At 40.0% G+C, this 69895-nt stretch overlaps 7 protein-coding genes and 1 long non-coding RNA gene across 17 annotated transcripts in view; 4 read left to right on the top strand and 4 right to left on the bottom strand.

The window, feature by feature from the left end:
- The window catches only part of LOC103703839 (Inositol-pentakisphosphate 2-kinase family protein), a 17537-nt gene extending 14176 nt beyond the window's left edge, over positions 1-3361 (bottom strand). Inside the window, exons 1-2 of one of the 2 annotated variants that reach the window (XM_089924563.1) lie at positions 3113-3361; positions 224-429 (exon numbers count right to left, since the gene is read on the bottom strand). The gene's annotated coding sequence lies outside the window, so the exon portion shown is untranslated. The remainder of the gene's footprint in view (positions 1-223; positions 430-3112) is intronic. The other variant, XM_089924564.1, reaches the window with a different exon arrangement.
- A 5303-nt stretch (positions 3362-8664) lies between these two features.
- On the top strand, positions 8665-13838 carry LOC120110975 (putative jasmonic acid carboxyl methyltransferase 2). Its single transcript, XM_039127030.3, has 4 exons — positions 8665-9256; positions 9350-9760; positions 12452-12724; positions 13075-13838. The coding sequence occupies exons 1-4, from the start codon at positions 9182-9184 to the stop codon at positions 13459-13461; spliced, it is 1146 nt and encodes a 381-aa protein (XP_038982958.3). The 5' UTR covers positions 8665-9181; the 3' UTR covers positions 13462-13838.
- A 2343-nt stretch (positions 13839-16181) lies between these two features.
- On the top strand, positions 16182-24540 carry CYP722A1 (cytochrome P450, family 722, subfamily A, polypeptide 1). 6 transcript variants are annotated; one of them, XM_039127031.3, is made up of 10 exons: positions 16182-16590; positions 17861-18182; positions 18361-18510; positions 18649-18820; positions 18939-19018; positions 19190-19273; positions 19647-19725; positions 21077-21183; positions 21631-21749; positions 22291-22764. In XM_039127031.3, exons 1-10 carry the CDS (start codon positions 16352-16354, stop codon positions 22403-22405), a joined length of 1467 nt encoding a protein of 488 aa, XP_038982959.3. In that variant the 5' UTR covers positions 16182-16351; the 3' UTR covers positions 22406-22764. The 6 variants fall into 6 exon arrangements, with proteins under 6 accessions (XP_038982959.3, XP_088558063.2, XP_088558062.2 ...); XM_088701937.2 differs by lacking the exon at positions 22291-22764 and adding an exon at positions 24404-24540 and having other exon boundaries at positions 16214-16590; XM_088701936.2 differs by having other exon boundaries at positions 16214-16590; positions 22254-22764.
- Positions 24541-37959: 13419 nt separating this feature from the next.
- On the bottom strand, positions 37960-38846 carry LOC103703838 (uncharacterized). The gene has a single exon (XM_008786856.5). The coding sequence runs from the start codon at positions 38698-38700 to the stop codon at positions 38095-38097; it is 606 nt and encodes a 201-aa protein (XP_008785078.3). The 5' UTR covers positions 38701-38846; the 3' UTR covers positions 37960-38094.
- Positions 38847-39721: 875 nt separating this feature from the next.
- LOC103703747 (uncharacterized) lies at positions 39722-41766 on the top strand. The gene is made up of 3 exons (XR_005512287.3): positions 39722-40062; positions 40590-40696; positions 41589-41766. It is a non-coding gene; the product is annotated as an uncharacterized LOC103703747 (long non-coding RNA).
- Positions 41767-43906: 2140 nt separating this feature from the next.
- Positions 43907-49396, top strand: LOC103703746 (lipid phosphate phosphatase epsilon 1, chloroplastic). Of its 2 annotated transcripts, none has more exons than XM_008786706.6 (4): positions 43907-44392; positions 45189-45414; positions 47272-47345; positions 49111-49396. In XM_008786706.6, the coding sequence occupies exons 1-4, from the start codon at positions 44075-44077 to the stop codon at positions 49333-49335; spliced, it is 843 nt and encodes a 280-aa protein (XP_008784928.3). In that variant the 5' UTR covers positions 43907-44074; the 3' UTR covers positions 49336-49396. The 2 variants fall into 2 exon arrangements, with proteins under 2 accessions (XP_008784928.3, XP_088558061.1); XM_088701935.2 differs by lacking the exon at positions 49111-49396 and adding an exon at positions 48491-48613.
- Positions 49397-51180: 1784 nt separating this feature from the next.
- LOC103703745 (uncharacterized) lies at positions 51181-56894 on the bottom strand. The gene is made up of 4 exons (XM_008786705.5): positions 56760-56894; positions 55701-56398; positions 54360-54794; positions 51181-51805 (listed from the first exon to the last, which is right to left on the bottom strand). Exons 2-4 carry the CDS (start codon positions 56350-56352, stop codon positions 51639-51641), a joined length of 1254 nt encoding a protein of 417 aa, XP_008784927.2. The 5' UTR covers positions 56353-56398; positions 56760-56894; the 3' UTR covers positions 51181-51638.
- Positions 56895-60003: 3109 nt separating this feature from the next.
- Positions 60004-69895, bottom strand: part of LOC103703743 (uncharacterized) — a 15883-nt gene continuing 5991 nt past the window's right edge. The window contains exons 2-8 of one of the 3 annotated variants that reach the window (XM_088701934.2): positions 69773-69895; positions 69614-69668; positions 69395-69513; positions 69214-69279; positions 69031-69120; positions 60987-61163; positions 60004-60184 (exon numbers count right to left, since the gene is read on the bottom strand). The exon at positions 69773-69895 is cut by the window's right edge and continues 3076 nt beyond it. In XM_088701934.2, coding sequence (XP_088558060.2) covers positions 60149-60184; positions 60987-61163; positions 69031-69120; positions 69214-69279; positions 69395-69513; positions 69614-69668; positions 69773-69895 — 666 coding nt within the window. In that variant the 3' untranslated portion in view covers positions 60004-60148. The remainder of the gene's footprint in view (positions 60185-60986; positions 61164-69030; positions 69121-69213; positions 69280-69394; positions 69514-69613; positions 69669-69772) is intronic. The other 2 variants (XM_008786702.6, XM_008786703.6) reach the window with 2 other exon arrangements.

Raw genomic sequence — 69895 nt, 5'->3', positions numbered from 1 at the left:
GAAAGAGAAATTTCAAAATTCTTGAGGCATTAAAATCAAGTACAACAAAAAGTAACTTTACCGTATACTATGGAAAAACAAAAATTTAGCATTAGATGGTGACATATTAACAGTTTCAATATGATGTTTAGTGCAACATACGTAAAGGTAATTGAATAAGGCAGACAGATGATAGCCAAAAGTTGGGGAAAAAAAATTATATCATGGAAAAGAAATGTCATACCCCGCAATCTATATACTTGGAGCCCAACATGTGACTCATCAAGTGCTTGATATAATTCTGCTCCGCAATATCCCTCGACTTGGATTCTAGTAGTTCTTCGACATCTCCCAATAGAAGTTTTTCCTGCCTAGATAGGACTGCACATATCCATTCACAGATCGGGTTGAGCCTTTTGGAACCTTCTGTATCCGTAATACTTTTCCAAACTGTTTCATAAGCCACCAAAATCCACGCATTACCAGGTCAGCGTCAAAATAAATAAATAAACAGAGCACTAACAAAACAAAAGAAATCTTGTAGCAAATAATTTGACTGGATACTGTTACCAGACATTTTAGTGGTTATGAAATCTAGAAGATGTTAGTTGTACTCATAATAATATAAATCATTAAAAAGTAAATGAGAAGAAATTTAATAGCAGAATTTCAGAGGACAAATCTACCAAATTCCAAACAGAAGAAATCTTTTTCCTTAAGAAAGTTAACTCTAAAGAGAGTAAAACCTGTAAAGTTGCTGAACATGCTGTCATTTACCACATATAATATTGCTCCATGAAACATTAAAAATGATGAACAAATTTTAATGAGCAGTAAACGCTATATAGAAAATGATATGTGATCATAATGCAGTTCATTAAATAATCAAAAAGGCTAGGAAAATAACTTCACAGAAGTATATTTATATCAGGTAGAGCCTAATGCTCGAAATAATGCTGAAAATATAACAAAATCAAACGGCACAGTATTTAGAATTATCCTTTGCATCTTCAGCTCTTAGCATCATTGCCATGTCCTATAATTAAACAGCACCGTATTTAGAATTATCACTAAATTTCGTGCATCAATACCACGGTTATTTGAAAACTTCTATTTTTTCTATATTAACATATATCTAAGTAGCTAGAATTAGGTTTGCACTACCATGTCAACAGTCAACTTCCAGGCCTAATGCGCCTCACGCAACACACACCTGATCAAAACTTGGGCCAAGAATTTCGAGTCAATTTGACTCGTCTAGAGAGCGAACTCCCTAAACTCATGGGTCCACAAACCCACCGTGCATCCTTTAATTATTTCTAATGATCATGTTGTGACAATACACTAGTAATTGAACGGACTGGAATTACAAATTCACTACTCCTCACAAAGGTGGAAACCGCACGATCCTGAATCCGAGTCCGAATAGGACAAAGAAGATGCAAACCAAATCATATCCGCTGAGAAAAGAATGATCCGGATCCGTGCCTGACAACTAATAAGATTTGGGCGGGTTCAGATACAAGATTTGGATGGAAATGGGCGGGCTACATTTGTAAATGGGCCACCTGCCAGCAGGCAAACTTTGATATTGCTCGTAAGACTCGTTTCACTCGTAAAATAATAATAATAATAATAATAATAATAATAATAATAATTTTAAAAAAATCTTGTTGGAGTTTTTTAAAAAATATATATTTTTTTTCAAAACTATTTCTAAACCATCAAAATTTTTTATTAAAAATATAATAAATATTTTATATTTTTTTAAAATATGCTACAAAATGTACTAAAATTATTTTTGTAAAATATTATATTTTTATAAAAAATATTTGGACGAGAAAAAATTCTTATCGAACCAAATGAGTGCAAACTTTTTTCCATCCTTTGTGTGGGCCGGGCCCATTTGCTTCCTTCCCCCCCTCCCCCGCCCCGGCGCGCAGGGGGGGTGGGTGAGTGGTTCTGCCGCGTAGTTCGTCATTAATTTCGCGCTCCATTTTCTATCATGGGCACTTAGGTCCTATTTGGGAAGCTTTTGGAAGGCCAAAAAGCACTTTCTGGCTCTTCAAAAGTATTTTTGGATAAAAAATGTACTTGGTAAAAATTTCGAAAAGTTAAAATAGCTTTTTGAGAGAAGCTATATTTTGGAGCTTTTCGAAAAAGCAGTTTTGAGCTGTCAGAAAGCTGTTTTTTTTTTTACCAAAATACCTATAATAAATATAACAATTACATACTTTGTTCCTTTATAAATCTAAAAATTTGCTGGAGCCCTAACAAAGAACCTTAGCCGTGGATCAGACTCCCTTCCATGTAAGAAAATGTATTCTTGTTTCCTATTATTATTTTAGACATTTATTATTGTATTAAACTATAAATATAATATTATATTATATCATAATACATTAATATATAGGTTAAATAATTTAATATTATGTTATATTATGAAAAATTAATTTATGCTAATAATTATAATATTTTATATCTTTATTATGGTATTATACTGTAAATATAATATTGTATTACATTATATCATAATATATTAATATGTTATGTTAAATAATTTAATATTATATTAAATTATTATGCTATAGTATGCAATGTTATATTACTATATCATAATAATATTATATTATATTACAATAATATTATACTATATCATATATTTATATATTAATATATGTTATATTTTATTATGCTCTGTTGTATAATACTATACAATGTCCTTTATGGTAATTTTGTCATACAAAAGTACTTTCTCAGTTTGTTTACCAAATACATATTAAAGTGCTTTATCACTTTAAAAATATAGTTACCAAATAGTAAATAACGTTTTGTAAAAGCTCTATTTCAAAAAATTCTACTTCTAACCGCTCTACTGCCAACAGCTCCTCCAAACGGGGCCTTAGTTGGCAGTACAAAAGATCTGGGGCAAGCTCGGCAAATGGGATAGGTTGAATCCACCCGAAGGACCGGAACCATGATGGCAGGAGAAGTTGGGTTAGAGACTTGAAGGAAATCAAAGAGAGTGTGCGAAATTAGGGTTTTAATTGGAAATTAGGGAAGAACTGGAACCGAAACAGAAGAGAGGAGTGATTTGGTAGAATAAAATTGGAGACAGGAGTAGAACTCTTACCCACCCGGTGGAGGCCCGCTCCACCTCGGACCGATCGGACTGGGGCAAAGAAGAGGTTCGCCGGACCCAGTCGGCGGAGGCCAGGCGGAGGTCGGACAAGACGAGGCAAAGCCGATCAGGGTCGCAAAGCCGTGATCGGTGGGTCCGCTTCATGCCGCCAGGCGGCGTCCGCGCCGAGGAAAGGTGGTGGGGCCACTTTTCTCTAGCGGGGAAGCAAGCGTCATTCCCAACTCCTCTGCTGGTGCTGGTCACGTGAGATCGAGCACCAAGAATTATTGTATTTATGGGCCGGATTAGGCTTATTAAATTGGCCCTAGTTGACTAATTGGGCCAACGGACCGCGGTGCACAGAACTTTAGCACAAGCCTAAACCTAGCCCGTCCTTGGCTATGTCCTCCGATTAGCATGGGACCAGCTCTTGGCCAAACCTGGTCCCGCGATCATGTTACCTCTAGTTCCCCATCAAATGGATAGACTTGGACATGGCCTAGCGATTCTTACACTTGTGATATTGGACTTTTCATCTTATTGGTCCCCATGATATAAGGCCTTATATACATGCGCGGTAATTCTTGGAGCATGGATGATTGGATAAGCTATTCTAGGATTAAACTCCTTCCAACTGGAAACACTGCTAGAATTGCTGTAAAACTTACAAGGCCGAGATTGGATGATTTGTTCCATGATGGAAACACACTCGAGATTCATATATTATGCTAAAAAAAAGAGAAGAAGATAAACTTACAATTTTGGATCCAGAAATCTTAGGCCACAAACAACATATTAGTACGAACCATCATCAAATAATGCACACCGTGTACAACAACACGGTACGTGCTCATAGATTATGTTGTTTGATGGTTTGTTGGCGGCCGGTGCTGCAGTATTTCACGGTGCCGTGCATGCAAAGGATTCGTGCTCCCATGCAAAACGGTCTTCCTCAGCTTCCTCGCTGCGCTGGTCATGAGTTCAGACCTTCTCCCAATTCTATTCTGGTTAATTGGGAGTCGCTGGTCAATTACGTGCACCTAGTCAAGAAAGTTTTATCCGTTACTGATAAAATTTCTCATCGAGCAACAGTTTCCGGCGACAGGGCGGGTGGGAATGTCTGCTCCCTGATGGCCTCGCATCGACATCTCGGAGAGTGCGGGATAACTGGATCTCGTCAGTAGTTTGGAATTAGCTGGACGCAGCAGTGCCGTTGTCGGCAAATCATTAATGAATGATATAGGAGAGGAAGAAAGGACGGAAGTAGACAGAAAAATCAATGCGTCCGGGCCCATCGACTTAACATCAATTTAATAAGGTCTAATTAATGGCGAAGAGAGAGAGATTGTTGCGCATCCAAAATGAACAGCATTTTGCACATGGAAAATTATACAGAAGAGAGAGAAAAGAGAGTAGGGTCGGTCGGAAAAGTCTTGCAACTCGCCCGACAATGAGGAAAATAAAAAGAAAATATGTTATAGTAGGAAGATCACGTAGAGTGTAACTCAACAATAAATTCGCATCCCTGGACTTGGTATCATAGTAATAGATATATAACATCAAAAAGTAACAACATTTCAAGGTCACGGGCATAGTCGCATGCAATTTAGAAAACAATGAATTTGTCCAAAAAAATAATGAAGAAAATAGTAGCTGTATGTTTTTTAATTGAGCAGAAGAATAGGTAGGCTTGCCCTCCTCCCTCTCTCTCTCTCTCTCTCTCTCTCTCTCTCTCTCTCGACAATGCGGGGCATGCATTCTCCTTGATACAGTACTCCTCTACATGGAGGAAAGGAATGGAGAAACGTTTTGGACAAACCAAGTGCCTAGCAACCCTGCAGTCGCCCTAACATTTTTCACTTTAACACCAAATACAAGACCACAATGAGGAAGGGGCAAACAACGTACAATAGCCAAAAGATAAGAGAGCTGTAAAAAAAAAAAAAAAAAAAAAGAAGCATGTTTAACTTACAATTCTTCATTTTTTCTGAGAGGAACATGATAAACTTATAATCCCTAAGCTTTTCTTAAGCAAGCCATACATAAATCTTGAATTGGCTATAATATCTGCAGCATATGGTAATCTTCAAAAATGTGATGGATAACTCGAGATATTTGATTTTTTCACAAGTACTTGGAACAGTGCTCCACCATACAGTATAGTGACGTGCATTCTTTGTGAAGGTGGATGGTTACGGCGAACCACGCCACGGAAGAATTAATGCGGAAGGAGCCGCTTTTGTAGCTTAAAAGAGATGGGGTAGAGACGAAGGACCGCGTACTGTTACTGTTTTGCCGGGCTACGTACGGTTATGGTGGTCCACTTCATTAGGACCAGCCGTCGTCTAAAATTAATGATGCTGCCGAAATTTTACGTTTCATTGACTGTGTGTCTTAAAAATGGCTACTTAGGTAACTTTCCCTTACATAAATTACCATTTGTTATCTTCGCTAATTAGAACAATATGTTTTAAAATCCAAATTTTTATGCCAGATAAAAATTATTTTATTTTCGGATAACATTTGCATACAAATATACATATCGATATGAATATATGTATGTATATACATAACTATACACGTACATATATGCACATACAAACATATTAGGCAAATAACTATGTTATTTGCCCATTATTGAATGTTATTTTATGTTATAACAGCAAGATAAAGGTGAGATATCGCCTACATTAATTATTTGAACTCAAAGGATTTCTGTGTGGACCATTCTAGGCAAATAAAGCCTGTCTGTAACCATTATAATGCGAATGGCATTTTGGGCTAGTTCCATTAGGATGGTATGAGACCGCTATGGAAGCCTTGGCTTGGATGTTTAAGGAACAACTCATCAAAAATGCAAACCTTTCATCTTTCAAATTTCATGCTCATATTTCCAAGCTTCATGATTTACCAACAAATTATATGGGTAAATCTTTTCAAAGAAAATGTTAGGGGCATTATGAGATTTATTACATTGTTGTCGTCCTATGATCTTATCATCATGTAAGACTTTCCGTGAATTTTTTTTTTTTTAACTTTTCCTTTCTTTTTTTTTTTCTGAAACTTCAAAATAGAAGTCTGAAAATTCTAGGTTATGGTTCCTAAGTCTCATGCACCAAGACAAAGAGGAAATATCTTTTAGGACCTTCCATGAATTACAAACAAATCTCAGGTACATTATAACAGTGCAATGTTTCTGTGGAGAAATAACTAAACTAGTCCGATGTAAAGATTTAAAATGTTAAGCTATTGTTGTATATATATACTTCTTTATTATATCCTTATTTTATTCACTTAATGAAAGCGATTAGGCAGATGCCTGATCTTTTCTTTAAAAAAAAAAAAAACGATTGTATTCTTGTTAGTTATATGCTATAATCCAGCTTCAATTTATCGACAATCAAAACAATATTTCCATACATTAATTATGCTCTATTGTGCTAGTTTCTAAGTGAGGGATCTATCTGCTTGAGGCCATTGAGTGTAATATTTCAACTACATCGACAATTCCATGCAATGAGGACCCACTAACTATACTCAGATGCATGTGCTAGTCAAGTTGTAATTTCAAGACATTGAATTGATTGCTTGATATGAAATATGAGTTCTGGACATAATTGACATGGCAATACTTAACTTATTTAACTAGGCTAGGTTGAGTTACATATTTAATAAAATAGTCAAATTCAAATCTAAATTTTTGACCCGTTTAATAAATAAGTTGGATTTGGATTGATAAATTTTTGACCTATTCTATACTCAATATGACCCATATTTGGTCCGACTCGACTTGATTGCTATCGCTATATTTTTTATCCTAACCGGGTAAGCTCAAACTAAGTGGGAAAAAAAAAAGAGACTTACTCATCTTTTGATATATCAATTTTACCCTTGAAAAAAAATGAATTTGACATATTAAAGTAGAATAAGTGGAGTAAAAAGGATTTTATTCTATTTAACCTATGGTTGGCCAAGTTCCATGCAATCTTGATGTATGGTTTGGTTGGTTAATGCAGTTCATGACCTCCGAAAAGATAGAGATCATTCCAATCTTGCCTAATAGCAATTGCCACGACACAGTTAGATTTTTTTCAAACAAAAGCAGAAAAATAAAGCTTTGAGGTATCAAGCAATTCAAATGCCTTATTTGAGGAATAATGAAGTAAAAAACTTCCCCCAACTTTATTAAGAGAAAGGAATGTATCCGCGAGAGTTTTTGGAAGAAGATACTCACCAAAGAGGGGTTTAATACTCTCATTGGAACCTTTTTTGGAACTAGATGAGATTAGAGCTCCACAAATATTTCTGCCCTTCTAACATTCTTTCTACGCGTAAATTATTCCATAATTAGATAGCTCAGACTGTTTTTTTTTTTTAAAGCACAGTATTGATTAATTTTTTTTTTGAAGAAGAAGAAGATTGTCGCATTTTTTACTTGCTAAACCTGCCGACATAGTGTCACCATCAATTGGTCTCGAGCTCTTCTCCCTATGCCCCCAAAACTTTTACTTGTTTAAAGTTGAAGGTCTCACATGTCGGTTATAACGATCAGAAGATGAAACCCGCTAATTCAATATCTCTGAAATTGAGTCAGAGAACCAACATTTCATGATGTAAGCTGGAGTTTTCGGCCGATACAAGCTCGTTGTTTTGGTCAAGTTACACGGAAAGATCAAAACCACTAATTCAACATATTTGAAAATGAGACGAAGAAGTACCTGTTCATGATATAATATGGAGTTTTCGGTCAATATAATCCAGAAAAACTTTTAGATATGGATCATTCTGGTTACTATAAACAAGGCTAGACAGAGTACAGGAGCAAGATATGTCAAATAGAAAAGCCGAATTGCATGCCAAATTTTAAAAAACTATAACTTGATTATACGATGCCCAATTAATTTATATACATTTTTGAAATCGGGTAGTATTTTAGGATCTACAATACTAGTCATAACTAGGGGATTGAATCAGACCGAAATTTTGCCGTTTCAGCTTTGGCATGAGTTGGTCAAATCAAAACTTTCTTTTTTGAAAAAAAAATAAATGGATATTATCTTTCAATCCATGAAGAATTAAATAAAGTGGCAGAAGGTAAAGTTGATGTAGAAATTGAAATCAACTTTTTATAGAATTTTTATTTTTTATTAACTATTTCTATTAGCCGTATTTATTTTTAGAGAGAAATCTAATATGAATTGTAAAAGAGAGGACTTTACTACTATTATAAATAAAGACTATATATGTACCCGAGTTTATGAGTTGCGGGGCATCAATGAAAGAAAAGAAGGTTTAATATTTTACTTTCTAAATTCTTCCATCTTTCTCTATTTTTTTTCTCTCAAATTGGATCACCGTACTACAACTTATCTGCCGGATTCTTTTGTTTTTAAATATATTATATTATTTTGTTTTCCGTTGCTTCTTGTAACTCCATCTGGCTTAGAAACCTTAATTAATTACGAGGATCCCTATGCTAAAAAATTTTACTCGGTATGCTATACATGACCTATTGGTCCACAAATGTTTCCAACTATAATTATTTTCGTAGCTTTTTCTTCCTACTAAGATCTCCCCGCCATCAGCCAAAAGAAACAAACAAGTAAATATATCAAGGCTTGGAGAAGCAGTCATTTAACCGTGCACTTCTTCTCTCCGAGCTGCAACAGTGAATCACGTAAGTAATCATGCACGTTCTCATATTGTTACTTTTGCACCGCATTGATACTCATGTTGCAAGATTTGCGTGAGCTTTAGGGCATATATACCACCATCCTTTGACTTGTATGCATATCGACCATTTCTTTTCTTGCACTTCCGTTTAAGTAATTATAGCGAATCAAGCAATGTTTCCATGGCATGCTCGGAAAGCATTTATCGGCTTTTTCACATGCCATCACGTTGGGCGGCTGAAAATCCAGCGGAAAATAACTAAACACACGCGTACAAGCCCTCGCGCCTATATATAAAACTCGATGCAGCTTTTCCGCTCCTCGCTGCCTGCAAGAAGTAACTAATTCCCAGTTTCCCACATCTCCTTAATTTCCAGTGCAAGGGCAGCCTGAACCCTCGCTTAATCCAATGGAAGTTCGACGAGTTCTATACATGAAAGGAGGCGTTGGCGACGAAAGCTACGCCAGGAACTCCACCATGCAGGTATGTATGTGTGATTCCAAGCAACATCTAGGGATCTAATTTACTCTTCCAGAGCGATCGGGGCTAACTCCCCATTTCCATTTCTCCTTGCAGGGCACCATACTGTCGTTAACGAACACCGTGGTGCAGGAGGCGGTCACGGACATGTACTGCACTACCTTCCCCAAAAGCATCGCCGTCGCTGACTTGGGCTGCTCCTCGGGGCCCAACGCGTTGCTCGTGGCCTCCGAGATCATCGAGACGGTGAAGCGGAAGTGCCGCCAGCTGCGCCGCCGGCTGCCGGAGTTGAGTCTGCTGCTTAATGACCTTCCAGGGAACGACTTCAACACCATCTTCAGATATCTGCCTGAATTCTACCGGCGGAAGGGGCTGAACCAAGGGAACGGGACAACGCATGGGCGCTGCTTCGTGTCGGCGGTGCCTGGCTCATTCTACGGGCGGTTGTTCCCCAGCAAGAGCTTGCATTTTGTGCATTCCTCTTCCAGCCTCCATTGGCTCTCTCAGGTTGTTTTCGATCCTTTTGCTTTAGCTAAGTCGATTGGGTGTTCCTACCTGCGGTAACCTACCAAGCTTATTTTCTCTTGAAGGGATTACGAAAAGTTTTTTGTTTTTTTCATCTAAAGAGAGGCTTCAGCGACCCGGTTTTTATTCGATAAGCACATATTTTGTACATAATATATACACTGAAGTGGTTGGTGTGGTCTGGTTTTCAGCCTGTCGTGACCGTGGCCACGCACCGTCGCATGGTGCACAGCGTTAAGTTTCCGAAAGATTTCCAAACGTTGTCCTGAGTCCATGGCCGACAAAGAAACTAGTAGTCGGAGCGGCCCAATGTATTTGAAGGCCTGAAGCCATTTTGTGTTTGAGGCCTTCCCAGCAATGGGCCGGTCTAATACGAACTCATAGGGGGCCTTTTTTTTCCTTTCATTTTGTCTTTGAGGCCTTTCCTGTGGTGGGCCTTCTTTAGATCGGAGCCTTAGGCGGCCGCCTAAACTGCCTAAGAGTTGGGCCGGTTCTGCGAACGAAAGAGAGAGAGAGAGAGTGGGGAGGGTCATGTAGCCATTACTGCTACTCCACCATGACCGATAACAGCCAGTAGCGCTCGACAAAGAACCAAGGTCAGAAAACTAATTCTATGTAGTAGAATACGCTCATTAGGCTATTCTACGGGGTGCCGAAGATCATGGTAGGATGTATCAACTAGATAATATATATTGTCATCTCCGTCCATGTATATGTCATATTTTCTTTTAAATAATATATATAAGTCTTTGTGGAAGCCCCTTGGAGAGATCTAACACCAGAGTTTGGCCAAGCTAAGAGAACCATGAATAACTATAACTTCTCCATGTAAAAGACTCACCGGATGACCTCCGGCTTACATGGCCGGTTGGGCCCTCCGTCGGTGCGTTAAAGGTGTATTTTTCTAGGACCCAGCTAACATGACCGAGATGGAGGAGATCCATTGCATGTTTCTGTTTGCCAGCCAACTGACAGTCCTGTATGTACATCATTATGATAGATGGTAATGACAAATATTGACACCTTCAATATCTATATTAATTTAACGTGACAGTAACATATATTAATCTACATGTTTTAGAATAAATTAATATACTAACATTAATGAAATAAAAATACATAGTAGCTACTTTGTGCACGAAGTTGGCTCACACTAAACCACTTCCAACCTTTGTCATCAAGAAATTTGTTTCCTCCTTACAAAATATATATCAAATACGGATTCCAACTCCATGCAATAATTTCTCTGTTTTATTTTTATTTTTTTTGATGTTAATGGAGAAGGTCCGGAGACCTTCCCCATGCTTTACACGCAACAAGTTCTTACTTTAGATGTTGAGAGATCATGATGAACATCTTTTATCATCCACAATTTTAACAATGACAATTAGAAAAATTTACAGTACAAAGCTTTTTTTATTTGTTTTGCTTCTTTCTCTCAAAGATATCACTTGTTTCAATATTCAAGTTTTAAGATCTTCTCAAGAGAAGAAAAATGAAGTTTTGAGAGAAAAGAAAGGTCATAAACACCGAAAAAACTTTTCATGACAGACTATATGTTTAAAGAATTTTAGCATTGTTGTGAAACCTCTAAATTCTTTTTATGCGCCAACACTGCTATTGGCTTGATATATACCTTTTTTTGCATTGAGGCTACATGATGAATTCATATAGACCATGGTTATAAAATTGTTTACGAGCCTTGGGATTAAAATCAAATTTCTATGAAATGTAAATGCATGCGATGTGTCAGCCAGGCTTGGCTGTGCTGGTCCAGGTTCCAATTAATCTTGGTAGAGGTATTCCCACTACAACTCTCCATAAACGAGAGAGAGGGGTGGGTGGGTGGAAGGGAGAGTATGTGATGCACTGATTAGCTCGGGCCACTATCACAGGTGGGTAGATGGGAGGGAGAACATGTGATGTTTTTTTTTTTTTTTTTTTTGCTAAAAATGATGGTATCATACATAACGTGTATAGATACAACTAAGAAAATCAAAAAACAAAACATCACGGAGTGCACTAAAAATCTCCGCCTCGCCCATCCATATATGGGCCCCTGAGTGGTTAGCACATTGAATTGACACAACATACCCTAATCTTTATAAGAGTTCCAGTAGCAGTAGCTTCTTTGACAGCTTATCCAGTAAGACAAGATGCGCAAGCAAGTCTATCAGAACGAGATACCGATACAAATACCGTCGGGGTAAGCCAACAAAGAAGGCCACCCAATCCGCGGCCCCATTCGCCTCACAAAATACATGCTTCGCCTGAATGACCATCCCATCACGAACTAAGGCTTGGATGTCCCTTAGTAGCGGGTGGTTGTCGCCAACCCTCCTGACATCTGCAGAATTCACCCAATGATTGTCGCGGAGTTATCCTCCAAAAGGACCCTCCTTGCTCGCAGAGCATGCCTGACTTATACAGTCTAGACTGGGCCACTCTCAACTCTGCCCCTAGCACCGAGGTGTCAAACAACTGGCATCCCCCAGTAGCAATCACCCTCGAATCCGAACCTCTAACAACAAAATGGGAGAGGTCGTTGGATCAGCCTTAGCCAGGGTTTCTTGTTTGGCCATTAAATTGGTTCACAGAGAATTTCTGCATGTTTAATTGTAGCCTTATTTTGAAAATTTAACATGCTGCATTGTATTACAATTATGATCGCAGGTGCCTCCTGAGCTTCAAAGTGAATCCAACATGCCACTGAACAAAGGAAAGATCTTTATTTCCAAGACAAGTCCTCCTTGTGTTTCAGACGCATACGCAAAGCAATTCCACAGGGATTTCTCATTGTTTCTGAAGTGCCGTTCCGAAGAAATAATCACAGGAGGCCAAATGGTGCTAACATTTATGAGCAGGAGAAGTTCAGACCCTGTAGTTGAGGAGCATAGCTACCTTTGGGAACTGTTAGGGCAAGTCCTCATTGACATGGCCTCAGAGGTATTCTTTTTTGCTCATATTAACTTCGCAGGATAGTTCTCGCTCTTGAAAAAGCTGCATCCTACTCTAATTAGCAAAGATCGAAATAACCAACAGTTTGCAGATCTTTATCAGCCACATGACAGGTGACATAAGAATTTTTTTTCTCGTCACATTCCACCATAGTTCCTTTGGTTATCCCTTTCCAAGCTTGGAAGATGAGCTTGACAAAATGTATGTCTTAATCGATACAGCACATGCAAATAAATATACAAGAAACAATAATCTCTCTCTCTCTCTCTCTCTCTCTCCAAATTTTCTCTCTTATTCCACTAAAGTTGCAGACTTTGACCTTTGTACTATTCTGATAGGGCCTTATTGAAGTGGAGAAGGTAGATTCCTTCGATGCTCCCTTTTATACACCATCTCCAGAGGAGCTGAAGCATGAGATTGAAAGGGAAGGCTCATTTGCCATTAAAAGCCTAGAGCTCTTTGAAGCAAGCTGGGAGGCAGCACACAACCATCAAAATTGTTATAACAAAGCCACCAAAGAGAAGGATCCTATGCTTGAGGAGCTAAGCACTGCCCAACGCATAGCTAAGGGAATTCGAGCAGTGACCGAGTCCATGCTAGAGAGCCATTTTGGAGAGGCTATGATTGAAGATATCTTTTCGAGGTACTGTAGACATTTGGAGGACTATTGCTCTAGTAATGACACCAAGCTATTCAACATAGTGATTGCCATGGTAAGGAAGTAGAAGAATCTCTGTACGGTAAGCTTGCATACCTTGGATCTATTGATAAACATGAGTGTCATCAGTTGGTAGTATGTATTCAATTTTGCAACTGCACTTGGTGGCATATTTTTTGATGGATTATCCTGTAAGTAATGCAAGTAGGATTTCAAGTAATCAGAATAAAAGGTAAAAAAAGAGTGTTCAGATACAGCGCGCCCTTTCAAAATTTTGGTATCATAAATGTACCAAAAAAGGTTACAATAATGCCAATATCCTCAAATATCAGCAGCCCCTCGGAAACATTTATTTGGCGTAACAACGGGGATAACAGCCATTATTTTCCCAGTTCTTGCTCAACTGGAGGTGCCCTGGAATAAAATGACGGTGGTTACAATGAATATAAAAAAGACGTTAATTTTATCAGCATGCATAGTAGAAAATATCATAAAACAAATAACGGAGGCCTTGTAAAAACGTTAATTTCTCCTTGGAAGAATGTGCTTCCATAATTGGAAATTATTCATCCATTATTTCCTTTCCAAAATGACTAGTTAATTAGACTAGATTCAACTACTGCTCTTGCAGCATTTGCTAGTACTTTGGAGTGATAAAGCAACCATCGCCACCTCCATGGTCAACTTCTTTATTCCATTTTACTTCTTCAAGTCGATTGATTGCAAAGGATCCTTCGGGCTGGACCAAGTTCTCTGGCTCCTTGACATAAGGTCCATGGTAAGGTAGATCGAAAGAAACCATTTACTGACTCCTTGTCAATTAGACCCTATTGAATGAGATTTTGCTTTCAACGACATATTAAAGTACAAAACTGAGATTTATTTAGGACTAAAATATTTTATTTGAAAATAGAAAGATACATACCCTTGATACCATGAGCATCAACGCATGTGCCGATTCATCCTACATGCAATAACATTCTTCAGTGCATGGATCTTCAGTTGTCCTCCTCGAGTAAAAAGAAGTAAAATCCCTAGGAATTGGAAGTGTCCAGAATAAGCTTTAAGCACTGCAGGAGAGCTTGTTCTTTCTAGAGAGATGTTGTTCAAAGCCACCTTTTCTTTTTCTTTTTTTTTTCTAAAGAAAAGGGGTAGGGGGGAGGAAGGGACAAGCCCACCCCCGCGTAACAGCCCCCACTGGGCCCCCGCCCCGCCAGGAGAATATTCGATGCGGGCAGAAATGGCCGTGTGTTGGGCACCCCGACCGGTTTTACTCATGCCTTCCCCACCCATGGGCCCGGCTTAGCTACCCCTCTAGGCTCTGGCTCGAGTCCCAAGTGTGAGTACGTCACACCTGGCACCACTCCGGCTACTAGCGGTCCAAGAGCGATCCTATACCTCATGTCCAAGCAGTGGCCGAAGCCACATTTTAATCATCGCCGCAGCACCTCGAACTTGGAACCATGAAGTTAGAATTCCCGCCCAGTACCACTAGGCTACCACCTTGGTGGTAAGCCACCTTTTCATTCTCCAGTCCTTCGGGGACCTGCCGTTTGTTATTGTCACTTGTAATATAAATTATGAAAGAATTTTTTTATTTTTATGTTTAGAAGTATAAGTGATTGACAAATATTTACTCTTCGATATCGATACAATTTTAACTGGTTCTCTATAGATTCTTGAATCATTTGGAGGCATGGATCTTGAATCATTTGGAACCATGCAGGCTAAGCTTTGAGTCCGGCCTCTTGCATTGCGGGCGAAGAATGACAGCAACTTTGGTCTGGCCCAAGCCATCAAAATACACCTCAAGGCAGAGGACCAGAAAATAGAAAGCTAGCAATCTTTAAGTTAATCCATTTAGATATAAGCGTACTACAACTTCTCTCTTAATCTAATTTTGGGTACCACGCATGGATCAGGTCAGATTTTTCCACTTCTGCCGGATCACGAAAACCACTTCTTCTAAGCCAGCTAAGCCGGGTTAAGGCACGAAGGTATATATATATATCCTTTATTTTCTTAAAAGAAATTGGATGGTACTAGTCTCATCCTTTTTTCTGCAAAAATAAATTAAAACTAAAAAAATAAAAATAAAAGATGCGTATGATTTGATGACCATTAGAATCGTTTGGTGGTGCACGGGCTGCACCACCGAGTGCCGTGCAGCTTTCGATGACTGCCATCAAGAGATGGATAGCTATCAAACAATATATATCATGTATAATACAATATGTGCTCGTGGACTATCTTATTTGATGGTCATCGAAAGCTGCATAGTATTCTACCGTGCCGATTGTATACCGTCGGGATTTATAATGATGGGCACTGAAGACCCAGGCTTGGATACTTTCTTTGTTCAGCTTAAAGAAAAACAAAAGTGAAGAAAATAAAAGATCAAGAATGGATGACATTCAGGTGAGACTTGCCAGCAACAAGTCCACCAAGTATAGGAACATATATCAGCATTCAGCAATCAGGGCTACTATGGTATAATAGGCCATCCAAAAAGACTTTTTTGGTGGATAATTTAATTTCATCTGTCACAGATGATCCTAAGATGCAAGAGATGGAAAAGCATGAAAAGATCAATTGCTAACTCAATATACAAGAAAATAAGTGCATCAGCAATCCTGGCTAGGAGACCATACAATGGGGGAAAAAAAAGAATTAAAAAGATGAAAGTTGGTAGATGAGGATAACTTCGAAAGGCATCATGATACTCCCCCAGAGTGGCCTACTCTTCTTTACTATCATTAATTTTGGAAGAAAAAAAAAGGGACAGACGTCTTGTCATTAGCTGATTCTTATCTGGATGGCTAGCCTGTCTCTTCCACTAGACAGCCTTCCATTTCCAATGCAAGAAGGGAAGGGAGAGGACTGCAACACCAAAGAATCCACTGAGTTTAAATTGGAAGAACCCAAGGGGATGCCAGCCAATAGTAAAGGGAGATAGGATGATGGTGGACTTCCTCTCTCACCCACCTCTTCTCCTCTTCCACCTCCTTTCTTTATCTTTGATCGCATGCGTAGTTCTTTGGGTCCTGAAGAACTTAACAGGCACCTGGGCGACCAGGGTTGCCAATTATCCCCCAGGGAGCAGAGGAATTCCTTGGATTGGAGAGACACTGGCGTTTGTGGCAGCAAATAATGGCAGCAAAGGATTCTATGATTTCGTTGCGACGAGGCATATCCGGTAATCGCCCCTTGATTGCTGTCTTTATTCATGGGAAAAAAAATTTTCTATGTAGTTCCTAGTTTTGTAGAAGACGGTGGATTAATCGCTGCAACGACTGAAGAACCAATCAAAACCTTATTAAGGAGAATACGTAGAGAGATTGAAATCCTAGGTCGAAAGAGAAGGAGAGAATCAGACCCATTATCGAACGAAGCCGGATATCTCCGCAAGGTTCTCTTCCAATCTCTCAATCCGAAAGATGAGAAGAATCAGGGTTTAGTTACTGGTCAAAATTTTAGAGACAGAGAGGAGGCGAGGAAACAAAAGGCTTCTAATAGTAATATTAGGGTTAGCATGGTATAGGGGAACTCAACTAGTCTCGGCATGCCGCTTGCTGGTAGTAGTTGCAACATGAGGCCAGCATAATTACGTATAAGTTCCTACAGAACGTAAGTGTTATAGAATAGTTTACTTGATGTGGAGGTCTGTACGCATAGATTGATTGAGATTGAACTAGTATCTTCATCCAGCATGCCGAGACTAGCTCAAATTGACTAAGCACAAACAGACACATCTAAATCTCTATAGATGGTAAACATTATATCGCGGATAGCAAAAAAGGAAGTTTTCCTCCTCTCTTTTTTTTTTGAGGAAAATACTTCACTGAAGTCTGCACTAGTCTCGGCAAGTCTCCTGCAGGGACTTATTGGAAGCTGACATAAACATGTTTGCATATAAGCCCCAAACGAGTATGAATATTACATAAAAGTATACTTATTACTACTTATTTATCAGGAACTAGTCCCTTCCCTTCAACTGTCCTTCCGGACTAGTTCAAAACATCTAATTCCCTAATCCCTATAGAAGATTATTATTATATAATCTTTGTTTAGTCTTGGAGGTTTATGGAGATGTTGAATTTGAACTAGTTGGTTCGCCTGTTGTGTCGGGACCAGTGCAAACTAAATATATGCTCAACTCCTTGTAGATCATATGTACGGCTGTAAGTGTACGTAGCGTGGGGGTTTGTAGGTGCCCTCCTGTGGAGGATGAATATATCTTATAATTTCACTTTTATGAAATAGCCAGTGCTACTCCACAGATCAGAGAGAGTCTTAGGGAACTTATCTTTCCTACTCCTTGGAACAAGGTTTCGCTTGGTTCCCAGACTGGAAGAATTAAACCCAGAAACCAAACTCAGGTTATGGCTAGACTTGAGCAAAGCCTCAGGTTTATTGACCTTTGCCATCTGTGTCTCTGGGTCATTTCTCTCCTATCCCTTCTGTAGGTATGGAAATTGTTTCAAGACAAGCATACATGGGGAGACACACGTTTTTGTGTCAAGCATTGAAGCTGCTGGAGCAATCCTCAACTGCGACTCTATTGATTTCTCAAAGAGGTACATAAGATCGATTGCAGAGCTCTTGGGGGATCACAGCTTGCTTTGTGCTTCTCATGAACAACATAAGCTCATCAGGCGTCGAATCTCCAATCTATTCACAGTAGATTCTATGGCTTCATCAATCAATATGTTTGACGAGTTAACCATAAAGACTTTATGCAGTTGGAAACAGAAAGGAAATGTGGTGGTGTTTAATGAAGCTTTAAAGGTGTGTTTGGTAGGGCATATAAATAGCTCAGTCGTTCATATTTGATTTTCATAGCAAATTTATATGTGCCAAGCTAGTATGAGAACTTGTCACCCCAAATAAATTTAAAACTTTGAACAAGCCTTTTTTTCATTCATGTCATACAAAGTAATTGAATTTATTATTATTTTTTCTCAAGGCAACCTTCACTGCAATCTGTAAGATGGTAATAAGCTTAGAGGAGGAGGATAAACTGGAAATGCTAAGGAAGGATGTCTTTGAAGTAAGTGAAGCAATGCTATCATTCCCTCTTAAGTTGTTGGGAACTAGATATTATAGAGGTGTCAAGGTAATTAAATCTGCATCTCGAAGTTCTATTAGCCTTTCGTCTTTTTGAGAAATAATATTTTACTTTTCAGGAAAAAAAAGAAAGAAAGAAAGAAGTATTTGATTATGTTAATATGAGAATGTTCACTTGACGAGGCAGGCTAGGAGAAGGATCGATGATTCACTGAGGAAAATTATAGCGTCAAGGAGAAAGGGCTTGGAGCGTCATGAGGACTTCTTACAATGCTTTCTTGTAAGGGATGAATCTCTGCATGATGACCCCTGGACAGATGCACAAATTCTGGATAACATTTTGACACTAATAATTGCAGGTAAAAAATGAAATATATCTCTTTTTTTAATATTTTATACTGTTGCCATACTTTATCATCGAGGAATGCATGGAGAATTGGGGATGTGGGCATTCCTTAAGAACTAATGCACATGCAGGACAAATTACAACAGCAAGTGCAATAGCATGGATGGTCAAGTACCTAGATGAGAACCAAGAGGTCCAGGAGAGACTAAGAGTGAGTTAAAAATGGATGAATATATATGTGTGCGTGGGTGTGTTTGTTTACTTATTTATTCATTTTTACTTTTTTTCTGAAGAACAATGAATAAATAGGTTTTTCAGTTAGTGATTGTGCCTGAATTCAATTATTCATATGATTGTGGTGAATAAACTTTTATTCTGGCAGGCATTGCATCTGGATTTGGCACTCAAACTTTCTCATTTTCCTTTGGGGCTTGAAGCACTTAATGAAATGCCATATGCTTGTAAGGTATGCATTCTCAACACTCTTTGATAGCTCACTTGGTTTCAGGGGACCTTGGAAGTAAAATGATGTTATAGGTTTGAGGTTTTGTGGTGCCATTCAGATAAGGTATATAGATATTTCTGATAGCCGTCATGGGATTGGGGCAGTAACTTGGATATGTAGTATGTTACCAAAAAAAAATTTGGATATGTAGTATAGACCAGAAGAAGGTTTATGTATTTAACATGGTCTGGTAGTTAACGGAAATGAGCCTAGATATTGTTTCCAACAGTGAAACGCATAATCTGTTTATTGTTTTTACCTATCAATGTATCTATGATTTCACATTGCATTACATCTTGCATGATTTATATTAGTAAAGATTATTGATGTGCAGATTGTAAAGGAATCCTTAAGGATGGCAACAATAGTTTCCTGGTTCCCAAGAGTGGCACTGAAGGACTGCCAGATTGGAGGTATGTATGCATACCTAAGATCCTATCAAGAATTTCACTATATCCCTTCCTTCTAAAATAGAATATTTTAGTATGTACCTCATAGGGATAAATGATATGGATACAGTATAGAATAGAACTAAATAGAGCTAATAAAAGATACTTTCCAATGACTATAAGATATCATCAGAATGGATCTTATTAATTCTAATATTGGAATTGCCATATTGTTTGAGAGCAGGAAGCCTTTCTTGATGGAAAATGATCAAGGATCTCTAACTCTTTAAAGCAATTTCATAATTATCTCCTTCCTTGAATTTGTTTAGAAACTTAATAGAATGTTTTTGTGAGTTTCCGGACTTCTTCAAAAAAAATTACTATGGTTTAACTCCATGCTCCACAAGGCCCTTCAAACCTTCATTCACTGGGAGAACATTAGTGCTGGAAAAACAAAAGAAAAACACCAAACGCTCCTAAATCTTCTCAGTTCATTGTTGCTGAAGCAGACATCTTAATCTCTTTGGTCATGTTTGTGTCTGTTCTTCCTGTTTGTTTCTGGATGTGGTTCCTGTTTGTTGTACTTCCATTTTGCTGTGTAACCTGGTAGCTATGCAAATCTGTGAATACTTTGAACCTTAATAAAAGCTGGGGGAAGCTGTTTGCTTCCTCCATTTTCCCACAAAAGAGAATCAGTAGGCTGTTGCTTTTTGATATCCCCGTCGATGTTGAAATGTCTTGTGGCCCTGTGAGTCCACTCATTAAGTTTCACCTGTTTTTTTCTTCACTCTAAATCATAAAAGATGCCTCTAAGCTTGCTATTGAAAATATATAGAAGTAATTCATGTATATACAGGTCATTTCTCTCTCTCTCTCTCTCTCTCTCTCTCTCTCTCTCTGTGCGTGCGTGTGCGCACGTGCCTGCTTGACTGTCTGTCTATCTGCATTTACGCGTCCGTGTGTGGTTGGGGAGGTTGATTATTATCAAGAAGACTTTACGAGTCAATATTAGGAGTATTTTGTTCCCAGGGCTCAGTTATCCATGCATGGTATAACAGTTATTAATATAAATTATTTTTGGAAGAAAAATTATCATTAGGGTAAATTATATACAACGTGACTCGAACTTGGTTGAAAAAAAATGAATTTAACCTTTTCTTTCTCGTGAATATCTAGTACCTTCTTCCAGTCTTGTACTTCACTAGTGATTCTTAAATCTTCTTCTCTTCTGTACGTCTTCGACTTATTTGGGACCCATCACTTACATTATATGCAAATCTGATCTGCACGGATCCGTTCTATTAATTTCTCTACACCATAGTAATGTACTGACATCATCTACTGAGACTATAGTGTTTGCTTGTCTCAATTACAGGATTTCAGATTAAAAAGGGTTGGATTGTGAATGTTGATGCAAGATCTATACACTATGATCCAACTGTATATGATGATCCGATCAAGTTCAATCCATCAAGGTTCGATGTAAGTAACCTGAAGTAGAGATGGCCATGAATTGTTTGCTTTCTTTTTTTTCTTTTTTCTTTTTTTTAGTAGAACCGTCAGGGTTACCTACTGCAGGGTGGGAAGGGGACGAGGTTGTAGGTTGGCAACTAACCAACAGGTTAGTGGAGACCCAGAATTATTTTTTCAGATTAAAATGCCAATTAGAGTGTCTCATAGGCCAACTCCACAGTATTCTAGCCCTCTAACGTTTTGTAACATGTCTCCATCTCCATTGTTGCATCCAAGCTGGGTCTTTTTTAGTTTTCTTGTAGCAGCCAAACAACAGAGATTGCACAGAAGCAAGCACCATATGGAGCAAAAAATGATTAGTTATGGCTGTATTCGTTGGAATTGATCTAAGTTATGCCTGGTACCTTTCTTCCAGTCTTCCAGTAGATATTAAGTTTCAGCTTTTCTTCTCACCAGGAAGACCCCAAGCTCTACAGCTTCTTGGCCTTCGGAACAGGAGGAAGGACTTGCTTGGGAATGAATCTGGCCAAGGCCATGATGCTAGTCTTTCTACATCGACTTGTAATAACTTTTAGGTAAGTTCTATCTGGCTCTTTTCTTTGGACTTGGTCGCAGTGGAATTATTTTGTGCATATATCACCTTATATAACAGCTAGGAAAGTGCCTTTCTCATCTCTAAACTATATTTTCAATGGTTGGATTTTGAGCATGGTATATGGTACTAGTTATATCAGATCACTCAGGTGGCTTGCTCATTTAGGATAACATGCTGTGCCTCATCATTCTATACAACAACATACCATAACTTCTGACTTCCAAAACATACCATGCCTCATCAGGTTTTGTAATTATAAATTGCTAGCATGGAATGAGGTAGTATGAAAAAGTCAATGAGGATAATGGAAATCGGGGCAATCATAGATTCTGGATATATTATAATTTGCTAGTATGTGGGATATTGGAATCATCTTTTAAACCTGTGGCTTTGTTATTATAATTTGCGAGTATCTGGGATATTGGAGATCATCTTTTAAACCTGCGGCTTTGTTATGTAATCTCTGTCAAACTCACATAAGCAGATATCTGGACATGAACTGACGAGCTAGTGTCCGTTAGGTGGAAGGTGACTGATCCAGACTCCAGCCTAGAGAAATGGGCAATGTTTCCAAGGCTAAGAAGTGGGTGTCCAATTCATGTGACAGGAGTCGGAGCAGAGTGTAAATTGCCGTAAGCTACTTGGTCTTATAAGGAGAACAGCAGCTTCATCTGCTAGAAACTTTGAATAGCAATCTCTGTGAGATGATTACTTTTTGGTGGAATTGAGAGGAGTTGAGACTCCCCATTAATTGTGCTGAAAGTTGTTAGAGAATCACTTGAGCTTTTGTACCCGGTTTATTAAAAGCAAAGGTAGGATTGTGAGCCCAATGTGGTGTATTTGTATTGCATACCTATCTTTGTAGCATCATTTAGCTAAGGGCATCTTTGACAGTGGAAGGACTGGAATCTAGCCTGTTTCAACTATACATGTATACCCATTTTGGGGATATGAACCTTTTAAGATGATGGTATTGAAGCTTGTCTAGTTCATAATTCAAGAGTTAGCTGTAACTGATAAATGGGTCTAGTCCTTATGCAGCCAGGGTGTAGTCTCTCCTCTATGGCTCTACATAGTACACCTTTCAAAGCATTGAACAAAGATGATACCTATAAATCATCCTTTTTCCATTGCCAAGGCTAGTTTTTCGTATACTATGTAATTTTCTCAACAAGCCATGTCTATCTGCCATAAGAGGTTAAGGTATCCCAAGTTGCACAAAAAACAAGGAAATAAGCAGTAGAGGTGACGGTACTTCCTTTTTTTTGCCTTCACCTTCACAACGTTTAAGTTATGGCGCGCTCGAAACTATCTCTTGTAAACAAAAACCTGACTCTGGTTGGGGGCTCTCTTTTTTTTAAGTTTCTCAGTTATAGATTAGTGCCTTGTAAGAAGCCCCTCGTATCCATTCCGTTAGTACTTCAAGCCCTACATCGCAAAGTTCGGTGCAGTCCACTTTCCATGTGTGATGTCGCCACTTTCAAATATTGCCCATATTTTGCACTCTTTTGGAACTTGGTTCTGATGAGCGGCGTGCCCTTTAAGTTATAAACTAACAACTATTAATTAATTGCTTAGTATGTCTTCAGATTACAAGTTGCAAAAGATCGAGTCTATATCAGTTTTAGAAGGTTGATTTATGATGTCAGTTTTAAGTTCATATCAACTTAGGACACGTGTTATGTATTGGCCGAACTTGATTATTGTAGAAATATCAGTTCAGTCCAAATCGATTTATGCAATTATATATAAAATTGTAACCCTAAGAAAAGATAACAATTGAGCATTCTAGAGATCGGATGTATTGGGGGCTAGAGTTTGTGATATAATCTTGTACTTTGTAATGTTCAATTTTTTTTATATATATAATGAAGCTTTTGTATGGTCTCTCCATGTACGTGGATGGAGGTCAATAGGCCGAATTACATAAATAATCTATGCTTTTATTTTATTTTTTTCCTCTTGCTTCGTTATTCCGTCTTTTTGTTGCAATATTAATCCTCTAAATTTCAACAAACAAGTGTCAACAATCAAAATAATGTATGTACAATTAGCAGTATTTGCATGGGATAGCATCATCTAACTATGCTATTTGTGTAGCATGCAACCTGTGTCCCATGGTGACACTAGATTTCTCTTCTATTTATGCAAAGTCAAATATTTGAGTCGAAATTCCATTAGCACCTGAACTAAATGGGTTGGCGATCCTTTCTTAAGAAACCTATATTATAATAACCATCAATCCTTGTCACAGCTTTTCAGGAATTTTATATCCTGGTTTTGTCGATCATTCTTTTTAAACAATCTCCAATAAATATAATGATGCATGTTATGTAAAAATAGGATTGTGCTACTGAAAACCTCTGTAAACCTGATCTTTTTGGTATCAAAACGCAGTAGGTAGGCGGATTGATGAGGACCGAAATGCCAACTTTACCTTTGCGATTCACAAAAAGGGTGAGTCAGGAAGGTTTTCAGGGAGGTTTTGAAGAACACGAAGCCTTTTCCTAAAAATAATATCGATCATAGATTGGTTCCATTAAAGCATCTATGACTTTATTATTTAGATAAAATAAAATGAAAGGCATCCTATGAGGAGATTCCCATCTAGAAAATTATCTTCTAATAATGCAGGGAGATTTGCACATGAAGAGCCAGCAGCGAGCTTCAACACCGCAGGATTCCTTCCAATGCTGATGCCACCGAACAGAGGAGGAATAGATACCCTTGAGATCAAGTATTTGAATATAATTTTGTCGTTTCGGTCGAGGAATGGGACTTTGGGAAGAAGGCCTTTAATGCTTAGTGAGTCGGATTATGCGGGAATAAGATCAGTCTATGCCTAATAATGGATGGATATTTGGGACTATTAGAGACTCACTGTGGAAAGGATTGAAGCCAGTTTAGTTTATCATTGAGAGCATGGATCCCTTTTTCAGTGTCTTATTTATGCCTATCCACATTTGTAGAGGTTGAACATTTTTTCCTCTCTTTTTTTTTTTTTTTGGAGTTTGGTTGTACAAAATAAGACAGCATGGGAGGTAAAAATACTCCCTTATCCTTAGAAGATAAGGCAGTTTGGATGTACAAGATACGCTTGGAGCTAAGAAAGGGAATCTTTTAAAGTACCCAATTTCGTAAAGCATAGGAGAAGGTTGATGGGTACTAATGGCGAGCCATTAATTAAAGCATTACCGTGTCAGAGTGTCCTTTTAGAATAACAAGTACACGTAGGTTTCCCAGGCCGCTTGCCACCAATATGGTAGCCTAGTGGTACTGGGCAGCAATTCTAACCACAAGGTCCCAAGTTCGAATCGCTGCGGCGACGATTAAATTGTGGACCGGAGCTCACTACTTTGGCCACTGCTTGGACTTGTGGTGTAGGACCGCTCTTGAACCGCTAGTAGCCGGGGTGGTGCCGGGTGTGACGTACTCACACGTGGAACTCGAGCCAGAGCTCAAAAGAGTAGCTGAGCCGGGTCTACGGGTGGGGAGGGTATGAGTAAAACCGGTCGGGGTGCCCAACACATGGCCATTTCTGCCCGCATCGAACATTCTTCTGGCGGGGCGGGGGCCCAGTGGGGCTGCTACGCGGGGGTGGGCTTGTCCCTTCCTTCCCCCCTACCCCTTTTCTTTAGCAAAAAAAAAAAAAAAAAAAAAAAGGAGCATGCAGGTAAATCTTTCGACGTAGCATGTAGAACCGGACGCCAATTTCAGCACCTCACCATCAAAATTGTTCTTAAAACAATCCGGGAGGAGGAGGAGGAGGTCTCTGACTAGCGAATGAAGTAGAGTGGGCCTTACTAGAGAGTAGAGAGGTGCGATATGCTTCTCTTTATAAGTTCTTTCATTCCTAGGATACCAAATTTTCTATGTTGTATATAATACAAGGCAATACAGGCATCCTCCACTGCACACGTATAGAGTGAATGTAAAAGATTATCAAGTTTTGTATTAATGTAACCAGTTTGTAATATTGATGCAGTTGTTATTATGCTCAAAATCTGTTATAATTGGGCTTATATATACACCTTACATATACTACTGCAAACAAGCAGTTCGTATACAATTCAATGGAAGATATTTCATCTTCTCCTCGTTGCTTTGTGCTTTTCTTTTTTATTAATAGCTCGTAGCAAGGGTTCGAAGCCAAGTAGCATTAGAAGTTGGTCGTTGAAAAATAGACGTAGCATTGGAATTTGAAAATTTAAGATTGCATGACCAAACGATAATTTTAAGTCATTAATCAATTTTTTCTATTTTTCAATTTTGTTAAAAAAAATTAGAGTTATGGCTACATCCTCTTGCAAGAATGAATTCTGCAAGTGTGTGTCACGCCCCGGACCCATCATCCGGGTCCGGCACGCGACCGGCCGCATGAGCCCTAGAGCAGTGCCCTAAAGATCATGCAAGGCCTAAGATAAACAATAATTCGATAATTCCACAGTTAATCACTTAAATCAAATATATAAATCCAACATGACCAGATAATCAAATTGGTTCATTTACAAAAGCTTTCGATATTCATTGATATCAAAATAGACTAAGCAACTAATGACTCTCATACTCGCACTCTGCGCTAAAAAATAGATTAACTTCTATCTATCCAGCAATCAGACTCCATGCTGATCTGATTTCTCGTCCCACCCAATGGTCTCTACAAATCCAGTGCCTCTGAAAAAAAAATGGAAGTGTAGTATGAGCTTTTCCAGCCCAGTAAGAATCCCAACAGCCACACACAGTAAAAATCATAAAATAATCAATGCATCAAAATATATGTCATTTCATCATTTCAAAAGCTCAACAAACAACAAGTGTATATAATTAGTACATATACACAAATCCTTTTTCACATTATGTGATCCATTCACGTTATACTCTGATTCCCAAGTCTTCAGATTTTCACTTCTGGCGTTGGACTAACCAAGTTCATGACCCAGTCCAAGACTGCACAAATCCCACGCATAAGCTCGTGGCAGCTATCCCACGCGTAAGCCCGTGGAGGCTATCCTACGCATAAGCTCGTAGAGGCTATCCCACGCGTAAGCCCGTGGAGGCTATCCTACGCATAAGCTCGTAGAGGCTATCCCACGCATAAGCTCGTGGCAGCTATCCTACGCATAAGCTCGTAGAGGCTATCTCATGACAAGGTTAGTCCAACCCACATTACATGTCTAGTTTTACATGTTTAATCACAATTTCATCACATCACATATTTTTTCATAAATTATCAAAAATATGTTATTGCTTCCCAAATGAATTTATCTCAATATTTTCATTATAAACACAATGCACGCCTCAAAGGTTTCGTATCAGCTCATAAAACAATAACAACATAATTATGAAAATATGTTGATATAAATTCGCCTCATAGATATCGCATCAACTCATAAAACAATAACAACATAATTATGAAATAAATCCAACAATAAATCAAATATATGTATAGAAGTGCTCAGATGTAGGGATTCTTACTGAAATTTGTGGACTGACACAAGCACAGATCCGAATCACAACCTACGCGCTGGGGTGCTGAGTCCCCTGATCAAAATCTCCTGGCACCGCCGACTCTTCCTCTACAACATCAATTATAAATCACAAATAAATTATTTAATATTTAAATATTCTAAACCATAATTCACATCTACTATGGGGTCCATCACCAGGTCCCCAAACATCTCAATCCCTCTAGATCTAGGGCAGTCGGGGTGGCCCGACTCCCACCTTGTACCATTGGCCTATGTCATTGCCAGCCGTGGCCGCAGCCGCAGCCACGCCGGCGACGATAGCCGGTCCCGGTAAAGAGACCAACATAAAGGGATGATTCCTCTCTCTTCATGGTTGGGAGTACATCTCCCTCCCTCAAATCTTTTTGATCCAAGGGCAACAGCCATGGTGGCTGTGCCCTCTCCTTCCCCAACCCGACAACACCACTGGCCGAACCATCGCCGGCCGCCACTGTTGCAGTCGCCGCCGATGGTGGCCGGACAAGGGGAAGAGAGAAGAAGAGATCTCCTCTTCTATCTCTTCTTCTTCTTCCTCCCAAGAACATGCATGATTTCCTCCCCCTTCTCCAATCTCGATAGGACTTCTCTCCTCCCTTCCCCCTTCCTCTTTCATCCACGGAAGAACCACTCTTCCCCTCCTCCAAACATCCACCGGAAGCCCTCCTAACAGTGGCTCGGCCCCCACTCGACAGCAACCCCAGTGGCCCTCGACCGCCGTCACCGTCGCCGCCGGTGGCCAGCCGACGCAAGAGGGAGAGAAGGAGGTGGAACCGTGCGGGACGCCCTCGGTCCACCATCCCCATCCCCACTAAAACCCTAGAAATCCCTCACCCATCTCCATACAACCCGATCGATGCTCAACACTATGGATCCCGGCCAATCCCGGCGGCCGGCGACGGCAACAACCGGAAAGAAGAGGCCGAAACAGGGGTACCCTGTTTCGAACTCTTCTCCGATGATTCACCGGCCAAATCCCCAATCCAACACATCCCTAACCCTAGCAAAGGAAACACAAGGGCCGAGCCATGCTTACCTCGGTCTGATGGGGGTGTTCCGGCGATCTTTCCGGCGAGAAATCGGAGAGAAAGCCTTGAGAAAATCCTCGGATCCCAAGCTGTGGAGGATCTTCACCGAAGGGAAGAGAAAGGCTTGGAGCTTCCCTCGCGGCCGGCCGGATCTCGGTCTCCTCCGGCGAGTCGCCTCCCCCGACGACCGGCCTCCCCTCACGCCGCCGCCTCCCCCCTTTGCAACCTCCTCTTCCACGATCGTGCCTAGGGCACAATCATAAGAGGGATACGGGTCCGGTCTTTTCGGGCCGGCCCGTTAACCTCTTTTTTTTCTGGGTTTTTTACATTCTCTCTCCCTTAAAAAAAATTTCGTCCTCGAAATTAACTTACTTGAAGCCTCAAACTTTAAAAATATGCATCCGTTATATCATCCCCGAGATCTCAAGTAGTCTCCCTCTCGGAGTACCTACTCACAAGATTTTGACATACAAAAATCACAGCATTTCAAAACTTGATCCTTTTTATTTACCACACATAGTAAGTTCTTTTGATCTCCTTCAAAAGAATTCCAAACTCCCAACCTTAGATTAAAATGCCATAATTATATCCCAAGAAATTAATTTCTCTTGATTCTACACAGAGATCATAATTGGCTTGACAGAAATAGGAGAAATCTTTAGTATCAAATGCTCTTAATATTCTATAATCATTTTTCTTTTCTTTCTCCCACATCATTCCAACAAATAAGAGATCCATAGAATCAACAACATTCTCCTGAAACTAACTCAAGTATTTCATCATAATGCCTTTTAGATCAAATATTAATGATCTTAACCAGTTTCAAAATAAGTCAAACCACCACACTTCCGCTGCACACTCTGATTTAATTCATTTAATTCTCTAAAGTCACAAAATGATTTCTAACCAAAGTATCACTTTGCATCGAGACTAAGAAAATCCAATTTTAAATTTTCAAGTAGAACTAGAGCAAAACCTCTAAATCTTTTTGTCCTCAATTTATATAGAGTGTACATACCATAACTAACCCCCAATCCTTTAGTCAAGTTTAAGGTCACTAATGATCTCCACAACCTTTTTAGAATCCAAAAATATCTAGGTTTAATTTAAAGGGGTAATTCTTGTATTCCCTTAGCAATTTAATCAGAAAATCTACATTGATTTTCCTTCCAACAGAATTTACTTCAAATTCAATAGGTTAGAACTGTTGAGCCAATATCACTATGAGTAGGAATTAACTCTATCAACCTCCAGATCTTTCTTCACCAAGATTCTTAACATCCATCAACAATGCTATATATGATAATTCATGTAAGCATCTCATGACCGAAGTCTCTACTCAATATGACATTTATTAGTAGCTTCATCAACAATGACAAAAGATCCCTGCTCAAATCTTAAACCTAGGCTTGAGTTTTAAATTAACACATCAAATAGTCTTCTACAATTATAAGTAAAATCCAGTAGCTCAATCCAAACATGAGAATTCAAATAATTAGAATTCTCCCATCAATATGCATACTCTATGGCCTCAAAATAATCAAATACATCCATAGGAAATAGACCTATTTGCAATATCCAACATGCCAACACCAGATATAATCCACATACATTTTCAACTTCGAAGAACGTTCCTTTCAATATTATGAAATCTCCTTAGCTTACTCCAATACTAAATCAACGTACAAATCCCACTCTAATAATTAGCAGCAAAACCAAAAGTATGATCACATCAAAACCCACATCAAATTTGAACTTTCAAATCATTTAAATAATATCTGAACATGGTATACTCGATATGCCATTGTTGACCTACACTTATCTTAGGTCAAACCTCTCTTATCATGATCAAAGACAATTTATACTTTCCTTCCGTATGCATCGAAAACCAAACTGATGCATGCATTTTATCACAATGCCCAGTGATCTTACAGCTTAAACACTGAATTTAATTGTCATGTCCAAAGTGATCATAACCTTAAACTATGATATATTTCTGTCACGATCCCTAGTGATCTTAAACATATGCTCAGATTCCAACTGGTCACATTTTTCAATAATGTTAAACCTCAAACTTTAATGCCACTAATGCCACAGTCCCTAGTAGTCTTAAACCTTAGATTATAATATCATTCTTGTTACAATCTCAAGTGATTATAAACCAAATCTCTGATAGTTTTTCTATCATAATTCTCCACTCACACTGACTTGAACCTAAACCTCAGGATATCTTAACCTTAAGCTCTGATACCACTCTGTCACGCCCCGGACCCATCACCCGGGTCCGGCACGCGACCGGCCGCATGAGCCCTAGAGTAGTGCCCTAAAGATCATGCAAGGCCTAAGATAAACAACAATTCGATAATTCCACAGTTAATCACTTAAATCAAATATATAAATCCAACATGACCAGATAATCAAATTGGTTCATTTACAAAAGCTTTCAATATTCATTGATATCAAAATAGACTAAGCAACTAATGACTCTCATACTCGCACTCTGCGCTAAAAGATAGATTAACTTCTATCTATCCAGCAATCAGACTCCATGCTGATCTGATTTCTCGTCCCACCCAATGGTCTCTACAAATCCAGTGCCTCTGAAAAAAAATGGAAGTGTAGTATGAGCTTTTCCAGCCCAGTAAGAATCCCAACAGCCACACACAGTAAAAATCATAAAATAATCAATGCATCAAAATATATGTCATTTCATCATTTCAAAAGCTCAACAAACAACAAGTGTATATAATTAGTACATATACACAAATCCTTTTTCACATTATGTGATCCATTCACGTTATACTCTGATTCCCAAGTCTTCAGATTTTCACTTCTGGCGTTGGACTAACCAAGTTCATGACCCAGTCCAAGACTGCACAAATCCCACGCATAAGCTCGTGGCAGCTATCCCACACGTAAGCCCGTGGAGGCTATCCTACGCATAAGCTCGTAGAGGCTATCCCACGCGTAAGCCCGTGGAGGCTATCCTACGCATAAGCTCGTAGAGGCTATCCTACGCATAAGCTCGTGGCAGCTATCCTACGCATAAGCTCGTAGAGGCTATCTCATGACAAGGTTAGTCCAACCCACATTACATGTCTAGTTTTACATGTTTAATCACAATTTCATCACATCACATATTTTTTCATAAATTCTCAAAAATATGTTATTGCTTCCCAAATGAATTTATCTCAATATTTTCATTATAAACACAATGCACGCCTCAAAGGTTTCGTATCAGCTCATAAAACAATAACAACATAATTATGAAAATATGTTGATATAAATTCGCCTCATAGATATCGCATCAACTCATAAAACAATAACAACATAATTATGAAATAAATCCAACAATAAATCAAATATATGTATAGAAGTGCTCAGATGTAGGGATTCTTACTGAAATTTGTGGACTGACACAAGCACAGATCCGAATCACAACCTACGCGCTGGGGTGCTGAGTCCCCTGATCAAAATCTCCTGGCACCGCCGACTCTTCCTCTACAACATCAATTATAAATCACAAATAAATTATTTAATATTTAAATATTCTAAACCATAATTCACATCTACTATGGGGTCCATCACCAGGTCCCCAAACATCTCAATCCCTCTAGATCTAGGGCAGTCGGGGTGGCCCGACTCCCACCTTGTACCATTGGCCTATGTCATTGCCAGCCGTGGCCGCAGCCGCAGCCACGCCGGCGACGATAGCCGGTCCCGGTAAAGAGACCAACATAAAGGGATGATTCCTCTCTCTTCATGGTTGGGAGTACATCTCCCTCCCTCAAATCTTTTTGATCCAAGGGCAACAGCCATGGTGGCTGTGCCCTCTCCTTTCCCAACCCGACAACACCACTGGCCGAACCATCACCGGCCGCCACTGTTGCAGTCGCCGCCGATGGTGGCCGGACAAGGGGAAGAGAGAAGAAGAGATCTCCTCTTCTATCTCTTCTTCTTCTTCCTCCCAAGAACATGCATGATTTCCTCCCCCTTCTCCAATCTCGACAGGACTTCTCTCCTCCCTTCCCCCTTCCTCTTTTATCCATGGAAGAACCACTCTTCCCCTCCTCCAAACATCCACCGGAAGCCCTCCTAACAGTGGCTCGGCCCCCACTCGACAGCAACCCCAGTGGCCCTCAACCGCCGTCACCGTCGCCGCCGGTGGCCAGCCGACGCAAGAGGGAGAGAAGGAGGTGGAACCGTGCGGGACGCCCTCGGTCCACCATCCCCATCCCCACTAAAACCCTAGAAATCCCTCACCCATCTCCATACAACCCGATCGATGCTCAACACTATGGATCCCGGCCAATCCCGGCGGCCGGCGACGGCAACAACCGGAAAGAAGAGGCCGAAACAGGGGTACCCTGTTTCGAACTCTTCTCCGATGATTCACCGGCCAAATCCCCAATCCAACACATCCCTAACCCTAGCAAAGGAAACACAGGGGCTGAGCCATGCTTACCTCGGTCTGATGGGGGTGTTCCGGCGATCTTTCCGGCGAGAAATCGGAGAGAAAGCCTTGAGAAATCCTCGGATCCCAAGCTGTGGAGGATCTTCACTGAAGGGAAGAGAAAGGCTTGGAGCTTCCCTCGCGGCCGGCCGGATCTCGGTCTCCTCCGGCGAGTCGCCTCCCCCGACGACCGGCCTCCCCTCACGCCGCCGCCTCCCCCCTTTGCAACCTCCTCTTCCACGATCGTGCCTAGGGCACGATCATAAGAGGGATACGGGTCCGGTCTTTTCGGGTTGGCCCGTTAACCTCTTTTTTTTTTTTCTGGGTTTTTTACAGTGTGTACCTAGGCTGTCCATGGATTAAATAACATAATAAACCATCCCTGTACAGCACATCACATTCGAAAATCTCCTTGGAATTCTTAGCAATTTCTCCTGATCTGCCTTTGCTTTCGGAATGTGTTTGCTAAAAATTAAAAGATAAACAAATAAAATAAAATCACTTATTAGATTGCGGACCATTGAAACCACTTTTGGTCATGAGCCACGCCAACCGGTGAATAACCAATATCAATGTAGGACAGCACACCAGCACGGTCCTTGCAATTTTTTTTATAGTATTTTTTGATTTCTTAATTTTACATAAATATCTAATATCTTTTTGGATGAATAACCGATATAAAACTAAATACTTGCACGAGTCCTCACTTTTTTTCCAAATCTCTGTCCGATGTCAATCTAGGTCGATGGTATTTGGTTGGATCCCATGCGACCATGTGAGGCGATGGTGGCTTTTTTTTTTTTGGTTGAAAAATAGGAGGGGAGAGGAGAACCTCATCCGCATAGCAGCCCCCACTGAGCTCCCCTTCCACTAGAAAATGTTTGATGCAAGCCGCAAGTTTCCGCGTACCCTCTCCGACCCGTGGACTCTCTTTATTGGGATCAATACCCACATGTGAGTATGTCATCCCAGCGCCATCTCAATACTAGCGGACCAGTGGCACTCCCACCAGCAGCATCCAGGCATAGGGTATCCGATTTTCAAATTTAATCAACGCTCGCATGTTTCAAACCTGGGCAACCTGGGCTACGTATCCTAGTGAAAGCCAATGCTATGTTTCATCTGTGCTACCACCTTGGTAGCAGACAGGTGAGCATCCTCGGGTGCGGAGACAAAACTCAAATACAAAGAAAGGGTTTTTTCCCTGGGGAAAGTGGACAGCTGTTAGAATGGGTTCAGGACTGACAGCTCTGTTTTATTACGTAGCACGGTGGGGAGTGCAATGGTTGGGCATAATGTGAGATTTTTGGCCTGCGGGCAGAGCCCAGCATCGGCCAATCTTAGAACCTGACAACCTTGCGATGGCATTTTTTGAAGCGGAAACAGGGAAGAGATATTTTTGGCATATGCTCCGAGGACGTGCATTTCCGCATTTAATAATGTAAAAATTGTTGGATTCTATTTGTTGGTCAATCTTTCCCAACCGTGCCTACCTTTAATTCTTGGAACGCAACTCGTAGTTTTGGCATTTATCAAAGTCGTTAAAAATAATCCAAGAAATGATCACAACCGTTTTTCACAACTTTCCAAGAATATTTAATTCGCCCTCGTGTCACAGAATTTATGCGACTTTTTTCTGTTAGATGGTTGAGATGGAAGTCATAATAAATTGTGCTTTTGTCAGATCTTCGTGAGAGCAAACCATTCTTACGTAAAAAGAAAGTGGATGTGTGCCGAAGCTCTAAATGTATACCGAAATTGCTCGGAATGTAAGTTAATGTTGGTTGAAGTTGGTCAGAAATGGTTCAAGCATTTATTATTCTTGATTTGCTCATTGCTTAAGCACTCTGGAATTACTAATTCTTTTAATAAATTTTTGTGTGGTTTTTGCCTCCCTTAGTATCATAAATAAATAAATAAATAAATTTAGATGGCATTTTCTCCCTCCTTCTCATTAAAAAAAAAACAAAAAAAAAAAAAAGAAGAAGATGGTAATGTTTCACCCTAATGAAAGGACAACCATGAGAGTAGGGTTAAAAACATAGAGGGCTCGTTTGGTTCGCGGGAAAAGAAGGGGGGAAAGTGTGGTCAACGGAAAAGTAATGAGATGCCTCTTGTTTGGTTGGAGTTTTCAAAGGAGAGAGAAGGGAAAGTTGTATTCCCATGGGAATGTGATTCCCACATTTCATGGGAAAGTCTTTCCCATGAGAAACATGGGAAAGTTACTTTCCCATGAGGCGGGAATCACTCCATTTTTACTTTTTCCCAAAAAGTCCCTTCAGCATTAAAGAAGCATTAAAGAGGCATTAAAAACCTAATTTTTATTAAGGGCATAATAGTAATTATATATAACTTTCCTAGGAAAGTGGATGGCCAACCAAACATAAGCACATTGGAAATTTGTCACTTTCCCATGGTCAACCAAACATGCCAAAAGTACTTTCCTAGGCATTCTCTTCCTAGGAATTTGTTTCCCAGGAATCATGTTCCTAGGAAAAAAAATGCTTCCTGCGAACCAAACGAGCCCAGAAAGGAGGAAAATTAAGTACTAGACCATCCTCTTTAGGAAACAAGGTTGTCGATGAATGCAATGGAGATCATTGATATCATATTATCATTGCGTCGTTGTCTCTTGGGTTAGCTAAAAAAATCTGAAGTTCCTATTCTGCTCTTGCAGCGTCCAGGTATATTGCGCTCGTCTCCTGGAGCCCCTACCTCCTAGTTTTTTTAAGGTGAACTTCGACGGAAGCGTCGGTGATCAGGGAGGGAGCAGCAGCGGTGCCGGATTTATTATCAGAGATCAAGAGGACAGATTAGTGGCGGCCGAGGGTCGACGGATCTTCGATCGGACCGTCATCGGTGCCAAGCTCAGAGCCAAATGGAAGGGTGTCACATATGCGAGGTGAGTGCTGGACGCGGAGTGTATTTTTTTTGAAAGGGACTCAACCACAGTGATCGAGTGGATTCAAGATTGGAGGCAAGCTATCGGTGGGATGTGGCTGCTCCATGACATCCATAGTTTGGGTGAGTCCGCCTTCCATTGGGCTACTCATGTTTATATAAAGGCAAAATAGTGCTACGGATTGGATTGCATCCTATACGGCTTATCACAAAGAGAGATTTTATTTGGAAGAACCATATGTTTGTCCCATATCCTTTGCATTTCTTTTCTTTTCTGATTTTACGGGTTGCACCCACACCGATTGTGTGTGAGTCGCTAGTGTACCCAAAAAAAAATGCAACTCAATAAACATATGATAAATCAAACGGTAAGAAAAACTCAATATATTTGCAAGCAAACAAATCGAGCCAAAACGCGATTGGCCCACCCCTTGGAAAGCATCATCTTTATGCACCTCCACTAAAATTGCATTAGAGCAAGCTGAACCCATCTTTTCTTAATCATGGACCACTTAGAGAATTTAGAAACATAAAGAAGAGAGGAGAGAGAGAGGGAAAGAAGGGTCGATGGAAAAAACATATAAAGCTCGGAAGGCCTGCTACTGCTAGCTAGGCATTGTTTGAGGGAAAGATCGCGGTAATTCTTCTGGTGTTGAAGTCCTGTTAGTTATAAGCCACCCACAACCAGCTCATAATCTAGTTTCCAAGGGAGGGCATCAATGTGGACTCGGAGAAAAGGGACGAGCAAAGAGAAGCTGCTTTATCGATCTCCATTAGTATGTCACCATGGAAACTAGAATATTAGAGATAATAGTTACACTAGAGCTTCCCCGGTGCGCGGTATTTCAGAGAGGGCGACATGACGGTGCAGTCTCTAAACTGTGCTTGGTTTTGAGAAATCCATAGTTTAATTATAAATAAAGAAAGAAAATCATTTTGATCCATGTATTTATTATCTTAAATTAAGTTTTTTTGCTCTAATGATACATTCTTAAATTAAGTGTAGACAAGGAAAGGTAAGCAGTTAAGCACCACAACTTGTGGAACAAGTAATTGGCATTTTGCATTATTACTATATTAAATTAGAAATGCATCACAATCCCATATCGTTCACAGCATTGACCACTTAGAGCTAAACTAATGATGTCTGCGTTAATCTGATAAGGGAGAAGAGCACCATCTGCAACCAGGTAACTGAGCCTGGACAAGGAAGAGCACTAAACACTTCCTTTGTTCTATCAATCTTCTTGAATGCTACAAATAAATCTCATGATTTAGACTCGAACTGGGATGGCGGCCTTTCCCACTTATTTATCAAAAAAAGCAAATGATGGATAAGACATGGACAGACAGACAAGCATGGTAAACGCTCGAACGCAGATGAAGCCTAGCTTTTTTGTGGGGTTTGGGAATATAAGAGCAGATGTGGACCTTATAAAACGAACATCTTAGGAGTATATAGATCAGTGGGAATTAAAGAGGGTTCAGAGGTGACAAATGAGTTCGCAGATGACACTTACTAACCAAGGCTGGTCGTTTTCACATTAGCAGCTTTAAATATTTAGCAGCAACATACCTCAACAAACAATTCGCCTCGTCATGAAGCTAAAAAAAATAGCCAAATATATTTGAACAGCTCATGGAGATGCATTCTACATTCAAAAAATTCAAAAACCAATAGATCCCCTAAGAGCTTTTGGAGCCAACGCCGCATTGCTTCAAAGCACCCAGTAGAATGATTGGCTATAAAAAAGACTATCTAATTTGCTGCTCCGTTTGCCTTTCAATATATCTCACTCTAAAAAAGATGCATCCTTTTGCTGAATTCTATATATTCTGAAGCAGGGAGTACATATACACCTTCTTAACTCGTCTCTAAATCCAGCCAATTACTATAATAGAGTCATTCTCAATTAAGATGATGCCAACTCTTAGAATACGCTAGGCATGGTTGAAGCTGGCCCTCAACTCACTTCTACAGCTGAGATGTCAAATATCGAGCTTTCGTCAGCTGCGATGAGTTTAGAGTCGAGACATAATGATCACAAAGTTCTCTTGCCGCTATTCATCATACATGCAGATGGAGTTTTTTTTTTTTAATACAATGACCGAACCAGGCAAATCCCGGTTCGAGTTAGGTTCGCATCTTGAGAAGACATGGCGCTTCCCCAATTGGACGCCAACTCGTCAGGCGTGGAAGCTTTGATAAAAATAAAATAAAATAAAACTTTGAAAAAATGATAAAAAAATCACCCGCGAGAAAATATAAGAAGACATGAAATTACGAAAACATCCTCGGGACGATGATGTCAAGATTTTTCTCCAAAATTAAACTTTCTCTGAACAATCTACAGCTTCTACAAATTTTATGGAGAAATATAAGCAGGAAAGAAAACGACACAGGGATTTTAACATTCTAAGTTTAATTTCTGGTATTATTTATTTATCTGGTTCTGCTGTTCCGGCGGAGGAGGCAACGGCCGTGGACATGGACTCCTGCCGGTGGAACCTCAGCTGCTTCGCTATAAACGCCTCAACCGTACGCCGGAACTCCTCCGCATCCTCCTCCGACGCCAGCGGCTGTTTCGGGCCGGAACCCTCGATCTCCGTCCACGACCACCGGAGCTCCGGCTCTATCGGACCCCGCTCCAGTCTCTCCGACTGGCTCTTGCGGCACGCTCGCCCCTCCACGCACACCTTCTTGTCCTCGTACACCACCTCCGCCGCCGAGCACTGCATCATCTGTCTCCGGCGGTCGACGAACTCGTCGTAGATGTCGCCGCCTCCGGCCGGGGAAGAGGCGGCGGCGCGGGAAGGAGAGGAGTGGCCGGACTTGGCGAAGAGGACGAGGACGATGGCGTTGCCAAGGAGGAAGACGAAGCGGGGACTGAGGAGGAGGGCAGCGAGGCGACGGAGGAGGTCACCGGAGAGGCGGGCAGCGGCGGCAAGGCGGGCGGAGGACCACGAGAGGAGGAGGACGGCGGCGAGCGCCTCCACGCACCGGAAGAGGCGCTTCATCTCCTGGAGACGGCGGTGGCGCCACATCGCGTTCACGGCGTAAATCGCCGGACCGACGGCGAGGATGCGATCAGGAGTAGGAAAAGATGGCGGGATTTGAACGCGTCGAGATTACGGGAACCGAGAACTGGCATTGGAGTACGGCGAGAAACAGGGAAGTGCGCCCTCTAGAGAGAGCAGGCCCCGCCCTTTTATAGAACCCGCTAAATACAACTTTCGAGTATCTCTCACCACCCGTCAACTTACCGCCGAACATGTTATTTTTTGAACGATGAAACGGCCGTTACAATGTTTTCAAAAACTTGCCACATTAGATATAATTCAACGTACTACAAAATAATAGGCAAACGGCGTTATGTATTAGCATGCGGTCAAGACTCGTCCCTCGTCTGGAACAGGCGGTGCTCACAACGCGACGGAACGGCGTTGCCCCTTCGGCGCCGTTAAAATTTCCCTCACCGTCGGTAGATTTGGTATATCTCATTTTGCTAGGTATGGCGGCGTCGTTTGCTTCAAACCAGTATCCCTCCTGCCGCCGCCGGTTTCCCGCCGACGATTCGGAAAACCTCGTACCGGCGCTCGACGTGGAAGGATGGACGGCTGGAAATTGCTGGAGGCCACCGCTCGCTCGATGGTGGATTGCACTGATCGTACGGCTCCCATCACGGGAAAGCGAGTTTAAAGTGGACACGCGATCTTTTATATTAATCGATAACCATTAACTTTTTTCTGTTATTAGTTGATAAAACAATGACCAGATTGCACGCCGATGTTTTGGCAATAAAATCGCGGCGAGGGGTGATCCCCCTCGTGGTGTCTCGGCTCCCGTAATCAACTTTGTGATCTCTCGTCACTTGGTTTATATTTTTATTATTTCGAGTATAGATTTCCTTTTTTCCGGAGAAGAATTAGATTTCTTTCCTTCGAAGACACGATGCTCCTCAACTTAGCAATGGCTTATCTCGAGCTTTCCTTAAAATACGTTTCTTGTTGGAAGTGGCGAACATGATATATTTGTGCTAAGAGTTGTTGGCCATAGTTTATGTAAAGGCTACGTTTGAGTTGGGCCGGCCTCTGAGCAAGGGCGGCCCAACACGTGAAAAAAAAAAGGGGAGGGAGTCTTCCGATTGAATGCCCTCCCTCCCCTGTTTCGGGAATTTTTCCCCTCCTCCCGAATCCACCGGAAGAAGAGATTTAGGGGGGGATCAAACCCTACTATTTTGGGCCAATCCTCTTCCAAGACCTCCTCCCTCTCTTCTTAGGGCACCAACCGAGAGATCCTTTCAAAAAAAAAAAAAAAGGGGGAGAGAGATTTGAAGTTCTAGGCGATCCGTGAGAGACTCGGGTTGTTCGCCGTCGGGCTTGCCGGAGAAGCTCACCGGAGACGAGGTAAGGTCCTTCTCCTCCTTCTCCTTTGTCTAAGGGCCATTGTTCCTTTGGGAATACGGCCGATAATCCGCCGGATTGATGGAGAAGCCGAGCCCCTGTTCGACCTTTTCCTCTTCCATTCCGGCCAGCCGTTGCCGGCCATGGCGCATCGCCGGCACTGCCGAGGCCGTCGGTCATGGGGCGGTGCCGACCATGGGCCGCCGCCATGGAGTTTTCCCTCCAATCGAGAGGAAGGAAGGAAGGAAGAAAGAGAGAGAGAGAGAGCGCCAACTTTCTCTTCTTTGTTATTTTATTGACGGGAAGAAGGAAGGAAGAGAAAGAGAGAGAACAATTCTTTATTTTTCTCCCTCTCTCGTTGCTCTCTTTTATTGCTTTGTTTTCTCTCTTGTTCAATATAGGAAGATCATAAACTGTTGATTAGTCCTGGGGCACTAGATACTAGTGGACCTTTAAAAGGAACCATAAAGAGTTTTGGGTTTTTATATATATATCTTAGATAATTTTTTAATATTGATTTGGTTCTGTAGGGGAACAATTTGTTGGACAAGAGGACGTTGAGCAGGATTCTGCGGATTCCGATTCATAGATCGTCGTGAGGGTGGGTATTTAGTCTGTCTGAGTTTTTCAACAAAGAGTAAGAATCCTTATACGCCAATCCTGCATGATATAAATATTTTGATACTTATATATGTATAATATGCTATGATTTAAATTAATATGCTATGATCCAGACAAATCAAAATAGTTTATATTAAATTATATTTTGATTGTGTTGGCTTGTGATTGATATTATGATGTATGCATGTGCATAACCTACACTTGCATAATTGGATTTATGGATGTGGTGCTATAGACTAACCTTGTTAATATTGGTTGTCCCGTCACGGGCTGGAAACGTGACCGGATTAGTCTATAGTTGTAAATAAAAAAGGATTGATGTGTGGATGTGAAATTGATTAAATGAACATTGACTTTGGGCCGTCTCATTATTATTGGTTTGCCCGTCACAAGCTCTAAGTGTGACAATGTTGGTTTGCCCGTCACAGGCTCTAAGTGTGACAATGTTGGTTTGCCCGTCACAGGCTCTAAGTGTGACACTATTGCTTGCTCGTCACATGTTCTAAGTGTGACAATGTTGGTTTGCCCGTCACAGGCTCTAAGTGTGACACTATTGGTTTGTCCCATCACGGGCTGGAAACGTGACCGGAATTTGGCCCAAAGTCGGCAAGATAATTGATCCGGATCAAGTTAATATATAATGGGAAGAAAAAAAAATGAACACGATAATTAATATATATGAGCTATCCTATGCTATATCATTCTTGTATGGCTGGACTTTCATTGATGTTTGACGTACGAACTTATATTGATTACATGAGTCTTTTGATAGCCGATTTATGATTTCATGAAGTGTGCATCATTTTGCCGTGGTTTTCAAACTTATATTTCTATTATGTTGGTATGGATGTGTAGGGATTCTTACTGGGTTGTAAAGCTCACCCCCTTTTCTTCTTTCTTTTTATCAGAGTTGCAGGATGCATAGATTTGGATGGGATGGGCGCAGAGTGCAAGTATCACAGTCATTAGCTAGCTAGTTTGTTTATCCTTGATGTCGATAAACATTTGAAAGCTTTTGTAAATGAACTAAATTGATTATCTGGACATGTCGGATTTGTCTATTTGAATTACTAAATTAATTGTGGATTTGTTGGATTTTTGTTAATCATAGGCCTTGCATGATCTTTAGGGCACTGCTCTAGAGCTCATACGGCCGGTCGTGTACCGGATCTGGGTGCTGGGTTCGGGGAGTGACAGTTTATCCTATCATGGTACGTGATTTGCGATGCAAATATCACACCCCTTATGGAGAGATCCAATGGCCCATATTAATTGAAGGCACCGGCCATGCACGGTGTTTATCGAACTGCAAAGCATGCTTGCTAGTAGCCGAGTACTAACGAGTGAATGATGAGGCTGTGTAGCTACCAAACTTCCAACTCTGCCACCATAAGGCAAATATCACGAGGTTTTAGTTTCTGCATGATCTAACTTGAAAACCTATGAGCCTAAAAGTAAACTAAAACCTATGAGGTTTTCATGGGCTGGGGCCCAGGGCCCTAATTAGGACTAGTGCTCTTCAAACTGTCCAGCCAAGCTTTTACCGTCCGCAAAGTTGAGCATCGATAACCAGCTCCATCCTTGCAATTTGAGTTCATTTGCACCTTCTACTTCACCAGTGATGTCCATCATAAGCCAAGTGCTTTGAAGTAGCCTGGTACATGCACAATGTTAATTATATTTTTATTTATTTTGTACAATGGCGGTTCGCGGTCAACAAAATCAGAAAATAAATTTTAATTATATTTGATAACCAAAATATCATCATAACTTCTAATATGCATTTAGATGAATGGGGAAATCATTATATTCTTAGTATTATTCTAATATGCATTCCTAGAAATACAACTTCTGAAGAACTTCAATGAAAAACCAATGGATTTAAGGAAGATTTCAAAAGTTGGAGTTCAGTCTTTCTAATCCATCTTACCATTCATCTCTTTATTTTTATAACTGGTCTGCCTCTTCCTGTCGAGATGTAATTTTTTTTTATCTTTATTAATAAAAATTGTTTGGCTCCTTTTAGCCTTCATTTATCTAAAAATAAAAATTATTTTTTTTTTAAAAAAAAGAAAATTTGGCTTTGGGCAAGCTCCACCGAAGGAATCCAAAAATTTCAAGGGCCTAGTCATTTTGATGTAGACAGACAATCATAACATGTGCGACGAAAGATTTCTTTCCACGGAAGGAATCCAAAGGAGCAAGACCAAAAAAAAAACGAGGCTATGGAAAAAACCCGAGTTGAAACTTTATCGTGCTAGTTAAAAAAAAAAAAAAGCTGGGATTTTAGTCGAACTTTCTTGCAGATTTCGAGAGAGAGAGAGAGAGAGAGAGAGAGAAATTTTTATAAGGTTGTTAGCAAGTGCTATTCAAGTGGTGGGATGTGACGTTGAATTATTGCATACGGAGGAATATTTATTTATAATTTTTTTTGGTACATTATTTTAATAAGATTTAAAAAATTAGAGCCGAACTCCACGAGCTCGCATTGCGTTCGACCTGTGATCATGCCTATGCCGTGTTTAGGGAGAGTAGATAGGTCTGAAAGCATTAAGGTCCTTTTCAGCTTAAAATAAGTCCAGGATAGCGAATAAACAAATAAATTTTTATAGTATTAAAATATATAATTTTATTTCTTAATATGTACTTATGGATTTCGAGCTCAAGAAATTATAAAAAATATAAATGCAACTTAGGTCGGGAGGGAGTTGGAGGACCGGACCATAATTTTTTTTAAACTCTAAGACCAAGTGATAGTCATTTTTTCGCATGAATTACTATTTTTTTTAGACAAAAGAGAATATTGTCGAACAACCAGATGCTATAAAATTATAAGTAGAGAGGGACCGTGCCCTCAAAAACTTTTGATGATAGCGAGAGATCGATGGACGCTGCTAATGAAAAAATGTCGTTGATGGTATCTAACAACATTTTTTTTTGCATAAAAAAAAGGATAGTAAATGCCCAAATTTAATATGCATATTTTTTATCTAATTCTAATTAAAAAAAGTCAAAATCAATATTATGAGCTGTAACGAATACAAAGTTGACACATGCCAATTTTAAAACAACAATATAATCTCCTCATGTGAGAAAGCTACTTCTAAATAATACCTTTGCCAACATCTATTATCTTAAAAGAAATAAATACCAACAATAAAAAACATAATAAAGGAAGCCAGTAAAAAGAAATTAAGCAAGTATTTTTCGCTTGCAAAGGCCTCTTATCCCATTTTTCTGTCCTCTGACTGCTGACCGCGGCCAACCGGGGATCCTCTTACAATCCTCAATATTCTCTGTTCCCTATCACCTCCCTCCTTCAAAAGATGCCCTTCTGTACCTTCCCTAGACTTCTAAAGCCCCTCCTCTCTGCTGCTACCCCGACGGCCAAAAGATGCTATCACCCGTTCTCTCCTCGGCTCTCCATCCTCCACTCACCAAATCCCTAAACTCCATCTCGTTTCATCAGCTCCCCACCTTAAAAAATCCGATTTTGACGAGGGGATTGGGTTCAAAAGGCCATCTTGGTGGACGATTGAGGGTCTCCAAGTCTAAGGGCGTCATGGAATTGGCCGAGGCTGATGCTTTCGAGGGCAGGAATAGTGTTGAGGAGGATGGAGCGGGTGAAGCGGAGGCGATTCTGGGGAACAGGGCCTCGGGGTTCGCTCCTGATTTTTCACCGGGAGGCCTCGAGTCGACCATAAATCGATTGGTTAGTGCAATTTGGTGTTCTAAATTATGACTTCTTGTCTTTGTTTATTGAAAATATCCAATCTACTCTCAGCATTTAGTTAGTTAATTTTATCCAATTGTAAAGTTTTAGATAAGATTTGACATATATTTGGGAGTGCTTCTCTAAGATGTGACTAGTGCAATGATTTTTTAGTGAATTTATAGTCAAGACTGGTCTTTTTCTTTTTCTTTTACTTCTAATAAGAATGACTTTTTGAATATTTGCAACCTCAGCAATGAGAGCAACCGAATCTTAGATGGCAATAGAACATTTTAATCACCTAAAAATGTGAGGAAAAATTCAAAATGTCCTTCGGGATGTCCTTAGGACACCCGACTAGGATATTCTTAAAAAACAAAAAGAATTCCAACTAGAACACCTGTCCAGATGTTGATTTTTCACCACTTCCCCCTTGTTAGGAGCCAGATGTTGGTCTACCGACCATCGCTAATAATCTCAACTTTGCTGCTGTTAAAGAACTTCGTAACTAACATACGACCATTTATAACTGTTGTCCCATATGTTATATATAATGATAAATGGGTCTTATTGCTATGCTTTTAACCACTTCATATATCGTAGTCATTTGTTTGACATAAGTTCCTAACTGCTTTCTGGTCATACAAAATGCAATTCTTGTAGCTTTTTATATTGCAGTGCGTCGGATTTTGATCTATGTATTGGACTCGACATTCTGTTTTTCTTTCTTAGTGTTGATTTAGGATCTCTATTCTTACCTGGTCACTTCATGAGAGCTCCTTCTGTTTGGTATCAGAGCAAGTGGTTAGTGGCCGGTCTTTTTGGCCTCATCATACTGTGGAAGCATGATGCTGAAGTCATGTGGGCTGCAATGGGATCAGTTGTAAATGCAGGGCTTTCGATTACCTTGAAGCAGATACTGAATCATGAAAGACCTGATTCTGCTTTGAGATCTGATCCTGGAATGCCATCGTCGCATGCACAGTCCATCTTCTATGCTGCATTGTTTGCAATTCTGTCATGTAAGTCAGTGTTTGTAGAAGCCATATCATGCAATTTAAGTAAAGGGCATGCCTAAAAATTGTCAATTACTACCACCTCTACCACATGCTTGCACACCCAATTGATTGAATGAAACCTTTCTGTCTGTCCCAATGCTAGATATGCATCTTTTAATTGTGTATTTATATATTCTCAATTTTCAGTGTTATAAACTATCGCATCGTTTTGTTCTTTTTGATTATGCTAGATGAATCTGCATCAATGATATTGTCAGCTTTCTCATGCTTTCTACATCTGACCACCCCTGCTAAGTTTGTCTGGGAAAGCCAATGTCCATTTGTTTAATTAGAGAGGCAGTCTTATGCCCAGCATGGTTAGGCAGTCAGAATGTATGTTCCATCCAAGTATAAGAAACATTCTACGCAATATACATGTTTAGCAATAAAGCATATGTCAAATTATAATTTTTGGATGGAATGGTTTTGTTCAAAGAAAAACTATGATTTTTCAAGACCTGTCTGATTCAGTTGTCAGACAACTCAAAATCCTGGAGGAGTGAACTGAATTAATATCCCTAGGGGCCAGTACCAGAAAATGTAAATTATACTCTTTCAGTATGTTGTACATTTAACTCGTCTGTTCAACAAAAAGCTGGTTTTACACGTAACAATTATCTTGCGACATGCCTAATTTGAGAATGCTAAAATGCTTTCTCGAGCGACTTTATTCATTCAGGTAAGAAAGAAATGTAATAGTAGATAATGCCACATTCTGTAGTTGCACATAAGCATCTTGTTTTCTGATGGCAGCAGCCTAATAGACATACATTGTAATAAGTTGATGATTGGGTCATTGTAATGATAATAATAGGATGAAAGCTTAGTAAATTTGACATATTTAATATGCAATCCTCATTGTACACACAACACCCTCAAATACCTTTTACATTGGATTTGCTGAGGAGGAAGGAGAGGTGCCATGAAGTATGAGACTTGATGAAGAAATGAGCATTTTGAGGAGCGGATGAGAGAACGGTTAGGGTATGTCCCAACATACAAAATTGATATATGCTTAAAGAAGTGGCTGAGTACCATGCTGGTTGTTGCAGTATAGGCACTAGGCACTGTTATACTAAGCTCCACGGTGAGAAACGTGTGTCAAATCTAAACAATTTAAGAAAGCCTTGGTCAAGCAAAGTGCATAATACACCTCAATACTTCAATTGTACCATGACATACTTCATTGCCCTCTGCAATATAAGAAAATGTTTATGAAAATGACTGGTAATTACTAGTCCAATGAAAAAAATAAAATACATGAAGCTTTAGAAATATGAAGAATATAAGAAGAGATCATAAGTGGTACTGTAATGAGGATGAACAAACTGGCCAAATGAAGTGATTCATGTTGCTATTCAGCTGATGGTAGTTGGAATTCAAAATTTCTCACCATTGTTTGGTCAAAGTTTCACATGAAGCTCAACAGACAATAGGAGCACTATGTTTAGTTGTCAATTGATCGCCTTATCAAGTTACTTGTAAATTGTGCTGCAAGATGCTTAGTATGAAGGACTGCGAGAACATGCTGTGTCTTTATTTTTCTTTAAGACTAAGAATGATTGAGGATTTGCTGCAGCTGCATTGACTTAATAATGCACCAATGATGCAATTTCTTGGTGAATGAAAATTTTGTTAATTGTCTAACAATCTATTCTTATTTATACAAGTTTTGCTGGAAGGAGCACTGTTATTAGCATGCTAATTCTTTTGTTAAATCCAAGATATAATTGCATTATGTTGTTATTGTCCAGTTGTTTGATTGCCATTTAAACTTTAAAATAGAATATGATTTTTCTTCTATGTTTTTGTGTGACACAGTGGTCCAGTCCCTGGGGATAAATTTATTTACAGTAACCGTTGGGATTTTTACCTTGACAAGTGGCTGCTATCTTGTAAGAACCATTACTTAAATCACCATGTTGCATTTATGAGCTGTTATTTAATTCTGAGACTTGTAGGTCAGTTCCAGAATTTCCTTCATTGGTTTCTAACAGTATCTCTTTTGCAGTTTTGTCGGTAAAGAAGATAAAGTTAGCTTTATCATTTAATTTTAAGTATTATTACTTGTTAGGAAAGACACAGCTCCAAGATGGCTAGTCATTTGCACGGAACTTCAATATTTTAACCATGTGGAATAAATATTATTTGTTTGTCAATATCTGTTTGTTGCCTATTTTTTTCTTGAATTCCAGAATTTAACCTATCTACTGCATTCTAGGAAACAACATAACCAAAAGGGTATGAATCAAAAAGAAGTATTCAGTACTGATTTATAAGACACAAGAAAAATATAGAGAATTGCACCAACCATCACAATAAACCATATTAAGAAATGATAGTAGAATGTGATGACACAAATGTTAAGGAAAAGGGAAATTTAAAGATAAGTCTAAGCCTTTTGTTTTTTGCTCTTGTACCGCTAACTAGTGGAGTTATAAGAAGAGAAAAACCAAGACGTGGTATTTTTCAACTTGAAGAAAGCATAGATAAGAATGATATTGTAATTTGGTTAGCATTGAGGAGGAACTTTATGCTTAAAAGTGTGTTCTCTATGATAAGGACATTTATGGAGCAGTAATGAGTGTTGGATTTAGTTCTAGTGGCACGTAGAATCTCCAATCATGTGCACCCTGCATCAAGAATTCTCTAAGTCTACATCTCATCATACTTATAGATGATCTTACATTTGATATGTAGGAGGTGAACATAGTATATGTTACTTGCAAATAATATGATGTTAGTTGATGATAAAGGAAAAAAAAATGAAAGCTTAGTAATATCAAGAAATTTGATGGACAAGGTCAACACTTTCCTATCAACACGGTGTCAGCTATGAAGCACAACTCTAATTTGAGAAGGTTCCATAGAAGGATTTTGAGCCAATTTCTCTTACCATCTGTCAACCTGGTGACAGTCCTCAATCCTCATGACTTCAAATGGCAACACCCCATCCCAATTCCCAGTGCACACCTGTAAATCATCAGTCCTCAGCATAATATGTATATAGCCTGCATGTTTAAGTCTTGATTTTTTGTAGGATTAGCGGGTTAAGTCAGTAAAGATACACGGAGAAGACTTGGTTCAGTGCTTTGGTAGAGATGCAATGCATGTTTAGTGGAAAGAAAGTTGAAAATGAAGCTGAAGCCAAAAACAAAAAATTGATGGCTGAAAGATAATTGTCATCATTATATTTGATAGCGTTCATACAGAAAATCGAGACTTAAGAAGCTATGCAGAGCCGTGTGGATGACCCAGAGAAGTGATTCTAGAGTATAATGTGATTGATGTCCATGTCTAAAACTTACAGAAGTTTCATCAGGGCCTGTAATTTGTAGGGTGCACAATGCTACGTGACATGGAGTGTCCGATCACATAATATGTGTTTCTGTGTTTCCATATTCATTTTATTTTTGCAAGACTTTTTGCTAGTCAATAGTATCATGTTTTAAATCTTCTCTACAAATTTACCTTCTATCCCTGTGTAGCAATTTTTGACTACTTTGGACAGATTTGTCAAATCTTTATATAAATACTTTTGTCATAATATAACTGCTAAGCTAGATAGCTTCCAAATTGTCTAGCCAAGTCTCATGGTTGAGATAGATCCACATGCCATCTATCCGACGATATTATTATTATTCTCATGTGCTTTTGCAGGCATGGCTTCGGGTATCCCAACAACTTCACACTGTCAGTCAAGTCCTCGTCGGTGCTTTGTTGGGATCCACCTGTGGTATTGCATGGTTCTGGGCATGGCATTCTTTTGTATTAGAAGCATTTGTTTCCTCTATATGGGTTCGGATCCTGGTGGTTCTCGGTTCAGTAACATTCTGTGTGGCCTTCTTGATTCATGTAGTTCAGCACTGGCTCAGGGATGAGTGATAAACATCATGGACAAGTAAAAAATTATTAGAAACCAAGCAATTCAGTTGTTTTGTTCTTAGATGCATTATGTTGCATGGGAAGAATTTTGACATGATCGATAGTGTACTAGAGCAACCATCGTAACAATACTCGGAGAGTGGTAAGAGATCAGGCTTGAAACCTTGGTGATTGCTGTCTGGAATGCCTCGGAGTATAGGTTCTTTCTGCATGCCCTGATAGGCGATGAGCTATTGGAATGGCGTAGAGATGTGATACCTCTTTGTAGGGTTCGTGGTGAACCTTAAGCTAGAAAATAAGCGTCTTAATTGCAGTTAGAGTAAAATATGATTTTTTTTTTTTCATTTTCATGTTAATGCCGGAAAGCTATGGAAATCCAGTTACATCAGATGATCACAAGTTAATTTACATTGAAAACATCAAATTAAAGAGTATGGTTGTTGTCAGCATTTTTTTTTTTTTTTGTTTGTTTTTGTTTTTTTGAGAAAGCTGGATTAAAATTAAGACGAGTCTGGGAGCTGAACCTAGATCATTGGTGTCCAATCTCCATTTATTTCCCTCCTTTTTTTTTGGGAACTATGATTGCAGGATGGGAGTAATGTTTTTTTATCTTTTTTTCAGGAGAAGGCTCGACTAAAATTAAGACGAGGTCGGGAACTTGAATCTAGCTCAAATAATAGACAACTCATAGGGATGAGTAAGTTTCTGTCGTTCTACAGATGACCTGATAGAGGACATTGCCTCTTCGCTGTGGGACTACCCTTTCGTATTTTGTCCAGATGTATAAATTCCAAAGCCGATAAAAGGAAATGCGATCTGATTCACTAGAATCCTATGCACTTGGAAGCATCATATGCAGTATTGTCCGTTTATTATTAATCATCATAGAATTAGTACGTAGCTTGAATGCATGTGTGCGCTCTTAATTCACACGTGTATAGTTTGACAAACAACTGGTGACTACGTCTTCTGCCATCCATGACAAGCATGATTCCGGTATGTAAAAATCTCTAGAAGTACACACTCTATGTAAAAATACATGGGAGAGAGAGCTCAGCAGGAATCCAGAGGTTGAAATAAGAGAGAATATATCAGATTTTCTCTAAAAAGAAATTTTGAGAGGTAGTAAATAAAAGAGTGTCAACAAAAAAAAAGAAGCTTGTAGCAAAAAGTCCAATCTGACATATTTCATTGGTTTATGAATCGACTTCATCAAGTACTTATTGAATCAGCAACATGTACCCCACCTGTAAACTAACACTACAATCTAAGCAGAAATTATTAACTATCATTGAAAACCACAGCATTAGCACGGTATGCATTCATTTTATTCTGTTTTGCTCACACTGAAGAATCGTGCATGACAGGAGTCATAAAATGGTGCCAGCTTAATTGCTTAATAAGGCATCCACTCATCATTAGTACTTGATTGCATCAGCAAAACAAGAGGAGTTTGCTTTTTCAGAAGTAGGCCTTCATCAGATGATAGGCTAACAAAAGTTGCAGTAGGTCCTTTGATGATTTTAATAATTTAATTAATTATAACTTGTTTTAGCTGATCCCAAGTAGTTTGAGATTAAGGTTTAGTTAAATAGAATTAATAAAGGCTTGTTTAACAGTACATACTGCATGTATAACCATAGTAATTTTGCACTGTCCACCGAACGTTGCAGAAAATAATTCCTGACTCGCCTCAGGATGTCCATCTGAAAATATTAAGCGGTCAATTCAGCTAAAAAGGATGCAAGACCTTAGACCTGTTCAAACAATGCTCGCCACTGCATTTAAATTGTATAGCATGTATTTAAAATGGCTATGTTCCATAAGAAGACTTATACCGTAATATGACACAGAAGCATCAAATGTTCAATTTATAACCTTATCCTCGTCCACTGGGAGGCATCATCAATTCATACACCAAGAGGTATACACACATAAACAAGAAGTTCTCACGACTTACCTTTTCAAGTTGCTATAGAAGATTCAATCAAGAAAAGGGAATCGAAGGAGAAAAATAGCTGCAATAGAAGACATACAAATGCACAAAGCTCACTTTTCGATATGCTCTCCCACAATTACTATTTACTTGAGCAGCAAAAGAAGAATAATATGTTGCACTTAACAAGACCAAGCCCTAACTTGAACTGGCCCCTGCACATTATACGCAAGGGAGCAAATAAAAAGGCTTGTGTTTGCCATCAGTAATGAGAGAAGCCTCAACTTTAACCGGCCCTATAGATTATTCCTGTTAGGAGAAAAGATATGAACTGATCGAGGGAGGTGACTACTGGCATTGGCTGATTTCAGTGTTCATGGCTGTCTATGGTATTGCCTTCAGGTGGTGAAGGCTTTGATACTGGAAAATAGGACCATGCAATGGCTGCAGCACCAAGGGAAACAGCAAGACCAATTGAACCCCAAATCCATTTCTGCCTCTTCTTCCGCCTATGCCGCTGCTGCCGTGCCATTTCTGCAACAACAGTAGATATTAGACATATTCAAATGGAGCCACATCTCTTCATTTTCTAATGGTTTAAAGAATAAATCATATTCGATTCGCAGCCTATTCAGATAAATAATCGCATGATATTTACATACATACATATACATATGTATATATAGACACAGTACAAGTTTGCTTATTTGCCAAGTACCTAATTGAGGTTTACAAGTAATTCAAATGGATGGCAAAACAATCATAGTATCTTGTGAATTGAACTAAAGATGCAGCTAGGGTGAAGTGGACCAAGTTAAAGCCATTGGGCCGGAGAAGTCAAGGAAGAATGCACAACATAAAACTCAGTGAAGTTATAATTAAGAATGTTAATTTACGTATTGATAATCTAAAGTCAATTAAAGGTCATTTGAGTAAAAATAAAGATGCAATAAGCTAAAAGTTTACCAAGCCAAAGAAGGTCCACGGAAAGTAAACATGCATAGAAGGCTTCTGTGGTTCTATGGTTCAAAATTATGTTTTTGCTTAGTGCATTTCAATAGCAACTACTGAACTAGCGGTTCTGAAGGTTTCAGCGTTCTAGGTCCTATGGAGTTTGGAACGGTAATCAAAACAAAGACTTCACTGCTGTCACTTTACCCAAAATTGGAAGATGTGAGATACTTCATGCACAGATGCCATGAGACACATATATCTGAAGTGAATATTAACCCCTAGACACGTTCTTCTTCTCATCCCTTCTGTTCTTTTTTTAAGCTGGGGATACAAAGTAATAAACTATTTACTTTCTTGAACAGAGAAATATTAGACTTTATTCCCTCTTCACTAAATTTTTATATAAACAACTTAGGAAAGCAACTCCAATACCTCTCTCAGTGCAGCAAAGCAAAATCTCCATAAACCTATCTGTAATGATATATAAAAATCTTTCAGCACTCGAAATCACAATCTGAAATCTCATTCACTTCTCATCCCACCGAAGGCATTATCCTTTTGCATTGCAGCTTTCTCAAATACATCACAATTCTTTACGAGGTAGATGCAAGTCTATCCTTCATTTGCTAGTTCAACCAGAGACACTAACACTTTCAATCGGTTCTCCATCAGTCTATAACTTCAACTTTTGAGCAAGCATTTTCTATATTTAGCATTCTAATCCACAAAACATTGCAAGCCCCCTATATCATAATATTTCACCTTGGATCTCATCCTTTTTCACCTTTCTTGCCTGTTTTTTTTTTCTTTTTCTTTTTTTGTTTTGTTTTTTTTGCATATATATACTATCCTTACAAATACAGCTTATTGCCTTATTGCATATTTACCATCCAAAATAACTATTTGCATATATACCCCACAGATGCCCTCCCTTTGGATTTTTCACTAACAGCTGCTTGGAGTTTCAATTGATACTATTAACCTTTTGTCTTAATATCCCTGAAAAATTTTTCAATTTACATTAAAAAGTGCTATATTTTTACATAATTTTATCGAGAATATTAATGCAAAAGGTCAATAAAGTAATTTAATATTTAAAACAAAATATCAGTTAAAAAATCTAACGAGAGGGGCATAAATGCAAACAATGATTTTCAGAGGATTAATATGCAATAAGCTCTAATTGCAAGGGTATATATGAATTAAAAAAAAAAGGTAAATTGCCACCCATAATATCATTGCAATAGCAACTGCTGTACAAGGAGAGGAAGGGAAGGAACAAACATCATGACCAGCATAGCAATAGAACATAAACTTCCAGGTGGAAACAAACTACGGTAACCTGTGAGCAGAGTGGCCAAATATGTATGAAGAATGTGAAATACATTTCTTGCCGACATTATTAATTTCGTCCACACTAATTTTACATTTTTATTTTAAAAAAAAAAATCAGATTGCTACGTCTTATCTCTCTTAAATTAGAAGTTTTCAAGATGCCTAAAGGACATAAACAATGGATCGTGCAAATTGAATTCATGCACTAGAAAGATCCAATATCTTCAAGGTCAAGGCTTTCTATTAGTACATAACCAGTAATAGCAAACTTATTTGATCTTTTGTCCAAGTTCAGAATCAAGGCCATCCTGTTGCTGTCCAGCAGTAGCTAAAGCGCGACTACCCAAAGAGAGGAAAAAAGGCATGGAGGGGAATAATCTTCTTTTTTAATTTTAACTTTTCTTTTTTTGTTTTTTTTGAGATTAGGAGGGACTAATCCTACCTGCTACCCTATACCACCCCATCACTTGAGAGCCAATGCCAACTGTAATCGAACCCTCACCCCCTTGCCCAAGTGGCAAGGAGTGATTGAAAACATAATGTTTGAGTTGATCAATGTTTCAGTTTAAAACTAATAAACATGTAATGCACACATAACCAAAAGGGACCAGTGAGTAAATCATTAAGTCCTTTGAACTAAAGACCATATTGGACTATTCTAGATGTCGATGCCTACTGATAGAGAATAAATTGTAATAATTAGGATCAAGATTGACATATAAAAGACAGCAATTCACTGATTGGAGTTAAACATCGTTAGAGGAGAGACAAGAAGACAGAATAAGTTTAGCATGCTCACCAATAGCTTCCTGATTTCTTTGAGACATCTCCCTGTTTGCAGCTTCATAATAATGAAGCCGATCACACAACCTTGCTATCTCAAAATTCTTTGCCTCAATCTGAGGTTCCAACTGCTCAACTTCAGCACGGGAACAACCCCGTCCCAAACAAGCAGCCACAAACCGTGCAATAACAATTTGTTGGCACAATTCCTCTGCAGGATCAGCACATGATTGCTCATCCTTCTCTTCTGTCATGCTTGGGGGGTCAGGAAGCCTCAAGCCCACAAGTGAGAGGTGATGACTCAGCATCTGCCATTGGTTTTGCAAGCTCTTAAGTGCTTCTTCTGCCTGCTTCCTCCTTTCAATTTCCGACAATAAATTGAGTCTCATCTCATGTAGTTCATCTTCAACATTCAGACATGCAGATTGTGAGGCACCCTCACTAGAAATCTCTACATTACGGACAGAACAGGAGTCAGCCTAATTTGCCAAATTTCAGTAGAGTGCATATTACAGTTGCATAAAGACCAAATCCAAATCAAAGATGCGGTATGGCAGTATAGCTATATAAAGTGCTCTAAGCTTGTAAAATGGAAAACATGCTCCATAATTGCTTTAAAAAAATTTGTTTGAATGCTCAAGTTGTTAACCAAATGTATGCTGCTGATCAAACAATGGACAGTGCATTAAGTTTATTATTTCTTCTCATTTAAGGGTTACCTGTCAGTGAAAAAGAAATCAATGCAAGGAACCTATCTAACCTCCTCTTTATAAATGTGATGGATTTGTTCAGCAAAGCATGTCAATTATACATCAATAGGTTATAGGTTAATGAAAAGGTTTATCTTCTGGATCTCAACAAGTGAACAGCTAATAATGGTTACATGTCAGTGAAAAAGAAATTAATGCAAGGACAATCTATCAGCCTTCTTTTTATAAATGTGATGGAGATGTTCCGCAAAGCATGTCAGTTATGCAGCAATAGGTTATGGGTTAACAAAAAGGTTTATTTTTTGGATCTAAATAAGTGAACAGCTAATGATGGCAGAGTTAATCTAATGGATCCAAAATAAGCCATCCAACAAAGCATTGCTTTAAGGTTAGAGAAAAGCAACTTCCTTGGTCTCCGCATTTGAACTGAAAAACTGCATTCAATTTTTTCCCCTTTTCCTGCTTTACTTCTCTTTATTGTTTTTAAAAAATCAGTCATCCACTTAACACCATGGATGAATGCCAAGCGCTTCAAATATTCGATTAAAAAAGCATAAAACTAATGAAAAGAGTATAATGAAGAAAGAAAAGTTGTTCGATCAAAATCAAATACTTTAAACAAGATAACGATGGGCAGAGAAGGATACCTTCAAAGGCATCAAAATACTCCCCTAAAGGGGTACTTGGCTTCCACCGCTCGTCAAGCTCAGTATTACTCGTTGTGCTCAAGGAGTCTTGCAGATCGAAGAAATCTTCACTCTCCCCATCTTTCTCCAGATCAACAGCAACAGGCCTTGCCACTTCTTTAGCTGCAATAGATCCATCATCCTGAAGCTTCCCCTGATGAAGTTCGATTGAAACAGATTCACCTCGAGTTCCATTTCCATCCACATCCTTCTGTTCCCCTTTGAGCTTCTCATCGTGAAAACCATTCGCAGTCTCTTCAACACCCTTTCCGTTCACCATTGCAATCTTCTTCTCCACTTCGGGTGGTGGCAGCGGCTGGGACCCAGCGACATCGTTCTGGGAGAAGCTCTTGAGAAGGCGGGGCCCGCGCCTCTTGTGGTTGATGATGTACGGGGACGGAGGGAAAGAAGACGGCGAGTCGGGAAGGGGAGTGGTCTCCGGAGTGGCATAGAGCGCCGGTGAAACATTGGGACGAGGAATGCTCTTCTTTTCAGATGGGCTCGGAGGAGCCTTCTCCACCTTCCCCGGCGCAAGAGGAGGCCTCATGGTGGGGTTCCGAGACGCACCGGGCTCCAAAAGCCTATCCAAGGCGATTGCCGTGAAGGTTGGCATGGCTACCTAACAGATTAAAGATCGAACCTTCCCGAACATCCAAGACCTAATCCACAAAGATTCAATTACGAGACCTTGTTCAGAGGAATTGAATCCTCTAACAAAACACCGAATTATAAGCGACAAGAATCTGTCTTTAATCAAAATTTTGAGGGTTTCTTCTATTCTATTGAAGTCGAGACCAAGAGGCTTCCTCCTCCTGATGAAACCCTAATTCCGAATGTATTTCGATCGAGACTATCCAATTATTAGCTCGGAGTCCTAGAAATCCAGGTAGACCAGGTCGGGTGTGGGGGGATTTGGATCGTGTACGCCCCAAAATCGAAACCCTAGCTAGTTCTCACCCCTAAAATTGGAAATTTCGGTCGAAAAAAATAGCCAAAAGGTAGAAATCTTCGTTGATTTACCTCGATCGCAGACGACTTCTCGAAACCCTAGCTGGTTCTTTCTTCACAAATATTTCGTTTTCCATGAAGAGAGAGTAGATTCCGGAGGGCCTTCGAAAATAAAGAGACAAGCCTAGAGGATTCATCCCACAGGCAATGCTAAACTCACCTGTTTGTAAGAAACCCAGGAATACGCTCACTCCTTTGACCAGTTAATGGGGCAAGCGATGAGGTGACTGGGTGAGTATGGTCCTTGGTCCCTTAGCTCGGTATATTGGACTTCTCCCACTACGACGTCCGTGAGTCTTGGAACGGGACAACCAACCGTCGTACAAACAGCGAACGGTGACCGTAAGCTTGTAAATAGTTGACGCGCTGTACAAAGAGTGACTTGTCTGCAAGCTAATGGTTACATATTTTAGTTTTGTGTATCGTTGAACCACCGGATAGCCCGTAGCAGTAACACTCCGTGGCACCGTTGTAGCCGTCGAATGGCCTTATCGTTAAAACCGCCTCACATGAAATTTTCCAGACATTTCGATTCATATCCAAACATTCAACGATACTATTTAATTTTTTTATATTTTTTTTGTTTTTTTAAAAAAATAAATTATTTTATTAATATACTATTAACTTTATTTATTTTTTTCTTAAATAATATTTTTGATTAAATAGTTATGAAGTTTAACTATTCAATTTATATCCATACTTCCACTATCTAATTTATATCCGTATCAATTTAAATAAATATAGATGTAATTTTTTGCATATGACTAATACTTATATCTACATATATATATATATTTATTAAACAAAATAAATATATATATGTATAATCTGATATTTGATTTTAGCCATAAGCTGCAATCTTTTTAATTTTTATGTTTGTTCGTGGAAATTACATTAACAGATGTTCTGGACAATAAAATTTTAAAATTGCATACAACTTAACTGATGATCTTGATCTTCTGAGAAAGTACATTTTAAGTCCCAATGTTCTCTTCTGTTGACGCGATTATGTCTCTCAACATGCTTTGAGTGAGTGCCGAACATATTTTTGTACATTATTGACTGTGTAAGTGAATTATGAAAGAAGAGAACATGGGATCGTACTCGAAACAGTAGTGTTTAATTGCTTCCTTCCCCTCATCCTATTTTTCTCGTACTCGAAACAAATAGGTGAGAGGGTGACTGTTTGCGTTACCGGAGCCGCAGGGTTCATCGGATCGTGGCTTACCATGAGGCTCCTAGAGCAAGGCTACGCTGTGAATGCAACAGTTCGCGATCCCAGTTACGATATTTATAGTTGCATGCATCGTTTGATCTGCTTATTCTAGAAGTCACGAGTATATATATATCTTGCTTCTGGACTTAAATAGGAACTTTGCATGAAAGTAATAGTGCACTATTTTTAACTCTTGCAACCAATACCTCCAAAGAGAAGCACAAGGGTGACCGTGAGTCTGTGACTCAGAAGTTGAAGGCTTTATAGACTCTTCCTAAATGCAAGAAAGAAATGCCCTGGGACGTATAGTTAACATGTAGATATGCCGTTTGCTAGCTGTTTCTGCATAGCAGTTTAAGCTATTAATTTCACAAACAAGTATTATTGTCATGTGCTGTATATTGTTATTTATCTAAAGAGCAATTCCCATCTCCAATCTCTTCGGAAGCAGGACAAACATAGCTCATTTGCTGCTTTCACCCTCAAACAAATCACTTTCTAACTCCCAGGAGACTGGAAAACTTAATAAAATTGTTGCAGATAACATGAAGAAGGTGAAGCATTTGCTGGATCTTCCAAACGCTAGCACCAAGCCGACCCTATGGAAAGCTGACCTCGTTGATGAAGGGAGCTTTGACGGACCGATCCAAGGATGTATCGGCGTATCCATATTGCCACGCCAATGGACTTCGAATCCTCGGACCCAAAGGCGATTTTTTTTTCTTTTTTTTTGAGCATGGATTAAAAGATTGATTTGCATGATAAAATCTTCATCCCCAATAATTTGATGGATCATATTTTTACTTCTGACCTGGATCAAGTGATGGGACTTCAATCATCCATCAAATCTATCTTTTTGCTCTTAATGAGATCTAAGACACCCGTCCAAAATATGCAAAACTTGTACTGCAATAGTATGGTATGGTGCCGGTATGGTATGGTATCAAATCTGTATGCTACGGTATCATACCATACTGACACAGGGCACAGGTAAGGTGCCAATACTCCAAATTGAGAGAGAGAGAGAGAGAGAGAGAGAGAGAGAGAGGAATGGTGTACCTAGCTTGGTGGCAAATATATATAATGGAATATATCGGGAAGGGTGACGCCTGAGGAGGTGGTGGCTTACCTAGGCTGGTGGAAAATATAGTGGAGAATGTCGTTGGATGCCATCTGATGGTGATAGGTCTATCATCAGATGCCCTGGTTTGTGTCTTTGAATCAGACTTAGCTTCATGGTCTTTGATTTATTTTAGCTGGATTTTTTAATCAATTTTATCAGTTTAGCTAGTAAATACAGTACCAATAATATTTTGTGCAAGCATGGGAAGGAACTTCATCTTGATTGTTCTTGCATGCGCTTGAAGCTTGCATGTTGGCATCATAGCTTGTTTGGATACATCTATGGTCGGTCGCCTCTGTTGAACCTTAATTGTTGATGACATTATCTATATGATGAAACAGGCACAAACCTTGGCGACCATCGCCCGATTATTATGTCCCTTAATACCAGCGAACGCAGTTAATATTTCACTGGATTACGCAACCTCTTACATATGCATAGAGCTCACCTTTTAACCGACTAAATTCTTTCACCCAGATGGGGTTTTAGCGCATTTAATTCAGCCCGGGCAGGTCGATGAAAAAAGCCTTAATGGAGACGGGAGGGCCGAAAGGTCGCTTCATGCATTGCCTACCAGCGGGGCGAGGGGTTGAAGTTACTGACGGGGCCATTGAAGCTCCGAACTCAATCGTCTTTTCCCAGGCTGAGAACCGAATGCACGCCCAGAATACCATCATGCTCCACCCATTTGGCGTCTGTCTCATCACAAACTTCCATAGAACAAAGACTCGAGTCGGCTGCTTGATGATGGGTCTATCATTTTTAGCTCGAGCAGAATGTCGGAGACTTCTGTGACTCTATGGTTTTGTAGGTTTGAAACGGAAACACTCTGCTAGGTTTATAGTGGGAACTCAGATTTGTCAGACCTCTCTCTCTCATCAGAATTTCATGTTTCAATTAATGCGACAGGGATCTTCCAAACAATTCCATGCTACTGGGAAAGATACAGAAAGGAATGTTTAAAGTGCAGATGGGTTGTAAATTAGTTGCTATATAATCTACGACAGTGCACAGTGATCAATAAAAAAAGGCCATACATTGGAAGGTTGTGCAGTATGACTGTTATCGCTCTTCTGAATTGAATCTGTTCCAAGCGTCCTGCAGAGCAAATGAAAAAATGGAGAAGGTTTTACATATGTCAATGGAGATTGAGATAATTGCATGACCCTACTTTTTTCGAAACTAAGAGCATGTTAGATAGTCTAAAGTTCTCCAACAGTGCTACGAGCTTTAGATAACGAAAAGGTTATGATGAATGACTCTGGATTTACACCACCCGGTTCTTGCCCGAGCAAAACAGATATACAACAAACTCACAGCACTTGCAGAAAAAGAATATTCTTTGTTAAACGGGAAATGCTAACTATTCAAAGGCGGAAGGATGCAGCAATTTTTATAGAGCAAGTTTTTGAAAATAAAAACTGGGCACCTGTAAGCTGGCAGCACTGGATTTTCTGGTTGTCTGATCTAGCAAGTAAGCAGTATAGCTAGAGGTGATTGAGATATTACATGCAGTATATTTCATTAGACATTGCATGTAGATGTTAACTGGGGGAGGGCTACCTCCTATGGTGTCATCCCATTACCTATGGGCCTCTTCTAATTTTTAACCCCCTTCCACCCCTCTTGTCTAATAGTTATCTGTTTCGGTGACCAAAAGCAAAGATAGCTCAACTTGCAAGAACCAGTCTTTTGCATTACTTTGTTTGTCTGAAGTAAAGGTCTACTGTAATAATTTACCCCTCTTACCATTGTCTTACAAGATATCGCCCAAAGCAACATGCTATGGATGTGATTCCACAACTTCTATGGGAAGCACTCCGATGAGCACAAATTTGGTTTCCGGGAAGAATCAATCAAATAAATGACCATAGAATGATGAGAAAGACTTAGTACACACCTTGAGGAGATCAAAAACCTTCTCACATATGTATTTCTGGTGAATGCTGGCACCTCTTTGCTGCAATTTGTCTGGATGAACATAGAGAGTAGCCTTTCTGTAAGCTTTCTTTACGGCACCAGCTGTTATGACCTCTGTCAATGGAACTGGCTGCCAACCGCTATCAGGCCCAAGTATCTGTACATGGTTTTAGCAAGTGAAACATTCGTCTGCAGCAGTTCACTCATCATGCTGATATTAAAAGAGCCAGTTACTTGCACCATTATTTAAATTTCTGGATGTGAAATGTTAGTGTTTGGGCAATTAGGCCCATCCAGATTGGATGAAGCATGTTAATGAAGTCTGATATCAATGCAATTTTTCTTAAGAAAAAACACAAATAATAGAAGAAGATGAAAGCAAACAAAAGTTCAGCTAGAGTGGAAACTTTTGTGAGAAAATTGATGGTTGTTAAATGAAAGTTTCAATCAGCAGGAAACAAATCTTCAACAAGTACCGATTAATTCTCAATGGAATAATAAAAATTCTCCGGGGGGCTCAAGTTGAGGCATCATCTTTCTAATCAACCAGATTTAGGGAAGGATGTTTATTCACATATTGCAGTAGCCTGTAACTGAATCCATTATTTGTCAAAGTACAAGAAGTAGAATATTTTGATGTGTTTGTTGAAAAACCTACAAATAAGAACAAAGAAGAGGAAAAGGTGAAAGTGAAACTGATGTCCCCTTTCAGAGTTTGCAAAGCTAAGGCACATGCTCATGCAGAAGGCTTTTTCTTTTTACCTTTATCAGGAGGGTATAAATGTAAGGACCTGAATTTGGGCCCATTATTGGGCCCAAAGAACTGAAGTCGGCAATGGATGCCGACTTCAGTTTTCTCTTCGTGGTCTCCCCACGAAGACCACGCCGGCCGAACGGCCAGCGGGATCTCCGCACACCCCCCCCCCCCCCCCCCTCTTCCCTCTTCCCTCTTCCCTCTTCCCCTCTTCCCTCTTCCCTCTTCCCCTCTTCCCTCTCCCTCTCTATCTCTCTCTCTCCCTCTCTTTCTCTCTTCCCTGAGAGCCCACCCCTCAAAAAATTGGGTTTTTCCCTTCCTTCATCTTCTTCCCCTTCCTTGAGAGCAGCTGCCGCTGCCGCCGCCGGAGCCGCCAACGCCGCCGGAGAACCACACGTCGACGACTAGAGGTGAGAAAGGTAACCTATTTATTTATTTATTTATTTATTTTTTGGGGATTTAAGGGGAGAGAAATGAGGGATGCCAACCGGGTTCCATTCCCCTGTTTCAGAAGTTTTATTTTTGGGATTTGACCGGCCGACGGTGGCCGGCCGAGGTCAATCCGGCCGAAATGGGTTCGGCCGGAGGTGGGTGAACAGGGGCCGGGCTTCCAGCCCCGGTCTCCCTCTCTTTCCTCCCTTTCTTCCTCTCCTTCTTCTCTTCTTCTTCCTCCGCTCGGCTTGTGACAGTGGGATGGCCGACGGCGGCGGGCCGAGCGCCGCCGTCGAGGGCCACGGTCGACCACCGAGGGCCGACCGGAACCACCAGCCACCCCCCCTCCCTTCTTCCTTTCCTCTTCTTCTTCTTCTTCTTCTCTTCCTTCTTCTTCTTCTCTTTCTTCTTCTTCTTCTTCTTTATTCGGCCTGGGTTTTTCCTTGCTTTGAGATCCGTGCCTCACTTGTGAACCAGACCTTGAACCGGGTTTAAACTGTGAACCGGTTCCACCTACTCCGTGAATTGGGTTTGATCTGGGTTTGAGTGAATGGGTTTTGATTAGGGTCTAAATCTGAGTCAGGAATTTGGGTTAGCCTGATATGAGGATAATCTGGTTCATTAAGATTTGATCTGATCTGGTCTGATCAGATCTGGTTTGGGCTAGGGAACTGTTCTTGGGCTGAGTTGGGCCTGATTGGATCTGTGGGCTGGTTTGGGTTGGGCCCGAAATCTGATCTGAACCTGTTATCTGGTTTGGTTCAATTGGGCCTAATCTGTGTTGGGCCACAATTGACTTGGGTTTAAAGGGTTCTGATTTTAGGGTCTATGTTTGATCTTAGGGGCCCATTCTTGGATCTATGAACTTAGGAGTTTAAGGAATTGGAAATAGTTTAAAATTATGTTTCTTAGTTAATTAAATAATTAATGTTTATGTTTTAAACAGGGGTTCGTGATATATGTGACAGGGATTCTTAAGCGAACCCAGGTAGGTGACCGTTGCTTTAAAGTAGAATTCTAACATGTATCTTGCATATGTTGATTTATTGATTCATTATTAGCAATATGTGTTAGAATTAAAATTAAATATTTAATTTCATAAATTGTCATGCGCTTTACTGTGGGGAGTATGATTATGATTTTGATATAGAAAGTTGATTTATTGATTTTCAAAATCCGCGTGACTATAGTCTAGACCCCGCCAATGGGATGATACGTTGGCCCTGTCGACTTGTACTGAGGAACTAGTTCCGACACCGCGACCACCGGTGATAGAATAGTGGCGGCACAGGGGTGCGTTTTGCTCTTCGGAGCGGCTCGGTGGAGCGTGAGTTTGGCACCAGGGGGTGCGGCACAGTGGTGCGTTGGCTCAGTGGAGCGGCTCTTCGGAGAGTTGTATTGGCACTTCGATGTAACCATGCCACTGGGTGATGTGGCCGTAGTCATGCGGTTGAGTTATTTTGAGTCTCGGATTGGGTTTACAGATTATTGTGTGGATTTTTGGATTTATGTGTTTAGCTGCTTTTATATGCATTATGACATGTTATATGACGACTTTATTGCATGATGTCGCCTACTGAGCTGTTAGCTCACTCCTACTATTTACATTTTTGCAGGTGATGATATATGATTATGGGGATTACGGGACGGAGTGATCATGATGTAGTTAGCTAGTGGATATAGACTTTCTCTTTTGACTTATGTATATATGGACATTTGATCTGAAAACTGGAATTTATTTTTAATTAGTTATTAATAGTTGATCTGATTTATCTGCCTTGCGTGCCTGCGGGGTCCGCCCTGTAGGTGCGCGGCGTCTGCTCGCGCCCCGGGCCCCGGGTTCGGGGCGTGACAGATTTATTGGTATCAGAGCCCAGGTTTCAGATTCCTAGGGATTGTGTTTGAAATAGTCAAATGGAGCTTAAGTTTTAGGATCTTTAGGATTCATCGAAAAGTTTGAGAGATGGGTAGACATTAGGCCATTAGACGAAGGCATTTATTTGCTTTTGTTATTGATAAATTTGAGTTATTTTATCATAATTTTGAAGTGCTAAAATTAGAATGCAACCTAATTTTGGTCGTAACCGAAGTGTGAATAAGCTATTCCGAGAGTATTCTTGGTAGAACAATTTGTATTTCAAGTTATGATTAATTAGATTTTGACTAAATTAAGTGAAGGAATGTTAATCATGGAATATTATCGTGCAATGTAATTATTTTGGAAGTTCAACTTGATATCAGGTATTGTGGATATTACTTTTAGTTTGAAGTTAATTATTTGGTGGCAAGTTAAGTTTCGTTCATAGGAAGTTGTCTAATGCTTGAACTAGGAGAGATTTTATGATATTCTTCGAGGTTAAAATATGTAGTCGGATCAAACATGAAATTGTTATATATAAGTAAAATATATTTAAGGATGAGACTCAAGAGTTCTTCTTTGGCTCTACTTGGGACTTGAAATTTTATATCTTTTCGTTTTACAATTAAGATTGATATTTTGATGGGAAGTCAATTAGTACGTCTTGAGAATATTAGAGTATTAAAATATTTTTGGGTTGGTCGAAAATAGGTCCTCTTTGATTTGGAAAAGTTCTTGATGGTTTTTTTTTTTGTTAATGAAAAATTTCGTTGTAAAGTATAGTGTTTTTGATTTTGATCAATATGGATATCATTGAGTTATTAGTAGATTCTTTTATCTGCAATATATATATTTAAAAAAAAATGAGAACTATTACTAAAGGGATGAAATAGTTAATGAGTTTGTGGTGTTTTGAATAGATTCTCTAAGTCTAGTAATTTACAAGATTCCGAAATATTTGCAGTATTGCAAATAAAAAATATTTTACTTATTTAAGGAATTGATCTCAATGTAAAATCATAGAGCTTATATCTTGGAGGAATTTCTTGTAAATCTTTGAACCAGATTATTAGATTTGTGTGAGTTAAATATTTATTAATCAAGGCTGTGAGTTGATTGTGGATTTTGTATCACCATATGAGAAATGCAAGTAGGATTTCATTAGAGGCCCAAATAAGTTTAGCCTAAAAGAAAAGATTCGGGATGATTGAGTAAGCTCCTGAGTAAGTTAATCTAGAATCTTTTAATTATCAAAGCTTAGAATAAATATCAACTTGTATAATGGAATTGCCAAGGAAAACTAGAATTGGCTTAGTTCAAATTTGGATCTAGAATATGATTACTTGATAATGTGATGGTACAAATACGGCAACAATCTCAAGGGTTAATCATGACCTAGTATACTTGGGAAGCAAGGATAAAATTTTGCTTGGATATTATATATATATATATATAAAAAAATGTTGATGATCTGGGATCATTAAGAAATTTTGGAGAATATTGATCAGAGTTGCACAGCGAAAGTAGGAATGACCTTGGAAAAAATTTGCAGAGCTCTACATTGAACAAATAGTAAGGTTGCATGGAGTACCCGTACCCATTGTTTCCGATAGGGTCTCGCGGTTTGTATCTCACTTTTGGGGTAGTCTGCACAAAGCTTTGGGGACCACTCTGAGCTTCAGCACAGCTTTCCACCCTCAGACTGATGGCCAATCAGAAAGAACCATTCAGACCTTGGAAGATACGCTAAGAGCTTGTGTAATGAATATGAAAGGTTCTTGGGACTGTCACTTGCCTTTGGTTGAGTTTACATATAATAACAGTTACCAGGCAAGTATTCAAATGGCACCTTATGAGGCTCTATATGGAAGAAAGTGTAGATCACCTATCTGTTGGGATGATGTTGGTGAAAGAAAAATTATAGGCCCCGAGATTGTGCAACAAACAGTAGAGAAGATCCAGCTGATCAGGGAACGCCTCCGGACAGCTCAAAGCAGACAGAAGAGTTATGCTGATATTAGGAGGCGGGAACTGGAATTCCAAATCGGAGACCATGTTTTTCTCAGAGTGTCCCCTTCTAAAGGGGTGATGCGATTTGGAGTTCGGGGTAAGCTCAGCCCGAGATATGTGGGACCATTCGAGATCCTCGAGAGAGTTGGAGCTGTTGCTTATAAGCTGGCCCTTCCACCTGCTTTATCGGGGGTCCATTCTGTTTTCCATGTCTCTATGTTGAGAAGGTATATTGCTGATCCAAGTCATGTGATTGAAGTAGCACCTTTACAGCTCCGTGCAGATCTTTCTTATGTTGAGCAGCCTATCCGTATAGTGGATAGGAAGGACCAAGTTTTGAGGAGGCGCACGATTCCTTATGTAAAGGTGCAGTGGAACAATCACAGTGAGAGAGAAGCTACTTGGGAGCTGGAGGAGGAGATGAGAGAGAAGTTTCCTGCCTTGTTCTCGGATTGAGGTATGTTTTAATTTCGAGGACGAAATTTTTTTTTAGTTGGTTAGAGTGTAAGGACCTGAATTTGGGCCCATTATTGGGCCCAAAGAACTGAAGTCGGCAATGGATGCCGACTTCAGTTTTCTCTTCGTGGTCTCCCCACGAAGACCACGCCGGCCGAACGGCCAGCGGGATCTCCGCACACCCCCCCCCCCTCTTCCCTCTTCCCTCTTCCCCTCTTCCCTCTTCCCTCTTCCCCTCTTCCCTCTCCCTCTCTATCTCTCTCTCTCCCTCTCTTTCTCTCTTCCCTGAGAGCCCACCCCTCAAAAAATTGGGTTTTTCCCTTCCTTCATCTTCTTCCCCTTCCTTGAGAGCAGCTGCCGCTGCCGCCGCCGGAGCCGCCAACGCCGCCGGAGAACCACACGTCGACGACTAGAGGTGAGAAAGGTAACCTATTTATTTTTTTTTTTTTTTTTGGGGATTTAAGGGGAGAGAAATGAGGGATGCCAACCGGGTTCCATTCCCCTGTTTCAGAAGTTTTATTTTTGGGATTTGACCGGCCGACGGTGGCCGGCCGAGGTCAATCCGGCCGAAATGGGTTCGGCCGGAGGTGGGTGAACAGGGGCCGGGCTTCCAGCCCCGGTCTCCCTCTCTTTCCTCCCTTTCTTCCTCTCCTTCTTCTCTTCTTCTTCCTCCGCTCGGCTTGTGACAGTGGGATGGCCGACGGCGGCGGGCCGAGCGCCGCCGCCGAGGGCCACGGTCGACCACCGAGGGCCGACCGGAACCACCAGCCACCCCCCCCCTCCCTTCTTCCTTTCCTCTTCTTCTTCTTCTTCTTCTCTTCCTTCTTCTTCTTCTCTTTCTTCTTCTTCTTCTTCTTTATTCGGCCTGGGTTTTTCCTTGCTTTGAGATCCGTGCCTCACTTGTGAACCAGACCTTGAACCGGGTTTAAACTGTGAACCGGTTCCACCTACTCCGTGAATTGGGTTTGATCTGGGTTTGAGTGAATGGGTTTTGATTAGGGTCTAAATCTGAGTCAGGAATTTGGGTTAGCCTGATATGAGGATAATCTGGTTCATTAAGATTTGATCTGATCTGGTCTGATCAGATCTGGTTTGGGCTAGGGAACTGTTCTTGGGCTGAGTTGGGCCTGATTGGATCTGTGGGCTGGTTTGGGTTGGGCCCGAAATCTGATCTGAACCTGTTATCTGGTTTGGTTCAATTGGGCCTAATCTGTGTTGGGCCACAATTGACTTGGGTTTAAAGGGTTCTGATTTTAGGGTCTATGTTTGATCTTAGGGGCCCATTCTTGGATCTATGAACTTAGGAGTTTAAGGAATTGGAAATAGTTTAAAATTATGTTTCTTAGTTAATTAAATAATTAATGTTTATGTTTTAAACAGGGGTTCGTGATATATGTGATAGGGATTCTTAAGCGAACCCAGGTAGGTGACCGTTGCTTTAAAGTAGAATTCTAACATGTATCTTGCATATGTTGATTTATTGATTCATTATTAGCAATATGTGTTAGAATTAAAATTAAATATTTAATTTCATAAATTGTTATGCGCTTTACTGTGGGGAGTATGATTATGATTTTGATATAGAAAGTTGATTTATTGATTTTCAAAATCCGCGTGACTATAGTCTAGACCCCGCCAATGGGATGATACGTTGGCCCTGTCGACTTGTACTGAGGAACTAGTTCCGACACCGCGACCACCGGTGATAGAATAGTGGCGGCACAGGGGTGCGTTTTGCTCTTCGGAGCGGCTCGGTGGAGCGTGAGTTTGGCACCAGGGGGTGCGGCACAGTGGTGCGTTGGCTCAGTGGAGCGGCTCTTCGGAGAGTTGTATTGGCACTTCGGTGTAACCATGCCACTGGGTGATGTGGCCGTAGTCATGCGGTTGAGTTATTTTGAGTCTCGGATTGGGTTTACAGATTATTGTGTGGATTTTTGGATTTATGTGTTTAGCTGCTTTTATATGCATTATGACATGTTATATGACGACTTTATTGCATGATGTCGCCTACTGAGCTGTTAGCTCACTCCTACTATTTACATTTTTGCAGGTGATGATATATGATTATGGGGATTACGGGACGGAGTGATCATGATGTAGTTAGCTAGTGGATATAGACTTTCTCTTTTGACTTATGTATATATGGACATTTGATCTGAAAACTGGAATTTATTTTTAATTAGTTATTAATAGTTGATCTGATTTATCTGCCTTGCGTGCCTGCGGGGTCCGCCCTGTAGGTGCGCGGCGTCTGCTCGCGCCCCGGGCCCCGGGTTCGGGGCGTGACAATAAACCCTTAAATATAGCAAAGGTCTTTGAGATGTATTGATCATTAGCAGGGTTTACCATACAGTATTGGACACGTACTGTTGCTTATCACTCAATTTCTGACAGTAAATGAAAAATCCATGAAATATCTACGTTGGCCTATGAATTTTAGCTAAAACACTCCCTGTGGCATATATTTCTTAAATATAACTATTAAGCATGATAGAAAAAATTCAGAATGCATACATATTGCAGAGTGGATAGCAATGCTCGCAAATTCCCTTCTTTTCCATTCGACCACCTTCTGACTTCAGCATCAAGGGACTCTGCTAACCGCTGCAGCCACAGTTGGATCAAGTATGGTCAGATGGGAAGGCATAGACTATGGTTTCCCTAAAAGCAAAATGCTCATGATGAAATACATCTTACATTTCTCTCTGCTTGCTCTCTTTGAGCAAGCATATCACGCATATTCTTCTCTGCAAGGGCTTTTGCCTGGAATTAGTAAGCATTTCATTAAAAAAAAGAAATACACGTGCAATCAACTCACAGAAAATGGCATTTGCTCAAAGAACAAAAAAAAAACGATTTGCGAATTTCAACTACATACTGCTCGTTCAACTGTTCGTCGATGCCTCTCTAGCCTTGCTTTACACCTCAGGGCTGATTCAGTCTCAGTGCCTTCAAATTTTCCAGTCAAACAGGGTGCTTCAAGGTAAACAGAAAAGACTATGCTAACTCGAAAGCAAATAACAAGAGCTTTCTCAAAAGTACTGAGGCAGGTAAAAATAACAGGTTCCAGAAGATGCACGCACGAGGTTAATGTTACCTTGATTAAGAAAACCTGACTGTCTTCGTGTGCCATTTGAAGCATCCTGCATGTCCTGTCATAATAAGAAGCAGTTAATATTCAGAAAGCACAACAAAAGAAAACAGTTTGCGTGAATGCTAGAGGGAGACCAATATCAACTCTCCCTTGCATACTTACAGTAGGTTTTTGCCTTGATCTCTCTGCACGTTCTCTTGCTCCTGCAGCTGCTTTCTCAGCAGCACGCTCCCTAGCCTCTGCAGTAGCTCGCTCAACTGCAGCACGTTCTGCCCTCATTTTGGC

The sequence above is a fragment of the Phoenix dactylifera genome, chromosome 7 (genome assembly GCF_051530095.1).
Source record: "Phoenix dactylifera cultivar Ajwa chromosome 7, Ajwa_hap1_PhDact_Kaust_v1.1, whole genome shotgun sequence".
In the NCBI taxonomy this organism is placed as follows: domain Eukaryota; kingdom Viridiplantae; phylum Streptophyta; class Magnoliopsida; order Arecales; family Arecaceae; genus Phoenix; species Phoenix dactylifera.
The sequence above is the reverse complement of the archived record's forward strand: the minus strand, read 5'-3'. Positions and strand labels throughout refer to the sequence as shown.

Coding starts and splice junctions, on each gene's coding strand:
- LOC103703838 (XM_008786856.5), bottom strand. CDS start 38,700: ATGTGGCGCCACCGCCGTCTCCAGGAGATGAAGCGCCTCTTCCGGTGC.
- LOC103703746 (XM_008786706.6), top strand. CDS start 44,075: ATGCTATCACCCGTTCTCTCCTCGGCTCTCCATCCTCCACTCACCAAA. Junction 44,393..45,188: donor AGTCGACCATAAATCGATTG/GTTAGTGCAATT, acceptor GTTTGGTATCAG/AGCAAGTGGTTAGTGGCCGG. Junction 47,346..49,110: donor TGACAAGTGGCTGCTATCTT/GTAAGAACCATT, acceptor GTGCTTTTGCAG/GCATGGCTTCGGGTATCCCA.
- CYP722A1 (XM_039127031.3), top strand. CDS start 16,352: ATGATGGTGGACTTCCTCTCTCACCCACCTCTTCTCCTCTTCCACCTC. Junction 19,274..19,646: donor AAATGCCATATGCTTGTAAG/GTATGCATTCTC, acceptor ATTGATGTGCAG/ATTGTAAAGGAATCCTTAAG. Junction 19,726..21,076: donor GAAGGACTGCCAGATTGGAG/GTATGTATGCAT, acceptor TCTCAATTACAG/GATTTCAGATTAAAAAGGGT.
- LOC103703745 (XM_008786705.5), bottom strand. CDS start 56,352: ATGCCAACCTTCACGGCAATCGCCTTGGATAGGCTTTTGGAGCCCGGT. Junction 54,795..55,700: donor GTATTTTGATGCCTTTGAAG/GTATCCTTCTCT, acceptor TCCGTAATGTAG/AGATTTCTAGTGAGGGTGCC. Junction 51,806..54,359: donor AAGAAATCAGGAAGCTATTG/GTGAGCATGCTA, acceptor CTGTTGTTGCAG/AAATGGCACGGCAGCAGCGG.
- LOC120110975 (XM_039127030.3), top strand. CDS start 9,182: ATGGAAGTTCGACGAGTTCTATACATGAAAGGAGGCGTTGGCGACGAA. Junction 9,257..9,349: donor CCAGGAACTCCACCATGCAG/GTATGTATGTGT, acceptor TTCTCCTTGCAG/GGCACCATACTGTCGTTAAC. Junction 12,725..13,074: donor TCATTGACATGGCCTCAGAG/GTATTCTTTTTT, acceptor CTATTCTGATAG/GGCCTTATTGAAGTGGAGAA.